General features: G+C 43.6%; 5 protein-coding genes across 7 annotated transcripts; 4 read left to right on the top strand and 1 right to left on the bottom strand.

The window, feature by feature from the left end:
• Nucleotides 1–489: 489 nt before the first annotated feature.
• On the top strand, nt 490–3,059 carry LOC135544970 (uncharacterized). Its single transcript, XM_064972654.1, has 4 exons — nt 490–648; nt 1,571–1,827; nt 1,870–2,299; nt 2,679–3,059. The coding sequence occupies exons 1-4, from the start codon at nt 490–492 to the stop codon at nt 3,057–3,059; spliced, it is 1,227 nt and encodes a 408-aa protein (XP_064828726.1).
• A 22,891-nt stretch (nt 3,060–25,950) lies between these two features.
• On the top strand, nt 25,951–45,718 carry si:ch211-159i8.4 (matrix-remodeling-associated protein 5). Its single transcript, XM_064972653.1, is given in 9 exon segments — nt 25,951–26,225; nt 29,667–29,905; nt 32,515–32,644; nt 32,844–33,234; nt 33,860–35,598; nt 35,850–37,824; nt 39,941–40,396; nt 40,399–40,849; nt 43,509–45,718. Coding segments are annotated over 8 exon segments (7,263 nt in total). The 5' UTR covers nt 25,951–26,225; nt 29,667–29,693; the 3' UTR covers nt 45,418–45,718.
• An 876-nt stretch (nt 45,719–46,594) lies between these two features.
• rab33a (RAB33A, member RAS oncogene family) lies at nt 46,595–52,470 on the top strand. Its single transcript, XM_064972809.1, has 2 exons — nt 46,595–46,958; nt 51,221–52,470. The coding sequence occupies exons 1-2, from the start codon at nt 46,689–46,691 to the stop codon at nt 51,668–51,670; spliced, it is 720 nt and encodes a 239-aa protein (XP_064828881.1). The 5' UTR covers nt 46,595–46,688; the 3' UTR covers nt 51,671–52,470.
• A 5,709-nt stretch (nt 52,471–58,179) lies between these two features.
• selenot2 (selenoprotein T, 2) lies at nt 58,180–61,078 on the top strand. Of its 2 annotated transcripts, XR_010456486.1 has the most exons (7): nt 58,180–58,547; nt 59,135–59,245; nt 59,338–59,464; nt 59,526–59,613; nt 59,757–59,903; nt 60,038–60,252; nt 60,566–61,078. XR_010456486.1 is itself a non-coding variant. In XM_064973446.1 (6 exons), the coding sequence occupies exons 1-5, from the start codon at nt 58,330–58,332 to the stop codon at nt 59,876–59,878; spliced, it is 666 nt and encodes a 221-aa protein (XP_064829518.1). In that variant the 5' UTR covers nt 58,180–58,329; the 3' UTR covers nt 59,879–59,903; nt 60,038–61,078. The 2 variants fall into 2 exon arrangements, 1 of the variants encoding a protein (XP_064829518.1); XM_064973446.1 differs by having other exon boundaries at nt 60,038–61,078.
• LOC135545668 (lateral signaling target protein 2 homolog) lies at nt 60,409–67,507 on the bottom strand. Of its 2 annotated transcripts, XM_064973445.1 has the most exons (13): nt 67,337–67,507; nt 66,374–66,514; nt 65,968–66,105; nt 65,618–65,820; nt 65,438–65,527; nt 65,232–65,321; nt 65,011–65,112; nt 63,597–64,919; nt 63,247–63,374; nt 62,331–62,447; nt 61,757–61,855; nt 61,569–61,672; nt 60,409–61,442 (listed from the first exon to the last, which is right to left on the bottom strand). In XM_064973445.1, exons 1-13 carry the CDS (start codon nt 67,370–67,372, stop codon nt 61,314–61,316), a joined length of 2,700 nt encoding a protein of 899 aa, XP_064829517.1. In that variant the 5' UTR covers nt 67,373–67,507; the 3' UTR covers nt 60,409–61,313. The 2 variants fall into 2 exon arrangements, with proteins under 2 accessions (XP_064829517.1, XP_064829516.1); XM_064973444.1 differs by having other exon boundaries at nt 61,569–61,855.
• Nucleotides 67,508–72,089: the final 4,582 nt, after the last annotated feature.

Raw genomic sequence — 72,089 nt, 5'->3', positions numbered from 1 at the left:
GCGAGGGTTAACACATTTAAATATTTTACTCACGTTGGCCACAGAGATGGAGAGCCCTCCGTCTTTGGTATCAGGCCGTGTCAGTGGTACTGTATTTTCCTCAAAGCGTGCAAAGAAGTTGTTTAATTTGTCTGGGAGCAAGACGTTGATGTCCTCAACGGAGCTGGTTTTCTTTTTGTAATCCATGATTGTCTGTAGATCCTGCCAGATATGTCTCGTGTTTGAGCCATTGAATTGCGACTCTACTTTGTCTCTATACTGACGCTTTGCTTGTTTGATTGCCTTATGGAGGGAATAACTATAGTGTTTGTATTTGGTCATGTTTCCAGTCGCCTTGCCATGGTGGTACCTGCTTTCAGTTTTGTGCAAATGCTGTGTTCAATCCACGGTTTCTGGTTATGGAAGGTTTTAATAGTCACAGTGGGTACAATATCTCCTATACACTTCCTTATAAAACTCGCTCACCAAGTCAGCGTATACGTCAATGTTATGTCTGAGGCTACCCAGGAACATATCCCAGTCCACATGTTCGAAGCAATCTTGAAGCGTGGAATCCGATTGGTCAGACCAGCGTTTGATAGACCTAAGCACGGACGCTTCCTGTTTAAGTTTCTGCCTATAGGAGGGGAGCAACTAGATGGAGTCATGGTCAGATTTGCCAAAAGGAGGGTGGGGGTGGGCCTTGTATGCATTGCGTAAGTTAGAGTAGCAGTGGTCGGGTGTGTTACTCGCTCGTGTACTGCAATCGATATGCTGATAGGTAAACTAGGTAAACTTAGGTAAACTTGTTCTCAGATTTGTTTTAATCCCCAGCTACAATAAATGCAGCCTCAGGATATATGGTTTCCAGTTTGCATAAAGTCCAGTGAAGTTCCTTGATGGCCGTCTTGTTCCTGTCGGCGCAATGCACTGAAAATCCCATTGGTTGTACGGACCCCGGCAGCATGTCCACAGCTAGCAATGTCTCCGTGAAACAGAGTATGTCGCAATCCAGGATATCTCTTTGGAAAGCAACTCTTGCCCTAATTTCGTCAACTTTGTTAACCAGTGACTGGACATTAGTGAGTAATATTCTCGGAAGTGGTGCGTGGTGTGTGCGCATCAGAAATCTTACTAGAAGACAGCTCCGGCACCCTCTCCTCCGACGGCCTTGTTTTGGGTCGGCCTCTGGAATCAGCTTAAATGCCCTGGGAGGTGCAGACAAAGGATCTGCTTTGGGAAAGTCGTATTCCTGGTCGTAGCGCTGGTTGTGCTGGTAAGTTGACGTCTCTCTGATATCAAATAGTTTTTCCCAGCTGTATGTAATAACACTTAAGGTTTTATGGGCTAACAATGTAATAAATAATACATACAAAAACACAATACTGCACAGTCTATTAAGGACTTGAGGCGAAGCAGATGATTACATGTCTTGGTTTGTTCACTGATAACAGGAAGAACATAGTGTGTTCCCTGATAACAGGAAGAACAGCGTGTTCCCTGATAACAGGAAGAACAGCGTGTTCCCTGATAACAGGAAGAACAGCGTGTTCCCTGATAACAGGAAGAACAGCGTGTTCCCTGATAACAGGAAGAACATAGTGTGTTCCCTGATAACAGGAAGAACAGCGTGTTCCCTGATAACAGGAAGAACAGCGTGTTCCCTGATAACAGGAAGAACAGCGTGTACCCAGATAACAGGAAGAACAGCGTGTTCCCTGATAACAGGAAGAACAGCGTGTTCCCTGATAACAGGAAGAACATAGTGTTCCCTGATAAGAGGAAGAACAGCGTGTTCCCTGATAACAGGAAGAACAGCGTGTTCCCTGATAACAGGAAGAACAGCGTGTTCCCTGATAACAGGAAGAACAGCGTGTTCCCTGATAACAGGAAGAACAGCGTGTTCCCTGATAACAGGAAGAACAGCGTGTTCCCTGATAACAGGAAGAACAGCGTGTTCCCTGATAACAGGAAGAACAGTGTGTTCCCTGATAAGAGGAAGAACAGTTCCCTGATAAGAGGAAGTGTTCCTGATAACAGGAAGAACAGCGTGTTCCATGATAACAGGAAGAACAGCGTGTTCCCTGATAACAGGAAGAACAGCGTGTTCCCTGATAACAGGAAGAACAGCGTGTTCCATGATAACAGGAAGAACAGCGTGTTCCATGATAACAGGAAGAACAGCGTGTTCCCTGATAAGAGGAAGAACAGCGTGTTCCCTGATAACAGGAAGAACAGCGTGTTCCATGATAACAGGAAGAACAGCGTGCTCCCTGATAAGAGGAAGAACAGCGTGTTCCATGATAACAGGAAGAACATAGTGTGTTCCCTGATAACAGGAAGAACAGCGTGTTCCCTGATAACAGGAAGAACATAGTGTGTTCCCTGATAACAGGAAGAACAGCGTGTTCCCTGATAACAGGAAGAACATAGTGTGTTCCCTGATAACAGGAAGAACAGCGTGTTCCCTGATAAGAGGAAGAACTGATAGTGTGTTCCCTGATAACAGGAAGAACAGCGTGTTCCCTGATAACAGGAAGAACTGATAAGAGGAAGAACAGCGTGTTCCCTGATAACAGGAAGAACAGCGTGTTCCCTGATAACAGGAAGAACTGATAGTGTGTTCCCTGATAAGAGGAAGAACAGCGTGTTCCCTGATAACAGGAAGAACATAGTTCCCTGATGTTCCCTGATAACAGGAAGAAAGCGTGTTCCCTGATAAGAGGAAGAACAGCGTGTTCCCTGATAACAGGAAGAACATAGATGTGTTCCCTGATAACAGGAAGAACAGCGTGTTCCCTGATAACAGGAAGAACAGCGTGTTCCCTGATAACAGGAAGAACAGCGTGCTCCCTGATAAGAGGAAGAACAGCGTGTTCCCTGATAAGAGGAAGAACTTAGTGTTCCCTGATAAGAGGAAGAACTTAGTGTTCCCTGATAACAGGAAGAACAGAGTGTTCCCTGATAAGAGGAAGAACTTAGTGTTCCCTGATAAGAGGAAGAACAGCGTGTTCCATGATAACAAGAAGAACAGAGTGTTCCCTGTTAACAGGAAGAACAGAGAGTGTTCCCACGCCTAAGGAATGAAATCAAGATAACCCCATTCCAAAAGCTCTTGTATCAATGCCCATTTCTGACTTCCAGCCACATAACTCCAAACGTACTTAGAGCATGATAATTTCAACCTTTGGTTGTGGTTTGTTGTCTATTCGCCGGATGGCTTTTTTATGTACAAATAAGTAAATTGCCTCACATGAATTACTTGCAAGAGAGGATTACGTGTCTTGGCAGCCTAATATGCAAACTCTGATAGATATAGTGCCTTTCAGCGTTCTGTTTAACGCAATCTTTCTTGGTGATATGGTGTATTTACAGACCTAGGACTATTGAGCACAAATTGTATGAAAAATGGGTAAGTTCATTTTGTTGTCACAAAGAGCATGTTTAATCAGATGCTAAGAATAGCTCAGCTAGGGGTGGATGAGAACAGGTTGACATGCCAGATATTTTTGTAACATCATCCATGAGTAGAACCAGAGTAGAACCATGTCGCTGTCAAACTAATAAACAACATCATGTTTCATGCTCTTAAGGATGTGGGAGCAAACATATACTGTTTTTATTGAGGACTTGAACCAATAGACTACAGTGTTCTGCTGATTCACGCCTCTATTCCACTGAAAAACACAACAAATTCCAAAGACTTTGTCCCCAACTCGGTCCTGTCCTTCCATCTGGGCATCGGCAGATCATTAAGTAGTAAATCTATCAGCCTCTGCCATGTGTCTCTCGGGCTGACGCTCCAAATGTCACTGGGCCATAGGAGGGGGGCAAGCCTGCCCCCAAACAGGGAGTGAAAAGTTGCTGAGCCGGACCCAATATCCTCCCTAACCCCCACCTTCTACTCAATAAACTGCTTCACTGCTCTTTCCTTCTCAAATTCATGCCGATCAATCCCTCAGCGAGTGCGCCTGGGCCAAACCCACCGTGCCCCAGAGTTCCATACCTGGCAGGGCTCTAAAAGTGCGACCAATTTACTTGCATATGCGCCTAAATATTTTGCTGTGCAACCTGGAATTTAAATTTAGGAGCACCAGTGCGTCTAGAAAAAATTAAGGATTCTAGCTTTATTAGCTCAAATATTTTTCACTGTGATCCAACATTTCTTTGTGTGCGCCTACATTTTTCAATGGCCAGCGTAGTGCCCTGCCAGGCATGGGCCTTCCCCTCCATCATCACTGCAGCTTTGTGACCGCTCATCCAAAACAAGAGAGAAAAATCTAGCTCCAAATCACCGGCACACAGCTGCTCAATATGCAGTTTAACTATTGCATACTGTACCTCTGATGATATTTGAATTAGGACTAATTAGCTATGGGCTTCCAGAAATATGTCAATTCCAGGCCTGGTGTTATGCATCTCTCAATTGTATTTAGCTATACTCAGATCCAGTAATGGCCTTGACTATTGTAAATCAAAAATAATATTGCTTTGATCGTGATTGGCATCCAGCAGGTTAACTAGGGTTATGAATGATGTTATACAACTGCCAGATTTGGATTTATGTCCTTCCCTTGGCTAGGTTTCACAACATTCATTTGAACTTTTACATGAAAAACAGTCTTTGCTCTTCATCTAGCCTACTGTACTGAATGTATTCCCTCTTATTGCATAGCACAGCCTCCCGTTACCAAGGTAACTGATATAAATTCAGTTCACCATTGATTCAAAGGTATATTTATGTATCTCCCCTCAAGTGTGTATAGTTTCAGAACTCAACAATATTACTAAGCAAAAGGGGAAAACCCAGCAAAAATCAATCAGATCGTGATGAAAATCTGTCAGGTAAAAGCCTTTTTTTTCTTTCCTTTCCTGGCTAAGCCAATGTCATACAGTCTGTGTGCTTCAAGGTATGGTTATGTACCCAGAATGTAGAAAGGATGTCCCTGAGATTTCATCCTTCTCCACGTGTACAACATGCCTCACAGAATAGAATGCTTCAGTTATTCTATTCTATTAAAGTATATTGCACAAGGAAGCAGTGGTAATGGTACAGGACTGCTATTTCACAAGTCTCTTCCTCTTATTTTTCCTATGACATACAATAAACGGACATGTCGTAAGGTCCTAATTTAGGTAAAAACATTTTTTTTTGTCTTATGTTAGTACTAGCAGCTAGCTAGTAGCCTAGTCAAGGATGCATCAATGCAATATTGGCACACAACATTTTGTTACAGATCAACAGAACGAAAGTAAACCTTGAATTTGTAGGTTTAAAATGTCCCTCTGGTGGCCAGGGTTGACTTATTTTAAGAAATGCCATTGATTCATGGATTTAAAGTCTAAAATCTTTGATAGGTTGTTGAGGAATCTGTTACGGGAAATAATCACTGTGAGCTGGTGAGGTTAGCATAGGGCTAACGTGTGCCAGGTTATCTGATGGGACCAGCTACAATGTAGCATTCTATAACGTGTAAGTAAATCAAATATTTTACCCCCCTTTTTAGTGATATTGATTGGCAGTTAAAGTCTTGTCCCATCACTGCAACTCCCGTACGGACTCAGGAGAGGTGAAGGTCGAGAAACATGCATCCTCTGAAACACAACTCTGCTAAGCCGCACTGCTTCTTGACGCACTGCTCGCTTAACCCAGAAGCCAGCCTCACCAATGTGTTGGAGGAAACACCATACAACTGGCGACTGAAGTAAGTGTGCATGCACCCGGCCAGCCACAAGTAGTCGCTAGATCGCGATGGCACAAGGACATCCCGGCCGGCCAAACCCTCCCCTAACCCGGACGACGCTGGGACAATTGTGCACCCCCTCATGGGTCTCTCACAGACTGGGATCGGACCTGGTCTGTAGTGATGCCTCAAGCACTGCAATGTAGTGCCTTAGACCGCTTTGCCACTCGGGAGGCCATAGAAGAAACAATTTCAAGTTTAACTATACATGCCCCAGACCTACAGGAAGAATGCTCATAACGCCAACAACGGGAAACCTTTCCAACCCCCACCACTCCCCTCCTTCTATTTTATTTATCTGTGCTTTCCAAGACCAAAATGAAAGCAGTCAGGAGCCATGGTAACCAACCAGTAGGCAAGTAGAGTATAGAGTCCTATTCACCAGCTAGGCAGTGAGAGGGTTGGCTGCAAGCGTTGCTATAAATGTGAGTGTAGCTGGGGAGAGCACCTGTCCAAATCCACAGCCACTTCACACCCAGAGGATCATTAATGTAATTTAACTGGCTTCCCTGTGTCTCTAGCTACTGCTACCCTAGCTGCTGTGTCTCTAGCAACTGCCACCCTAGCTGCTGTGACTCTAGCTACTGCTACCCTATCTGCTGTGTCTCTAGCAACTGCTACCCTAGCTGCTGTGACTCTAATTACTGCTACCCTTGCTGCTGTGACTCTAGCTACTGCTACCCTAGCTACTGCTACCCAAGCTGCTGTGTCTCTAGGTACTGCTATCCTAGCTGCTGTGACTCTAGCTACCGCTACCCTAGCTGCTGTGACTCTAGCTACTGCTACCCTAGCTGCTGTGACTCTAGCTAAAGCTACCCTAGCTGCTGTGTCTCGAACTACTGCTACCCTAGCTGCTGTGACTCTAGCTACTGCTACCCTAGCTGCTGTGACTCTAGCTACTGCTACCCTAGCTGCTGTGACTCTAGCTACCGCTACCCTAGCTGCTGTGTCTCGAACTACTGCTACCCTAGCTGCTGTGATGTCCCAAAATGGCACCATATTCCATATATCGTGCTTTAATGTGCGCTGGTCAAGTGGGCTTCGAGCACTCAAATTGGAGCATGTGAGGGTCGGGGTAGGAGTTCAAGGTATGCGAAACAGAGCACGGAGGGCACTTCTCGAATGCGTACTCCATTTGTACATATTTTGAAGCATGCATCGATGCAAATGGATAGTATGCAAAGAAATATGACGCAAACACGTAAAAAATTATGCACAATTTCTTGAAATCAATGCCGGCCATTATTTGAACTGAAGCGGGAGAAAATACACTCCGACTTCGCAATGAAATGTTGCCTATTCACATCTCATATGTTAATAAATCCATGTTGTGTTAATTTAGGCATGTTTATCAGACAGTGTGGTGAAGAAGCCTCAGGAAGCTGAAGAAATTTGGCTTTGCACCTTAAACCCTCACTAACTTTTACAGATGCACAATTGAGAGCATCCTGTCGGGCTGTATCACCGTCTGGAATGGCAACTGCACTGCCTACAACTGCAGGGCTCTCCAGAGGGTGGTGTGGTCTGCCCAATGTATCACTGGGGGCAAACTATCTGCCTTCCAGGACACCTACAGTACCCGATGTCACAGGAAGGCCAAAAAGATCATCAAGGACAACAACCACCCAAGCTACTGCCTGTTCACCCCTCTATCATCCAGAAGGCGAGGTCAGTACAGAGGCATCAAAGCTGAGACCGAAAGACTGAAAAACAGCTTCATCAGACTGTTAAATAGCCACCACTAGCACATTAGAGGCTGCTCCCCTATATAGACATGAAATCACTGGCCACATTAATAATGGGACACTAGTCACTTTAATAATGTTTACATATTTTGCATTACTCATCTCATACATATATACTGTATTCTATTATATTCTTCTGTATCTTAAGTCTGTGCCGCTCTGACATTCCTCGTCCAAATATTTGTATATTCTTGATTCCATTCCTTTACTTTAGATTTAGGGGTATTGTGTATATTGTTGTGAAATTGTTAGATTCTACTTGTTAGATATTACTGCACTGTTGGAGCTAGAAACACAAGCATTTCACTACACCCGCAATAACATCTGCTAAGCACGTGTATGTGACCAATTAAATTGTATTTGATTTGAGATAGCAAGCCCATAATAAGTTAATAGGGCTAACTGGCTAGGTACTAGTACTCTTAGCTAGCTATATAGCCACAAAGAATTTACATCTATCTTGCATAATATACGTTTTAGGTCCTTTTTGCTTGTTGAACTACCTGGTTAGCTACATTAGTATGGTTCACATATATCTAGCTCATAGTTATGAAGTGAAATGGTTGCTTTGTGTATATCTTGTTTCGTCTCTATTTCCATTGTTGTCCTGGCTGGAAGACGGTTCAGTGAATGGGTACTGTAAGTCCATAGTAAGTCAATAGGGCTAACTGGCTAGCTATCTAGCCATGAAGAATTGGCAGCTACCTTGAATAACGTTAGTTTTAGGTCATTTTTGCCTCTTTAACTAGCTGGCTAGCTAGATTATTACGGTTCACATATCTAACTGATAATTATGAAGTAAAACTTTTGCTCTGTGTATATCTCCTCTATTGTTACCATTGTCCTGGCTGGAAGAAGGTTCATTGAATAGGGAGGTGAGGTGTAAGTCAATACAGTGGTGGGAGTGCGAGTGCTTCTCAAATGTATTGCTTTATGCATTCTCCACACTCTCTCATCCTCACAAGAATGTACTCAAGAGAACATGTTTGGAGAATGCACTAAGCGCATGAGAGTGTGGGGCACAGTAGTATGCATATTGAGAAACATGCCTTGTCTCACTTCAGACCTGGCCTAGCCTTGGCAAAGCCCACGTCTGAGGCCTCAACAGTGTTTAGGTGGATCCCAGCAGAGCAGCGGGACAAGGGTCACGACACCCAATGTTCGCATCCTTCCGTCTCAGTATCAGCCAGGAACAACCATCCTCTCACACTTTACAGCAGCCAGAAGACGGGGCCTGTTCCCTCCACTCCTGAGCGACGTTGTGGGTAGCTACCATTGTGTTCATAATGAGAGTTAATAGCACAGTAACAGAAAGCCGCAGAAGCGTGTAATGATTTGGTTTGGCAGCGGTTATTGGAATCCCCTTCTGGTTTTAAATGATAGCACATCTTCCACAATGGGGTGAATGTAGATCTATGATGACTGTGGGGTGTCAGGAAGCCCCCCCCCCACCGACCAGCACCCAGCCTGATATTCCCGGTTCAGGGCTATAGGAGCCTCAGGGGCATAGCACAGTTTAATAACAACCACTGGTCCAAAGACAGAGGAGTGGTCTCCACTCAGTGGAAGGGGATTAGTCAGATTAAAGGGAGTTTCAAACCACATCTATTGTTGCTGCTGTCGTCTGGAAAGGTAAGGGGATGAGAACCTTGTGCACAGCAGTGCCCCCGTTGCCTGGGGAACATGAGTTGAACAGAGAGCCACAACGACACCTACTGAAGGAGACGAGAATGCCAACTAACCAGGAAATTAAAATGAGCCCGTTTTCCTTTGGGAGAGACATTATTGACTCTGTGTAAGTAATGTGAAGGACAAGGGAGCAGTCAAGTGAAAATAATGTGCCTGACCTGAAAGTTTAACGTAATAGAACATTTAAATGTGGATTGTTGTTTTTTCTTTGGAGGTTTCACGATTGAAGGTGAACGGTTTTATAATATGCTCATTTCCTTTTCAATCTTAAAAGTGACTGCAACCGTGTTATACCTCTGCATGACAACGCAATTGAGTATAATTACACCATAAGAGGTTTGCCCAGCACAAGAACTGCAATAATGTATGCATGCCGCCAGGAAAAATACCAAAAGGTGAGAAAAACAGTGGTAATTCTGAGATGAGAATCCCGTCCTACGGGATAATTATGTTGCCCCAGCTTTGAAGGCTCAGAGGGTCACAGATGTATTAGTCCGAACGGAAAATGGAAGCTGGAGTGTGTTTTTGCTTTCCAAATGTTTTGTAAACAACTGTGTTCCCTACTATGTAGAGGCAGGGGGGACATACAACTCTCCCCTTCAAACACAAACCTCCCCTGCTCCCCTGTCTGCTAACAGGTCCTGGCCCCAGACTGAGCCAGAGACCACGTATAACTCAGCCACACCACCACTGAAATCCTGACTTTCAGTTAAGCAGGGATAAAGCAGAACAAGATTAGTAAAACAAAACAGAACATGAGGGAGGAAATATCTGATCCAGTATAGACCCTAATATACTGTCTGATCCAGTATAGACACTAATATACTATCTGATCCAGTATAGACCCTAATATACTATCTGATCCAGTATAGACCCTAATATACTATCTGATCCAGTATAGACCCTAATATACTGTCTGATCCAGTATAGACCCTAATATACTATCTGATCCAGTATAGACCCTAATATACCCTAATATCTGATCCAGTATAGACCCTAATATACTGTCTGATCCAGTATAGACCCTAATATACTATCTGATCCAGTATAGACCCTAATATACTGTCTGATCCAGTATAGACCCTAATATACTATCTGATCCAGTATAGACCCTAATATACTATCTGATCCAGTATAGACCCTAATATACTATCTGATCCAGTATAGACCCTAATATACTATCTGATCCAGTATAGACCCAAATATTATATCTGATCCAGAATAGACCCCAATATAATATCTGATCCAGTATATACCCTAATATAATATCTGATCCAGTATAGATCCTAATATAATATCTGATCCAGTATAGACCCTAATATAATATCTGATCCAGTATAGATCCTAATATAATATCTGATCTAGTATAGACCCTAATATACTATCTGATCCAGCATAGACCCTAATATAATATCTGATCCAGTATAGACCCTAATATAATATCTGATCCAGTATAGACCCTAATATAATATCTGATCCAGAATAGACCCCAATATAATATCTGATCCAGTATAGACCTTAATATAAAATCTGATCCAGTATAGACCTTAATATAATATCTGACCCACTCAGAGAAGTCACCTCTAGCACAGGATAGCAGTGAGCTGCGGGGGGGGGGGGGGGGGGGTATGGAGGGAACACGTGCCAACGGGGCTTAAGTTTGTGACGTGGGAGGTTCAGAGTCAGACACCCGCCAGGGGAGACAGACTGCAGTGTTGGCAGCTGTCAGTTGAGAGGGTGAGAGCCATGTGCTGATACTCCCAGACAATCCAACCCCCCAACCCACCCAGGGAGAGCCTAGTGGAGGCAGGCCCGGCACAGAGAGGTCCAGCTGGGCTTGACTAGAACACCACACACAGACATGGATTTCATATAAATCCCAGGGCAAACACAAATAACTGTGGTTCTTATGAACCTGCCCACGGAGCAATACATTCACTGGATATGGCATCACCCGAGCTCGTCCCTAACCAAACACAATCATACCTTCAATCATCTCTGCCACACACTCCCCGTTGCTGGGATTTACAGCAGATAGGGAAAGTATGGTACTGAGAAGACAGGAAAAGATAAGACGATTTTTTTGTGTGTGTGTGTGTGTGTGTGCGCGCGGACTATTAACTATTCTTGTGGGGACCAGAACTCCCCACAAGAATTGCAAACAAACAAAAATTTGACCAACTGGGGACATTTTGTTAGTCCCCACAAGGTCAAATGCTATTTCTAGGGGGTTTAGGGACCCTAAAACTAACCCTAGCTCCTAACCCTAAGCCTTAACGGAATTCTAATTCTAACTGGGGACATTTTGTTGGTCCCCACAAGGTCAAATGCTATTTCTAGGGGGTTTAGGGTTAAAGTTAGAATTAATTAAGGGTTATGGTTAGGAGCTAAGGTTAGTTTTAGGGTTAGGAGCTGGGTTAGGGTTAAGGTTAGGTTTTTGGATTAAGGTTAGGGTTAGGTTTTTGGGCTAGGGTTACTAGGGTTAGGGTTATGGTAAGGGTTACGGTAAGAGTACAGGTTAGGTTTAGGGTTAGGAGTTAGGGAAAAATTGGATTTTGAATGGGACTGAATTGTGTGTTTCCACACGGTTATCTGTACAAGACTGCATGTGTGTGTGTGGGGGGGGGGAGGATTCGGGCCTTGTCTGAAAGACACAAGGCCTCAAATGTTATCTTCCATGTTCTCTAATGAGGATGATATCATGAGATCATATAACATAGCAATATATAAAAATATAAAATAGTGTTTCCTGTAGTTTATCATTATCCCAGAAAACAATAACAATAGACTTCATAATGTTGTGGACTTTTATGAAATGTCCTCATGCAGCTCTGTGCAGTCTAGTGGAGGACATCAAAGATTTTGAGTGGAATGGAGCACCATCTACTGGAGGAGAGGTGAATGAACAGACGAAACCCATGCCATGTGTTGCCAATGTGCATGTAGGCATTTCCTGATCTGACTACAGCAGAGGCTGAGCTGTAACAGTATAGAATCCTGCACATGAGGCTGCCAGCTTTCCAGTCCATACTCCTGGCCACAAAAAGTCTCATTGTTGACAGAGATGCTCCATGGGCCTTGACACCAGAGGAGGCTGGTGGACGGAGCTACAGTAGGATGGGCTCAATGAGCCCATCCAGCTATATCTCCTCGACCCAGCCTCCTCTGCTTGACCCATATTATCCAGTCCCTAAGGTCCAACAAGCGCCACATTTTAAAACAGGGAGCTGATGTATTTTAAAGGTGCTCTTCTCCTACAGGCAGGCATTTCATTCCCGGAGACTTGGCTGGATCTGAATACGGAAACAGAGCAGCCTGGAAAAATAAAGATCGTTCTGGGGCAGAAGCAGAGTGGGAAGAGGAAGTGGGGTTTTTAGTCCCATAAATCACGTGGTGGTCCCCAGGGTGGTGGGGTCTGTTGTGGACTGGCGTGCCTGGTCCCTGCAGCCTGCAGCTCAGCATTCACATCTGGTCCTGCCATCAGACAGGAGAGCCTCTGTCTCTGTATTGGCCTCATCCTCAGGTACTGTAAACCTTGCCTGGCCGTCCACCAGGTCACCCTGGCCCCTCCATACTCTCTACTACTCCCTCTACTACTATGAGCTAGAGCCACTGAGCTGATATATGAGCCTGTCCTGCTATTGTGTGCCTGCTCGACAACCTGAGCTACTAATTTGCTGTGCCGATTCTTTCGGTGGCCTACATTTCAAACAGCGTACTTTCAAAGCCTGAGTGCTGAGCTCTCGCTTTCCTCCCCTGGCAGGCACAATGGCTTTTCCATGTCTCCTGTTCATTTAGCAAGTTAGCGTGCGCCGCCGAGCACCAGCACAATGCGTCTTCCGCTCGCCACACAAGATGGCTGATGGAAGTCAGCCTTACTGGAACTGTTAGTGAATGGGCTTGAATTGAAGAATCACTCAGTCAGTTTCAATGAAAAGCCCGACAGATTTCTGCTCCTCATTGACTTTCCATCTCACTAGGCTCAGTCATGAGATGGGTGTAAAATGCCATTTATTTTCCAGCTGCACCACTTCATTCAGGTAAAAATAACAAGGGAAGCCTGGAACTATTTAGACAGCAGCACAGTTGTTCAGAGTACCTTATGGTGACCCAGCTAGGAAACATGGATCACATCCTACAGATTAAACCTGGTCTCCAGTAAAATTGACTGAATGTAATCGTTCTCTGAGAAAAATACAGCCATAACATAGGAATCCTTCTGAAAAGTCTGTGAAAGGAGCCAGACTAGCGAAGTCTCCATGCATGCTCCTTCTGCATGATCAACTCAGCCAATACGATCCTCTGGATGCCTTTTGGATTCATGCCTGCCAGTCAAGCATTGTTAACCTATCAAGAGAGGGAGTCAGGAGGCCCAGCCCTAAAACCACAGACACTGATCCTCCCTAAGAAAAGCCCTCTGATAAGACCTAGGTTGTGCAGCTGGATACTATCAGTTTGTCAAGTATCTGTAGTCCGTAGCAGCAAACGAGAGCAGAGGGAAAGATGTCTCTCAGGCTTTGCTTTCCTTTACTCCCATGACTCTAGGTTGTTACTTATTAGGAGTCAAGATGATGAGTGATGTTACCCCACCTCTGCTTTATACATGAAACGGCTTGTTGGATGTTTTGTGTTGGAATGTGCGTGCACCGGCACTCGCTTGCCTCTGAGCCAAATGGCAGCAATTCTATACAATGCACAATTTTCTGCTGAAGGGAGGTCAGTACAGGTTATTGTTATGCAGTGTAATTTGGATTCAGTATAATGGAACTATTGAAGCTAGTATCCTATTAATTGTGTCAAATGTGTGCATATAATATCCCACACTCGCTCCGACTCCAATCTTCTCTGACAGCGTTAAAAAATATATATATCATGATAATTGATGATGAAGTATGAAGTCTTTGAGTCTTGCTTCCCATTTGCATATTTATGGACATGTATAAGAATTTCCAAATCATCTGGTGGGCGTGTTCTGGCCCGGGGCAAAGTTATGTACAGTCAAGCAGCTGTCTCCTCCCGTTTGTTCAAACACTTAGCACAGAAGGAGATGCTATAGTGATGGAACATGGCTGATCAAAGCATACATTGTCTTTACATCAAACCCAAGGAAGTCGGAGTTGTGTAGCTCCATACGGGCCTGATGGTGAAGTTTGCCAAAGGGGGGCTGTGACTGTGGATATCTGGGACAGGCCAGGCTTCTATGTTACAGGAAGGAAACAACACAGGTATTCAGTACTGAAGGGAGTAAACTGCAATGTCAGATCAGTTCAGGTCAGATCAGTGGCTCTACCCAGTCCACTATACTGAATATTCACAGCTTTGTTCCAACCACAGAAACTACACGGCTTCCCAGGGTGGATCATCATGGAGATATGGAGGTTAACGAATCAAATCAAAATTTTATTTGTCACATACACATGGTTAGCAGATGTTAATGCGAGTGTAGCGAAATGCTTGTGCTTCTAGTTCCGACAAGCAACCTGTGTTTTGGTTCAACGGAGAGCTCATCCAACGCCTGAGCTCAAATTATAAATTCACAAATCAAAAACTGTGATTTAGTCCATGAAAACATAATGGTTGAAAGACAGATGCCTGTGTTCACATAGCAAACGATGTGCCAGGAAGAAAGCCAGTGAACATTTTCCATGCTACGGCAGTTTAATCACAAACGAGGCCACATCATCTCCCAACATGTGGACTCTGAGGAGAGGAAAGACGTGAAGCAGATGGTTTCCTCATCACACTGTTGGTCTTCCTCAGGCAGTTGGGAGAGCAGCAACCGAGACCAAAAGACACTAAATTAGTTTCCGAGGTGAGTTGAGGCTAATGACACGCACTGAGGAAAAACTAAATTAGCTTCCTAGGTGAGTTGAGGCTAATGACACTCACTGAGGAAAATCTAAATTAGCTTCTTAGGTGAGTTGAGGCTAATGGCACGCACTGAGGAAAAACTAAATTAGCTTCCTAGGTGAGTTGAGGCTAATGACACTCACTGAGGAAAATCTAAATTAGCTTCTTAGGTGAGTTGAGGCTAATGGCACGCACTGAGGAAAAACTAAATTAGCTTCCTAGGTGAGTTGAGGCTAATGACATGCATTGAGGAAAAACTAAATTAGCTTCCTAGGTGAGTTGAGGCTAATGGCACGCACTGAGGAAAAACTAAATTAGCGTCCAATGTGAGTTGAGGCTAATGACATGCACTGAACAAAAACTATATTAGCTTCCTCGGTGAGTTGAAGCTAATGACACGCACTGAGGAAAAACACGTGAATGGAACACAGTCAAGTTTATGATGGAGAAAAGCATAGAACACGCCAACCGAACTGGAACATGACTGCAAAACAAGAACACCACACAGACACACACACCACATGATCAATCAGCAGCAAAGCGTGACAATGCCTCAGTCTCCCCTAACACCCACAGCCAACAGTAGGAGATAGGAGACTACACAAAATAACTTCAGAGGGCTATCCACAGCCTTTTGGATAAAATAATGGAAAAGGATATACAAATTATATTTCATCACTGTTTTCTCAGCATATTATATTGCAGAGATTTCCCCCAGAATCTGGTCAAACCACTTGTGAATGTTACATTGCTTAGCAGGCGAGATATACTGTACAATAACCCTCCTCTCGGATCCCATTATCTCCAACTGAAATCTGAACACACCTGTCCCATATAACTGTTATCTCTCCCTTAGCCAAAAATAATTGATCCACTGAAACAATGGCCAGTCGCCAAGTCTTAGTCTGGCTGTGTCCTATGTTTTAAACATGTGCTGTTAGAGTGTCTGAGATGCTCTGACTCATACCTGTTTGCTTCAACTTGATTTCGATTCACATAATGGCTGAGATGCCATACTACAGAATGGCAGAGAAACTACAGGGATGCAGAAGTAATGAGGAAAGGCATTTCCACACATCTGATGTGGAGCCTACTGCTCAGACTGCAATTCTGATTGGCGGAGTGTTGGCTTCTCCTCGAGGGCGTAAAGAGATACAGTGGAAATGAGATTCCATGTCTCCTATACACATCTGTTCTCCTGTTCTAATGAGACAAGGCTTGTTTTGAGTCCCAACCGGTGGAGATTCACCCACATGCCAGCCCTTTCAGCAGCTTGTCATAATAGGTCAATGCTTTTCATTCAAGAGTCTTCGATTTGATGCTTTGCGGCCCATTTGTTGTAGTGTATCATGATTACATGTGCTGCATGGACGGAAAATTGGCAATGCATCCAAAGCATTTGCCGGAAGCTTTGTACCATAAGCTGCATGTTGAATTAATTATTAGGTCTCTGTGCAGTGCACATATCACCCCACTCACATAGATACATATGATATAATTCTGCCTCTTCCGTAGAAGAATCCATAATATAATGGATAGTCTAGTTGCTGTTACTTTTTTCAATAATTCAGTAATGTCTAAGTAGGATATTTATTATGTATTGTCACGGGGAACGGGACATACAGTGGGGCAAAAAAGTATTTAGTCAGCCACCAATTGTGCAAGTTCTCCCACTTAAAAAGATGAGGCCTGTAAATTTCATCATAGGTCCACATCAACTATGACAGACAAAAGGAGGAAAAGAAATCCAGAAAATCACATTGTAGGATTTTTTATGAATTTATTTGCAAATTATGGTGGAAAATAAGTATTTGGTCAATAACAAAAGTTTATCTCAATACTTTGTTATATACCCTTTGTTGGCAATGACAGAGGTCAAACGTTTTCTGTAAGTCTTCACAAGGTTTTCACACACTGTTGCTGGTATTTTGGCCCATTCCTCCATGCAGATCTCCTCTAGAGCAGTGATGTTTTGGGCTGTTGCTGGGCAACATGGACTTTCAATTCCTTCCAAAGATTTTCTATGGGGTTGAGATCTGGAGACTGGCTAGGCCACTCCAGGACCTTGAAATGCTTCTTACGAAGCCACTCCTTCGTTGCCCGGGCGGTGTGTTTGGGATCATTGTCATGCTGAAAGACCCAGCCACATTTCATCTTCAATGCCCTTGTTGATGGTAGGCTTTGTTACTTTGGTCCCAGCTTTCTGCAGGTCATTCACTAGTTCCCCCTGTGTGATTCTGGGATTTTTGCTCACCGTTCTTGTGATCATTTTGACCCCACGGGGTGAGATCTTGCGTGGAGCACCAGATCGAGGGAAATTATCAGTGGTATTGTATGTCTTCAATTTCCTAATAATTGCTCCCACAGTTGATTTCTTCAAACCAAGCTGCTTACCTATTGCAGATTCACTCTTACCAGCCTGGTGCAGGTAAGAGTGAATTTTGTTTCTGGTGTCCTTTGACAGCTCTTTGGTCTTGGCCATAGTGGAGTTTGGAGTGTGACTGTTTGACGTTGTGGACAGGTGTCTTTTATACTGATAACAAGTTCAAACAGGTGCCATTAACACAGGTAACGAGTGGAGGACAGATGAGCCTCTTAAAGAAGAAGTTACAGGTCTGTGAGAGCCAGATATCTTGCTTGTTTGTAGGTGACCAAATACTTATTTTCCACCATAATTTGCAAATTAATTAATTAAAAATCCTACAATGTGATTTTCTGGATTTTTTTTCTCATTTTGTCTGTCATAGTTGAAGTGTACCTATGATGAAAATTACAGGCCTCTCATCTTTTTAAGTGGGAGAACATGCAGAATTTGTGGCTGACTAAATACTTTTTTGCCCCACTGTATGTATTTTTAATGTCATTTTTTAAAATAGGCAGTAGATCTGCTTTAATATTGAAAATTGTAAAGGTTTTCCTCCTCTTCCTCTGAAGAGACGTAGCAAGGATCGGACCAAGATGCGGCGGGGTAAGTGTCCATGGTTTTTAATATGAAAAACTCAACATGAACACAAATACAAAACAATAAACGTGAACAAAACCGAACCAGTACCATGTGGCGAATAAACACAGACACGGAAACAATCACCCACAAAACAACAGTGAAACCCAGGCTACCTAAGTATGATTCTCACTCAGAGACAACCAACGACGCCTGCCTCTGATTGAGAACCATACTAGACCAAACACAGAAAACCAACCTAGAAACACAAAACATAGAATGCCCACCCAACTCACGTCCTGACCAACTAAAACAAACAAATAACACAAGAACTAAGGTCAGAACGTGACACAGATAGATTGTGGCTTCCATCAATGTAATTGTCTGCATCATTTCCAATCCACCATATATATATATATATATATATATATATTATTTTTTTATATATATACAGTACCAGTCAAAAGTTTGGACACGCCTACTCATTCCAGGGTTTTTCTTAATTTGTACTATTTTCTACATTTTATAATAGTGAAGACATCAAAACTATGAAATAACACATATGGACTCATGTAGTAACCATAAAAGTGTTAAACAAATCATAATATATTTTATATTTGTGATTCTTCAAAGTAGCCACCCTTTCCTTGATGACAGCTTTGCAAACTCTTGGCATTCTCTCAACCAGCTTCATGGGGTAGTCACCTGGAATGCATTTCAATTAACAGGTATGCCTTGTTGAAACTTAAATTGTGGAATTGCTTTCCTTTTTAATGTGTTTGAGCCAATCAGTTGTGTTGTGACAAGGTATTGGTGGTATACAGAAGATAGCCCTAAAGGGTGGCTACTTTGAAGAATCTCAAATATAAAATATATTTTGATTTGTTTAACACTTTTATGGTTACTACATGAGTAGTAGATTTTATGTCTTCACTATTATTCTAAAACGTAGAAAATATCTCAAATATAGAAAAACCCTGGAATGAGTAAGTGTGTCCAAACTGTTGACTGGTACTGTATATAAAATTTATTTTTTTATATATTTTCCTTTAAATAAGTTACCAATACATGAAATATTAAAGGTGAAGTCAGACAATACTATACTTTCTTTATGCTGTGAACAACATATTGTGGCAATGGTAACAAACAAAAAAATACGAAACAATGTTTTTGGCATCAACTATCATATATCTGTTTTTTGATGAGATGTTAAAGACCCCTTTTCTCTCCCTCTGCACAACCTGGCCCGCACAGTGCAGGAAAGGGAGTGATAAAGGGGGAGGGAAAGGGAGAGAAAGAAAGGGAGAGAATCAGAGAGAGATAAAGAGAGAGAAGAAAGAGGAGAGAGATATGATAACCTGAAAGGCATCCTTTCTCTCTGCCATCGCTGATGATAAGCCTCCCAGAGAGGGCCTCTCAGCAGGTGAGCGTTATTAAGAAGTTGATCTGCCAAATCCCTTTACTACCTTCATCTGGGAGTGATGAGGTACTGGAGATGCCACGGCCCTCAGCTACCCTAGACGGGGAAGGGGGGCGGAGAGGGAGGGTTGGCACCCACAGCCGGGTAATGAAAGACATCCTGCTTTGCTGTGTCCTCGTTCACGCTCTCTCACACACAATGTTATATTATTATTGTATTTTTGATTTATCTAGGCAAGAAAGTTAAGAACACATTTGAACTTACAATGAAGGCCTATCCCAGCCAAACCCAGACAACGCTGGGCCAATTGTGCACCAACCGATGGGACTCCAGATCACAGCAAGATGTGATTCAGCCTGGATTTGAACCAGGGGCTGTAGTGTCACCACTTGCACTGAGATGGAGTGCCTTAGAACGCTGCGCCACTCGGGATCTCATACTTATAAAATGCACAACGTGTAACCAAGAAAGGTTTTGTTGTTATGCATTGTTCGGTGGTAATATCACTACCAGAGACATCTGCTGTCTCCCTAACCATGCTCCATCTCTATAAAACAATTGGAGCCTAAATCATGATGGATAATATGTCAAGTCGCGTTGATAATGGATAGTCCTGTTCCAATAAAACTCCTGCTATGGAAGTGAACTTGGCTGACTTGACCGCCATGAGTGTGTTTGACTGCTCCCCTACAGTCCAGCTGCCAGGGCTGCACACACGCACAGGGCAGGCACAGTGTATCCTGTCCTATCGTGCCCTGGTCTGGTCTGGTCTGACTATAGAGAGATTTACAGCTCTGCAGAGGAGGGAGGGGTGACAGAGCATTGAGGAGCCATGGACTTATCTACCCAGGGATAACCTTCTTCTTGGCCCTGCTCCATCCTGTCTGTCTGCAGCTGGTCTCGGTTAGGAGAGATTTCCATTGGTCCATTCCTGAAGGACAGACTTGATCCGCCACGTTATTGGAATTGGGGGCAATATGGGTGAGAACAAACTAAGGACACTGTCGGACAGATTCACAATGGATATTAATTGTCTCACCGAGGTACATTGATAACAAATGGCCATAGGCCTAACTGTTTTCTAATTGATAAGGAGACATTTCTCAGTGACTCAGCACTTCTCTACCTGGCTTTCTCCATTGACACCCAGAAGGGTTAGGTGTTATTCAGATAAATCATCCCACCATGAAGTCAGAATGTCACAAAGAGCAGTGACCTGTGAAAGGGTTAAGCATTATAAATAAGTGTTAATGCCAAGATCTTGGGGAGATCAATTACTGAGACAAATACAATCCAGTCAGAGATGAGATTATTCACCAGGAAATCTGGATATGCCCCAAAACTCTATAGAAGAAGAAGTGAACAAACTGACACGGCCCACACAGGCTTCCAGAAGAATAAACTGGCACGGCCCCATACAGGCTTACAGAAGAATAAACTGGCACGGCCCCATACAGGTTTACAGAAGAATAAACTGGCACGGCCCCATACAGGTTTACAGAAGAATAAACTGGCACGGCCCCATACAGGTTTACAGAAGAATAAACTGGCACGGCCCCATACAGGTTTACAGAAGAATAAACTGGCACGGCCCCATACAGGTTTACAGAATAATAAACTGGCACGGCCCCATACAGGTTTACAGAAGAATAAACTGGCACGGCCCCATACAGGCTTACAGAATAATAAACTGGCACGGCCCCATACACGTTTACAGAAGAATAAACTGGCACGGCCCCATACAGGCTTACAGAATAATAAACTGGCACGGCCCCATACAGGCTAACAGAATAATAAACTGGCACGGCCCCATACACGTTTACAGAAGAATAAACTGGCACGGCCCCACACAGGTTTACAGAATAATAAACTGGCACGGCCCCATACAGGTTTACAGAATAATAAACTGACACGGCCCCATACAGGTTTACAGAAGAATAAACTGGCACGGCCCCATACAGGTTTACAGAAGAATAAACTGGCACGGCCCCATACAGGTTTACAGAAGAATAAACTGGCACGGCCCCATACAGGTTTACAGAAGAATAAACTGGCACGGCCCCATACAGGTTTACAGAAGAATAAACTGGCACGGCCCCATACAGGTTTACAGAAGAATAAACTGGCACGGCCCCACACAGGTTTACAGAAGAATAAACTGGCACGGCCCCACACAGGTTTACAGAAGAATAAACTGGCACGGCCCCATACAGGTTTACAGAAGAATAAACTGGCACGGCCCCATACAGGTTTACAGAATAATAAACTGGCACGGCCCCACACAGGTTTCCAGAAGAATAAACTGGCACGGCCCCATACAGGTTTACAGAAGAATAAACTGGCACGGCCCACACAGGTTTACAGAAGAATAAACTGGCACGGCCCCATACAGGTTTACAGAAGAATGAACTGGCACGGCCCACACAGGTTTACAGAAGAATAAACTGGCACGGCCCCATACAGGTTTACAGAAGAATAAACTGGCACGGCCCCATACAGGTTTACAGAAGAATAAACTGGCACGGCCCACACAGGTTTACAGAAGAATAAACTGGCACGGCCCCATACAGGTTTACAGAAGAATAAACTGGCACGGCCCCACACAGGTTTACAGAAGAATAAACTGACACGGCCCCACACAGGTTTACAGAATAATAAACTGACACGGCCCACACAGGCTTACAGAATAATAAACTGGCACGGCCCCATACAGGTTTACAGAATAATAAACTGACACGGCCCCATACAGGTTTACAGAAGAATAAACTGGCACGGCCCCATACAGGTTTACAGAAGAATAAACTGGCATGGCCCACACAGGCTTACAGAATAATAAACTGGCACGGCCCCATACAGGTTTACAGAAGAATAAACTGGCACGGCCCACACAGGTTTACAGAAGAATAAACTGGCACGGCCCCATACAGGTTTACAGAAGAATAAACTGGCACGGCCCCATACAGGTTTACAGAAGAATAAACTGGCACGGCCCCAAACAGGTTTACAGAAGAATAAACGGCCCACACAGGTTTACAGAAGAATAAAATGGCACGGCCCCATACAGGTTTACAGAAGAATAAACTGGCACGGCCCCATACAGGTTTACAGAAGAATAAACTGGCACGTCCCCATACACGTTTACAGAAGAATAAACTGGCACGGCCCCATACAGGTTTACAGAAGAATAAACTGGCACGGCCCCACACAGGCTTACAGAAGAATAAACTCTTATTGACTTCACAAGGAGAATATTACAAGCCAAACATATTCGATAGAAGTTGTGATAACCATGTCCGGTGAACTTTTAACTTCCTGTCCACTGAGCTGTTGACCACTTGATTTGTGGCTGTCAAAGGGGGTCGCGGATTACATGGGGGAGACAGACAGACAGAGAGAAAAGGAGAGTAACAGAGAGAGAGAGAGAGAGAAGAGAAGAGAGAGAGGAGAAGCGAGAGAGAGAGAGAGAGAGAGAGAGAGAGAGCAGCCAGAGGTTGAGATGGACCGGGTAGGGACAAGGTGAGAGGTGAGAGAGAGACAGAGCAAGTCATCGATTATAGACTGTATGTTTCATTGTGATTAAGGAGACCCCCTTAGTACGTGATTGGTGAAACTCTCCATTTGTATCACAGGGAGTCCAATCATCCTGAGCCTAATTTGGTAATTAAATACTTGACTCAGCTCTGCTGGAGATGTGGTAGCACTGTAGCCCAAAGTGAAAAGGTTATCATGCATCACACTGCTGGGTTCTGTTCAACCCTGGCAAATGGAGGAGAGTATTTCCACTCCTGATTTTTTTTTAGATCATTAGAATGATGGGCTGGCTCACTGTGAAACTGCAAGTAAATATCATTGGTATCTTTATGAATTGAGAAGTGGAATGCATGATCACGCCATCTCCCACGATGGAGTGGAATCTTAAGAATGTGCTTTCAGGGTGCGCATAGACCATAGCCATTATTGAGTGGTTTCATTGTGTGAGTGCATAATGCTCAATTGAATGTTAATGATTGATGATGCATTTTTAATGATGTAGGCCTGAGGTGAACTGCTCCAGCTCTTTACGGAGCAAGTTGGTTAGAGCAAGTTGGTTAGAGCAAGTTGGTTTCTGGTGTAGTAGTTCTATCTGCCATCGATTTTAGGTCAGCAGGCAAAACAAGACCTGATCCCTTTACGGACAAGTAAAGTTGGATCAAACACCCAATGACACTTTGATCTTCAAATGGACCTGGTCCAGGACAGCACCACCACAGCATTACATAGCAGTTACACGCTCAAAAGGACAGCCAGGTCCAGTTGGTGAAGAGCAGAGCTGAGGGGCCTGATTTGGTATGCTGCTGCCACTTAGCTCTGGGCTAGCTGGGGTAATGAAGAGATCTAAAGGAACTCTGTCCCTGGAGGAGTGAGTGAGTGAGTGAGTGAGTGAGTGAGTGAGTGAGTGAGTGAGTGAGTGAGTGAGTGAGTGAGTGAGTGAGTGAGTGAGTGAGTGAGTGAGTGAGTGAGTGAGAGTGAGAGCTAGTTATTTAGTCCCAAATTGTCCTTAGCATGTTGTTTTACACGTGTTAAGTCCATTGTAAAGATGAAACAGAGAGTGCATGCATTAATACCGGAACCCATGGTGGGTTGTCTGCATATCAGAGAGACAGAGTACTGGCAGCAGTGTTCTGGGAATGCAAGATGAGCCCACTCGTGTAAGGTGAGACCTCTCCTGTGCATGATCTCTTTCATAGCATTGCTCCTCTGCCAACCCTCACAGTACTGCAAGCAGAGGGCAGGCATGGCTGTATCTGTGTTGGTAGAGAAAAGGAGGATGAATTAATGATACACTAAGACCAAAAGAACTTTCAGTCTAGAAATGGACGTACCCTGTCTCTCTTTTGGTTAGGAGTGATTGAGGCTTTTGTGCCAGCTTCCATGGTTCAGATGTCCTATTTCCTCTACTACATGTACTGTAGCTACAAGGTATTGGCCTGTATATCTAATCTATTTAGCAAATTCAGATTGATTGGGTGGTTTGCTATTTCTTCACTTTCCACCATTTTCCAAGGTCTGACTATCTCTGAGAAACAGTAAAAGGTGGAGAGAGCCAAATTAATTTGCCAGATGCAGCTGAGAGGCATGGTCAGCATGATGAGCAGACACATCCTGTCCTGACACTGCTGGGCAAAGACAGAAAATGAAACAACAGCAGAATACAGAAAAAAACAGAACAGAATCTGTTAGGGGGGGTACTGTGGATGGATGGATGGTGGGGGGGGGGGGGTGGACGGACAGTGGTGGGGGGTATGGATGGTGGGGGTACTGTGGACGGATGGATGGATGGATGGGGGGGGTTACTGTGGACGGATGATGGGAGAAACTGGGGATGGATGGTTGGGGGGGTACTTGGATGGATGTGGATGGGGGGGGGTTACTGTGGATGGTGGGGGGCTGTGGATGGTTGGGTGTGGGGTACTGGGGTGGGGGACTGTGGATGGTGGGGTGGGGGTACTGTGGATGGATGGTGGGGGTTACTGTGGGGACTGTGGATGATGGGATGGAAACTGGGGATGGATGGTTGGGTGGGGGGTACTGTGGATGGATGGGGGGGGTACTGTGGATGGATGATGGGGATGGAGGGACTGGGGGGGATGGATGGTTGGGGTGGGGGGTTACTGTGGATGGTTGGGGGGGGATGGTGGGGTGGGGGTACTGTGGATGGTGGAGTGGGGGGTACTGTGGATGGATGGGGTTACTGTGGATGGTTGGGGTGGGGGGGATGGGGTACTGTGGATGGTTGGGGTGTGGGGGGTACTGGATGGATGGTTGGGGTGGGGGTACTGTGGATGGTTGGGGTGTGGGGTACTGTGGATGGTTGGGGTGGGGGTACTGTGGATGGTTGGGGTGGGGGGGGACTGTGGATGGTTGGGGACTGTGGATGGGATGGTTGGGGGGGGGGGGTACTGTGGATGGTTGGGGTGGGGGGTACTGTGGATGGATGATACTGGGGATGGATGGATGGTTGGGGTGGATGGGGTGGGGGGTACTGTGGATGGATGGGGTGGGGGTACTGTGGGGGTACTGTGGATGGATGATGGGTGCAAACTGCAAAGCCTGTCATCACAGACATGGGGAAGAAGATATGTTTAGGAGGTGAAAGGAAGAAGGGGGACAGGAATGTCAGAGCCCAATCTGACAATAATACCTGTCTGACTCATATTTACAATGGGGAGGTGGATGGGTGGGGGGGTGTATATTCGGGTGGGCGGGGGTATATTGCAACCTCACAATTTGGAAAATTCAAAAGTATTTGACAACATTGCTTTCAATGCAATTATCTTTGGGGGTATTAATGTGAATATATCTGATACCAACCTGTTCAACTATATCTGAAAATATGTAAAACACTATAAATGTATCATCTTTACATTCATGATATTCTATGAAGAAAACAACCAGACAAGCCAAAGGATATAAATAATCACAGTGTTAGAATAAGAGAGGGGAGGGTGGAGAGAGAGAGAGAGAGAGAGAGAATAGAGGGGGTGGAGGAGAGAGAAGCAAAGGCAGAGCCAGAGCATAGCATTCCTCCCCTGTATAGCCAGGCTCTCAGGAAGAGAGGAGTGGGTTAGAGTTAAGCTCTAATCCAGATGTGTGTGGCTGGGTGGACCAGTGCAGACTCAGCTAGGGTCCCACCTCTCTAAAACAGACCCAACTCTCCTCCATCACTCCTAACACAGACCTAGTGCTGCTTGGTTTACCTCAGAGCGTCACAACAAGACTAAACACAGACTGGATACCTCACTCCTCGACCAAACTGGTGTCTTATTGTCGACTGTGAACACTGCTGTCAACCAACTTTTTCTTGGAGGAATTTCCAGGTAAGCAACATACAGTATTTGACAAGAGTTGAAGAATATTGCCACATAGTGAAGTTCACATTGTTGTTGGTGCAAGAAGTTATTGCTGATGCACAAAATTCCTTTCTTAGGTGAATAATCAACTGATGCCAAGTCTGACTGAATTAATTTACCATACGTTATCAAAAGAGCAATTGCCTGAAGAATCTTTGATTTGTCAACATACAGGCTATTTAAACCCACAGCATTTACCTATAAGAAACAGTCAATTCTAGTTGGAAACTAATTCAACACTTAAATCAAGACATACATGAATGTTATTTTATATGGTTCCTGTCATTTTGGACTGATTGACCTGTGGTTAGGATATACATACCCGCAATTCACAGTGAAGCGCTTAATCACAATTCACAGTAAAGACAGACATGTGGAAAAGGGGCTTTAGCCCAACATTTTACAGTCCGAGAGATTCATTTTATTATATCCCTAAAATTGAATATTTAAAATGGCATCTTCAATTTGCTTCAAATCTCAATAAAAAGCGTGAAGGTTCTTCATAACATACATTACGTCATATATGGGAAACATATGGCTGTCATATATGGGAAACATATGGCTGTCATATATGTGTTATTTTGACTCCCAGACAGCACATGTGATTTCGATCTGAATTAGATATATTATACATTACAGGCATGTGGTGCCTCAGCTCTGCCAGGTGGTTTAAGACTGTAGAGAAAGTCCACTCTAGTGTATAGCTGTGGGTTGTGTTAAACCCATCAATGTAAGGACCAACTGCCTGGCAGTTACTTGTTATGAACTTCTGGTGGTACGTGACATGTCATCAGGTGTGCACCGAAGATTGGAGAGTGTTTTCAGTACTGTGGTATACATTTGTACATTTTCACACAATACAGTTTATACCCAGCAAAGCCTGCATGATCACCTACTGACAATGATTTAAAAGCACAGCTAACAAACTTTTACGGCTAGCAAACATGTAGCATAGACTGCTGTAACCACAAACCTCTCTCTATTTCCACTCCTGTCATCAGTGATGTGTGTGTGCTGTGTTTTGGGTTGTAGTCTAAAAATAAAGAGATGATGATGAAGGACAGTGATGAAGATGTGTCTAGCGACTTGCAGGCGCCGAGGCCCAGCGTGATGACTCCATCATGATTTATGGCCATGCCTGGATGGCTGACCATCTGACTTCTATCACAAGAGTCAAACATACCTTATCCATGGCTTCCTCCAGCGCCGGTCATTCCCACAGAGAACAAAAGACTGGTGGAAACTTTGTTCATGGAGTCATTGTAAACCTCCTGGTGTAGGGTTCCATGGCACTATAGTGGGGTTTTATACCTTTAGACTTTTAGATATTTAGTATCTTTTGACATCGAAGACTTCTGGTAGGAACCATTTGATAAGTGTATTCTTATTGCATAACTGTAATAAATCTGATTACTTTTAAATGAATATGAAAGGTAGTCCTCATATGTCTGAGTATTATTCTGTGAATTATTATTTTATGTATGGTCTAATGATAAATGTTATTCATACTACAAATAGCAGATATGCTTGGCCTCTTAACTGTGCAGCTCTGAGCTAAGGTTAACTCAATAATTTACCGCTGACTTTAATCGCAAGGAACAGTGTTAGCTCTTTGTCTCTCAGCTTCTTAATAATTGCATAACGGTTATCTTGGACACCATGTATCTTACTGAGTGTATAAAACATTAGGAACACCTTCCTAATATTGAGTTGTACCTCACAGAACAGCCTTAATTTGTCGAAGCATGGACTCCACAAGGTGTGGAAAGCGTTCCACAGGGATGCTGGCCCATGTTGACTCCAATGCTTCCTACAGTGGTGTCAAGTTGGTTGGATGTCCTTTGAGTGGTGGACCATTCTTGATACACATGGAAAACTGTTGAGCGTGAATAACCCAGCAGCGTTGCAGTTCTTGACACAAAACCAGTGCACCTGGCACCTACTACCATACCCCATTCAAAGGCACTTAAATATTTTGTCTTGCCGATTCACCCTCTGAATGGCACACATACACAATTCATGTCTCAATTGTCTCAAGACTTAAAAAACCTTCTTTAACCTGTCTCCTTCCCTTCATCTACACTGGTTGAAGTCTATTTAAAAAGTGACATCAATAAGGGATCATAGCTTTCACCTGGATTCACCTGGTCAGTCTGTCATAGAAAGAGCAGGTGTTTTGTAAACTCAGTGTACAGTATTCAGAGTGGTAATGCAAGGCGAGCTTCCTTGACTAGACCCATTGGATACGCTTATGGACCAACAGCATCCACATGATAATGGAGTCAGATTGAAGACTATATTATGGTCGTATTACTCGTACACCAACTCCTGTCCTCCTCAGACAGAGTGTATTTTCACTCTCTTACAGGGTCCCTTTAGGCTGGGCTGGCCTGGGCTGTCAGTATGTTTTATTCTCACTCAGATGGGTATTTCAACATGCAGCTGGGGTCAGCAAAGGTGGTGGGACAGGAAGGGGGGGAGGGAGGGAGGAAACTGTCCAAAATTGGCTCACTCATCATGGGTCATTATCATACCAACGACAGACATGATAAATCATGTCTCCCTCATAGACCCTCTGCACCCACGGCATGACAAACAGCTCAGCCTCTAACCACCAGGGTCCACACAAGGCAACGCACCAACAACACAAGAAACTGTAGCTTGTTTTATTTGCCCTCAAGGTGAATATTTTGCAGTTTGGGAGGCACTGTACTTGTCATCAACCTTTTGAAGGGGGATTTTGTAATTGAGCTCTCGAATGCGTAGGCCTGCTAGCACAGGCATGCAATAACTATTTAATGCTTTGCATTTTCTAAGGAAGAATCTTATGGGTTTTTTCCCCTATGAATTCAGCAGTAGCTCCATGCATTTGGATATGAAACATCTAAAACAATATTCTAAAACTCATTCCCATAATTCTTACACTCTTAACGTTAAAGGGTTCTTCGGATGTCCCGATAGGAGAACCCTTTGAAGAAACCTTTTTGGTTGCAAGTTAAAACCTTTTGGTTTCAAGTAAAAACCTTTTTGGGTTCCATTCTACCTGGCTGGGACACAAAAGGATGCTCCTATGGGGAGAAAAACCCTAAAGAAGCCAAAGAACCCTTTTGGAACCCTTTTTCTCTAAGAGTGAAGGACAACGTTACGATAGCAAGAGATGCAGCAATGAATATAACCAAACACTGTAGCTAGGCCTACTTTCAACAGTTTAATACCACTCCAGCCCTTTGTGCTTTTGTAATGTTAGCATGTTGTCCTACCACTTAAGAAGATTTTGATTTATTTGCACTATTACAGGTATTCTAGAGTTTGCAAATGTTCAATCACAATAACAATAGCTATACCATTTACAAAGTGAAACTGCTGAAGCACACTAACCTTCCCTCGTGTGTCTTCATGTTGTCCCAGGTCGGATGATGGCGTGAGAGACCTGCCATGGCTGCTGAGGGTGTCACTGTCCTGGCTCCCTGGCTGAGACTGAGGGCAGTGCTGTTATTGCTGGTGCTGCTCCTCTCTCCGCTGGCCCTGTGTGCCCCATGCCCCAGAGGCTGCAGCTGCCCTGGCATCAAGGAGGTACACTGCACCTTCCGCCACCTCACCTCTGCCCCACGTAACCTGCCCAAGGACACAGAGAGGGTTAACCTGGGGTAAGACTGCTCCTGTATTCCAAATACTGTAGAAATGTTATATTTAATGATGTCAAAATGTCATGTTCTGGAGTGTGACGAGGTTGTAAGCTATCATTATATGATGTCAAAATGTAATGTTCTGGAGTGCTTTCATCATGTGACGATGTCAAAATGTCATGTTCTGGAGTGTGACAAGGTTGTGAGCTATAGTCATGTGATGTCAAAATGTCATGCTCTGGAGTGTTTGCAAAATGGCATGTTCTGGTTTCCTTGTATGGACAGCTGGCGTCAGGTCCTGCCCCATTCCCATGGGGTTTCGGTACGGACTTTGTCTAGGCCATTCTAAAATGCGGAATTTCTTCTTCTGCAGCCATTCTTTGGTAGATCTGCGTGCCAGGTTAGGAACATTGTCTTGCTGCATGATTAACTTTCGGTTCAGCTTCAGCACAAGAACGGATAGCCTGGCATTCTCTTCTAGAATCTTCTGATACAATGCCGAATTCATGGTTGTGTCATTGATAGGTCCAGGTGCAGAGGCAGCAAAGCATCCCCAAACTATCACACTCCCACCACCATTCTTGACGTTTGATGAGATGAGGTTCTTCTGTTTGAACGCAGTGTTTGGTTTTCGACAAACATAACATTTCTAATTGAGGCCAGAGGTTATATGTTTGACTCGTCTGTCCAGAGAGCATGCCATTAAATAGAGTTAAGGAGGATATCTGCGCCTTTGTAGCCTGAATGGAGAATGTTTCATGTACAAACCGGTCCACGGGGAAACAAGTGTATACCTTCCCAAGGATTGTCTATTATATTGTCAAGACGGTCAAGTGACCACTCTAACAATGGTAATGCATGTCCTGAAAGATGGAAGTTGGGAGGGAGGCAGCAAAATCAGGTGGGACCATTCTAGGCAATAAGAGGGCAGATATGCGTGTGAACATTATAGTGTCTGTGACAGCACGGGCAGCTGCACGGGCAGCTACTGAGTCTATCTCCATGTTAAAGTAGTCCATTTTTCTTCTTCTTCATTGGCTGTTTGCTCCCAACTCAGATGAATCCCCACCCAGGTGACTACTTTAAAATGGTGGAAGCCATTTTGCTAAAACAGATAATATCCATGATGAGTCCTCTATCTCTGACAACAAGCACAACTCCATTATAAAGTTGTTGTTTTTTCAAATGTCACGTGAGTCCACTTATAGCAACACCTTCATAGCCATTGCTCCCGAGTGGTTTAGTGGTCGAAGACACCGCATCTCAATGCAAGAGGTGTCACTGCAGTACCTAGTTTTAATCCAGGCTGCATCACATCTGGCTGTGATTGGGAGGCACATAGGGCGGTGCACAATTGGCCCAGAATCGTCTGGGTTTAGCCCGGGTAGGCCGTCATTGTAAATAAGAATTTGTTCTTAACTAACTTGCCTAGTTAAATAAAAACATAACAGCCTAACCATGATAAAACTTCTATTCTATCAAATACACCTCACGTAGCAAATTAACAATGTGTTAACAAAAGTCAACACTCTCTCATTGACCTCCATACAAAAATGTTCACTTTGTGGACTTACTTTCGTTCACTGCAATAAATATGTAGAAGCACCGTGGCTAGGAAAAACTCCCTAGAAAGGCAGAAACCTAGAGATGAACCAAGCTCTGCGGGGTAGTCAGTCCTCTTCTGGTTGTGCCATGTGGGGATTATAAGAGTATATGGCCATTAAGTCCAGATTGTTCTTCAAGATGTTCAAATGTTCGTAGATGACCAGCAGTGTCAAATAATAATCACAGTGGTTGTAGAGGTTGCAACACAGTGGTTGTAGAGGTTGCAACACAGTGGTTGTAGAGGTTGCAACACAGTGGTTGTAGAGGTTGCAACACAGTGGTTGTAGAGGTTGCAACACAGTGGTTGTAGAGGTTGCAACACAGTGGTTGTAGAGGTTGCAACACAGTGGTTGTAGAGGTTGCAACAGGTCAGCACCGCAGGAGTAAATGTCAGGTGGCTTTTCATAGCCGATCATTCAGAGGTCGAGACAGCAGGTACCCTTTTAATGATCATGCTGTTCAATCAGCTTCTTGATATGCCACACATGTCAGGTGGATGGATTATCTTGGCAATGGAGAAATACTCACTAACAGGGATGTAAACAAATTTGTGCACAAAATTTGTGAGAAATATTTATTATTTCAGCTCATGAAAGATGGGACCAACACTGTACATGTTGTGTTTCTATTTTTGTTCAGTGTAAGCAGACTGTCGGGTCCTCTATCTTAATAATATCCAATATAATAGGCCAACATGTTCTGGTTACACTTTATTTGACAGCCCAGTATAACATGGTAGCCTATTTACAAGAAACTATGGGGTGCTCTGGGTTATGGGAATTGAACTGATATATAAGCGTTTTTAAAGAACGCCCTGTACTTGCACCCAACAATCTACGGTAGATGTGGGGGGTTGGAATGGCTCACATATTTTAACTTTCCCTGCCAAAGGATTGCTTGATCTGTTCCATGTCTTTGAGGATTTCTCAGGATTATTGGCTCTTTACTTGTTTATATTTCACACAGGCAGGCAGCTCCTGCAACATTCTCATGTTGTCCCTCCCTCTCGATGTCTCTCTGTGTAGCTATAACAGCCTCCAGGCCGTGGGGGGGTCAGAGTTCACACAACTCCGCCAGCTGGAGATGCTTATGCTCCATGGGAATGATATCACGACCGTGTCTCCAGGAGCATTTTACAGCCTGCGCTCTCTGCAGGTGAGTTCCCCCGACAGACAGGCTGGCACCAAGGGGAGTCTGTCGTCTCATTCAAGACAAGAAGGATAACCTACATAGATGCATAACAGTCAGGGGATTGTGTCTCACTATTAAATATTCAGTCACTTGTCTACAGGCAACCATATTGTAAAACATTTAAATGTTACATTTTTTTTAACCAATTTCTATTTTTTGCCAGATTCTGAAGCTGAGCTACAACAAGCTGGAGGCCATCACCCCTGGTATGTTTGAGGGCTTGGTCAGCCTGGTGCGACTCCACCTGGACCGCAACAACATAGACTTCATCGAGCCGTACACCTTCAGTGGGCTAACATCATTAAAACTCCTACAGCTAGAGGGCAACAAGCTGAGGGACCTCCACCCACACAGCTTCATCACCCTCTCTCTCCTGGGGAACTTCTGGAGCTCTGGGCTGCGTCACCTCCACCTGTCGGACAACCAGCTGCACTACCTCCAGCCTGGGACCCTGATGCCCCTCAGCAAACTGGAGCTGCTCTCCCTGCATGGCAACCCTTGGACCTGTGACTGCCATCTCCAGTGGCTGCTAGAGTGGAACAACAAACATGAGGGTGAGGCCTCTCTCTCTCTCTCTCTTTCCAGTCTCTATCTATCTCTTTGTCTCTCTGACCTCTCTCTCTCTCTCCCATCTATCTGTCTCTCTCTTTCTGTCTCTCTGCCCTCTCTCTCTCTCCTGCCTCTCCCTCTTTCTGTCTCTCTGCCCTCTCTCTCCTGCCTCTCCCTCTTTCTCTTTCTGTCTCTCTGACCTATCTCTCTCTCTCTTTAGTTGTTTGTGCTGTATATTTCTCCAGTGTCTGCCATACACTCCAACACATACATATTTGTCATTCACTTCACAACAATGATTGGGTCCATGTGTATAATACATCAATGTGAGTGTTTATGTGCTGTTTCCTCTGACCCAGTTGGACTGCTAATATTTATAAATAGTTGCATGACTCGATCACTAAACAATGCTCTAATTAGCGTGCAGTAATCTGTAACTTTCTCTGAACCAATTTTAAGGTAAACAAACTGAAAAATGACAATCTGACACCCTCACCTCTTCTTTCTTTGTCTGTCTGTCTGTCTGTCTGTCTGTCTGTCTGTCTGTCTGTCTGTCTGTCTGTCTGTCTGTCTGTGGTGCTGTCTGTGGTGCTGTCTGTGGTGCTGTCTGTCTGTCTGTCTGTCTGTCAGGAGTGATTAAGTGTAAGAAGGAGCGGGACGCTGCCTCTGGTGAGAGCTGTGCTGTCTGCTCCTCACCTCAGTCCTTAAATGGCAGCCAGGTCCTGGGACTGTCTGCTGGCCAGCTGGTCTGTGAGCGGCCCACTCTGGTGTCCGATCTGAAGCAGTGGGACAGCCCCGGCTGGGACGATGCGGACTCAGAGCCCGACCTGCCCTACACCAGGGACCTGGAACGTCCCCTGGGCCACCTCACATTCGTCCTGACCGACAACCACGGGAACAAAGCACACGTGGCCTGCGATGTCCGGCGGCCCAGCGAGAGCTCCTCCGTGACATGGGAGAACCTGCGGACGTCCGGAGAGGTGGCGGTCAACGTGAGCCTGGTCAGCCTGCTGGAGTGTGAGATCGACCGGGACGCTCTGCAGAACCTCTGGAGGCTGGTGGCCTACTACTACGAGAGCCCTGCTCTCTTGGAGAGGGGGATGAGGAGGGAGAACACCAGCAGAGTCACGTTTCAGTACTCCCAGGGACACAACGAGGAATCCCCTTACTTTACAGATCTCAAAGGACACTTAATGGCTGAACCGACGTGGCTCCTCCAACCAAAGGTCACCCTGCAGCTGAACAGACGGCAAACCACCACGAAAAAACTGGTGCTGGACTTTACCACATTCATCTCCAAGCACATCAGTGGTAGGGGAGAGCAGGAGGATGTGACTTCCTCCTGGGCCCTAATAAAGAGAGGAAGCCCTGGGAGAGTTCAATCTGTGCTGGAGGGTTCAGAGGTCAGTCTGGGGTGTACAGTTATCAGTTCAGGGTCACAGTCTGTGGAGTGGATGCTCCCAGATCTATCTATCCTGGAAGAATCTAATTCCCGGCTGGTGTCTGAGGGAGGCAGACTGGTCATTGGAAATGCTAGTGTGTCTGACTCTGGGCTGTATCACTGTCTAGTCCGCACAGAGACTGATGTGGACATGGTGCCTGTGAGGTTGACAGTGAAAGAACGCCTGCTCAGTCCGAACACTCTAAATGGGAAGAAGATGGAAGTGGAGAGCGGGGAGTCCCTCTCACTCCCCTGCTATGTGAACTCAGCACAGCCTAGCGAGACACGCTGGTACCTCCCTAAAAATCAGATCCTACAACCGTCGCAGCCAAAGGGGAGGGTCTATGTCAATCAAAATGGATCCCTGGTGATCAAAAAGACAACTCATGAGGACGCTGGGGAGTACAGCTGTTTGGCTGCTAACCTCTATGGAGTAGACATGTTGGCTCATCTCGTGGTCGTCACAGGGGAGAAAGACTCGGATGCAAAAGAAGAGGTTGAGAAAGAATCACCTGGTGTTGAAACAGCCAGGGGAGAATCACCTTTGTTTGGGAGTAAGGAGGATGAAGGTGAGGGGTCAGGGTTCCAGGAGATAAAAGGCCCCCATGCTACACAGTCTCCTAAGAGGGTGGGTGGACAACAGAGGTACCCTGGAGGGTTTTTACGCCCTGGTATGAAAGGGAAGAGGATCAAGGATAACAAGAGGAAACCTAATAAGTCTGTCAAGGAGCTCGACCCCAACCGCTGGGCTGAGATCCTAGCCAAAGCTAATGCTAAACCTCCGACACTACCGCCTACAAGACCACCACCAACTACACCAACAACAAAAACAGCAACGACAATGACAGCCAAAACCACTACTACTACTCCTAAACCCACTACTACTACTACTACCACTACTACCACTACTACTCCTAAACCCACTACTACACCTACTACTACTCCTAAACCCACTACTACTACTACTAAACCACTACTACTACTACTATTCCTAAACCCACTACTACTACTACCACTACTACTCCTAAACCCACCACTACTACTACTACTCCTAAACCCACTACTACTACTACTACCTAAACCCACTACTACCACTGCTACTCCTAAACACACTACTACTACCACCACTACTACTCCTAAACACACTACTACTACCACCACTACTACTCCTAAACCACTACTACTCCTACTACCACTCCTACTACCACTACCATGAGAAAAACTACAACAACCACAACAACTACTACTGTTCCCCCTTCAACTACCAGAACAACCACAACTAAAAAGCCCACCAAGAGCCATTCTAAAACAAGTCACCATGCAGAAACAGAAGGTGAATTGGACTTTTCCGAAAAGCAACCTGAACCTTTACATCCTCCACCTAGAAAACATGTGACACAGGCCCCAAGAGGGAAAGCATTACTTGTGAACCATGGTAGAGGAGGAGGTCCAAACCCAGATTCAGACTCGGTCATAAATCTGTCTATTACAGAAGCTCCTCAATCCGTCACACAACCAATGCATCTAGAAGACAAGCATGTGGGGAGGGAGAGAGAGAGAGTGAACCAGAAGAACAATCCTATTTGGACAAACAGACGAAGACCCCCTTACAGACGGGGCAGACCCCCACAGAGACGGGTTCGACCTCAGAAACCCTCCCTCCCCTCATCACACAAACCACAGACGACACTCCCTCAACCCGCAACAAGAGTGGAAAAACAAGAATCTACTGCATCGCAAAACGACAATTCTAAAATGGAGGACAATATTACAGAACACATACCCACTATTTCAACACATGATAACAATGAGCCTGTTGATCCGATCATTAATCCCAACACTGCTACAGACAAATCAGATAGCATTCACATAAAATCATTAACACCAGAGATGAAAGACCTTAGTATAGTTAACCTTTCAAACAGAGAGCATGTGCCTACACCAGAGACAATCACCTCAGCAGAAAATCTACCTCCCCCAACTGAGGTGCCTGGACAGGAGAGGACATGGGAGAACTTAAAAAAACAGGATGTTATTAGACAGACTACCCAAAACAGGCAAACATCCCCAACAACAAAGCACACTCATATTAATTATAACATTAATTTAAAACCTAATTTGTCACATGATACGGTTGCTATGGCAACACCCATACTGACTAAACTTGACGATTCAGATAAAGGAGCTGCAAAGCCAGAAACCCCTTTAACAAAAGTACATTTTCTAAATCCAACTCCTAAAAAATCACAAGATAAGACACAAACACATTTGAGAACCGTTGCAAAAGGCAGTGTTGCTCGGGAGGATTTTCTGAGGAACACACACAGAAACTCATATAAAAAGGAGGAGGATCACTCTCAAATGAAACCTGACAGTCCCAGTCTCCCCATCCACCCCTGGATCTACCAACAGAATGTCCAAATGAGAGTTCAAACCACCCCTCCACCCCGCGCTCCCACCCCCTATTGGCCTTATAGCCGCTTACAAGTGTGGCCCTCAGTTCATGGTTCAGGGCCACATCCTTTCTTTACGGAGAGGCCCATGCTTTTCCCCCACCCAGGGGGCCAGGGAGTTGGGGTCACCAATCGACCAGAAATCACAGCTGAGACTGTCAGGCCCACAGCGTTCATCTCTGCTTCACCGGGCAGTGGCATGGCAGCCCCGCTGACCTACCACCCACCCCACAGGAGCCCAGGCCCAGCCAGCAGGACCCGACAGCAGGACCTCTTAATGCTCTCCAAGCTCAGAAACAGATACAGACAGGCTCAGCTGGACCGTATTTCACAGCTAGGGAAGAGAGTGACAACTAAGCCCAAGATCAGTCACCCTACACCTAGACCTCACTACCAGCCTCCCACTCAGTCATACAACTACTGGCCTGTGCCCCCCACCACCTCCCTCCCCGTGCCCACCAACAGGCCCTACTCTACAGCCAGTGTCCTGTACGGCAGCCGCTGGCACTACAGCCACTGGGGCCAGAGGAGGCTGAGCACGGCCCTGCCATTCCCCAACTTGATGGGTAGTGGGGTGAAGCCTAGGATCAGCTCTGTGAACACAGTCAGTGTGTCTGCCCTGGCTGAGGGTGATGTGCTGCTGCCCTGTGAAGCATCAGGAGACCCACAGCCAGCGCTCTCCTGGACTAAAGTCTCCACAGGTATTTAAACACTTTTACTGTGAAAGACTTTGAAGGGTAGAAACAATTATTGCCTCTCTGCAGGGAATTACAGTATAGTCTCTCTGTAATGCATGGCATAAATATTTTGACTTCAGGCTCTTGTGAGCTTACCATCGTAAAGAATAATATCCAACAGAAATACTATATTTTACAAGCTTGTTAACATTCAAGGAGCAGCAGAAATAATATATGCATAGGTTAATTGAGGCTGCAAAGGATTAGACAGACCTACATCTATCCTACCCTGCCTTTCTAAGGTCTTCGAAAGCCAAGTTAACAAACAGATCACCGACCATTTCGAATCCCACCGTACCTTCTCCGCTATGCAATCTGGATTCCGAGCTGGTCATGGGTGTACCTCAGCCATGCTCAAGGTCCTAAACGATATCATAACTGCCATTGATAAGAGACAATACTGTGCATCTGTATTCATCGACCTGGCCAAGGCTTTCGACTCTGTCAATCTTCACATTCTTATCGGCAGACTCAACAGCCGTGGTTTCTCAAATGACCTCCTCGCCTGGTTCACCAATTACTTGTCAGACAGAGTTCAGTGTGTCAAATCAGAGGGCCTGTTGTCCGGACCTCTGGCAGTCTCTATGGGGGTGCCACCGGGTTCAATCTTCGGGCCGACTCTCTTCTCTGTGTACATCAATGATGTCGCTCTTGCTGATTCTCTGATCCAGCTCTACGCAGACGACACTATTCTGTATTCTTCTGCCCCCCCTTTGAACACTGTGTTAACTAATATCCAGACGAGCTTCAATGCCATACAACTCTCGTTCCGTGGCCGCCAACTGCTCTTAAATGCAAGTAAAACTAAATGCATGCTCTTCAACCGATCGCTACCAGCACCTGCCCGCCCGTCCAGCATCACTACTCTGGACAGTTCTGACAGAATATGTGAACAACTACAAATACATAGGTATCTGGTTAGACTGTAAACTCTCCCTCCAAACTCACATTAAGCATCTCCAATCCAAAATTAAATCTAGAATCGGCTTCCTATTTCGCAAACAAAGAATCTTTCACTCATGCTGCCAAACATACCCTCGTAAAACGGACTATCCTACCGATCCTTGTCTTTCGGCAATGTCATTTACAAAATAGCCTCCAACACTCTACTCAGCAAATTGGATGCAATCTATCACAGTGCCATCCGTTTTGTCACCAAAGCCCCATATACAACCCACCACTGCGACCTGTATGCTCTCGTTTGCTGGCCCTCACTTCATATTCGTCGCCAAACACACTGGTTCCAGGTAAGGATAAGTCTTTGCTAGGTAAAGCCCCGCCTTATCTCAGCTCATTGGTCACCATAGCAGCACCCACCCATAGCACGCGCTCTAGCAGGTATATTTCACTGGTCACCCCCAAAGCCAATTCCTCATTTGGCCGCCTTTCCTTCCAGTTCTCTGCTGCCAATGACTGGAACTAACTGCAAAAATCACTGAAGCTGGAGACTCAAATCTCCCTGACTAACTTCAAGCACCAGCTGTCAGAGCAGCTCAAGGATCACTGCACCTGTACATAGCCCATCTGTAAACAGCCCATCCAACTACCTCATCCACATACTGTTATTTATTTTTATTTTTTTGCTCCTTTGCACCCCAGTATCTCTACTTGAACACTCATCTTCTGCACATTTATCACTCCAGTGTTTAATTGCTATATTGTAATTATTTCGCCACTGTGGCCTATTTATTGCCTTACCTCCCTTATCCTACCTCATTTGCACACACTGTATATAGACTTTTTCTATTGTATTATTGACTGTATGTTTGTTTATTCCATGTGTAACTCTGTTGTTGCTTGTGTCGCACTGCTTTGCTTCATCTTGGCCAGGTCGCATTTGTAAATGAGAACTTGTTCTCAGCTAGCCTACCTGGTAAAATAAAGGTTAAATAAAAATAAAATAAAGACATTTGTATAATATATTAACAAAATGGCACCACCTGAGTGTGCTCAACTCATGCTGTAATATTTGACAGAGAGACCCTTGACAAAAACGACAAAATAATTCACTGCATTAACATAAGGACGCAAGCCTAATCCAGAGTACCAATGATGTGCTTCTCTCTCTTTTCAACAACAGGTGCTACCGTCCAAGCAAACACAAAACACGGACAGAGATTTGAAGTTGTAAAGAACGGCACCTTTGTGATTAAAAACATTCAGCTACAGGACAGAGGCCAGTACCTCTGCACGGCACAAAACACATTTGGCTCGGACCGAATGGTCATTACCTTGGCTGTGCTGACCCAGCCTCCCAAAATCATAGGTCCCCACTCCAGAGAGGTCCCAGTGTATTTGGGGAAGGCTATAAGCTTAGACTGTGTAGCCTCTGGCAAGCCCCAGGCTCAGATCTCCTGGATTCTTCCAGACAGGACCTTTGTGCGTGATGTGGGAGCTCTTGACAGGTCAGCCTCTCTGCTGGCTAACGGCACCCTGAGGATCCAATCAGCTAACTTCTCCAGTAAAGGCGACTATAGGTGTATCGCTAGCAATGCGGCCGGAGCTGACACAGTGACTTTTCACATCCACGTGGCAGCGCTCCGCCCACCATCAATGAGGAGGCCTCGGAGAGCATTGTCATCCAGGAAGGGAGAAGTGTGTACGTCCACTGCACTGCCAAGGGAGAGCCTGCGCCCGTGCTAAAGTGGACCCTCCCTGCAGGGGTACATGTCAAACCCTCCCAGATCCTCGGCAGGAGACTGTTTGTCTTCCCCAATGGGACGCTGTACATCAAGAACATCTCTCCGGAAGACTCGGGGAGGTATGAGTGCTCTGTGACCAACGCAGTGGGCGCGGCCAGGAGAGTTCTGTACCTGAAGGCCAGGCAGGAGGTCCCCAGCCTGCGACTGTCACACCACCCCTCCCAACAGCACAGAGTCACAGCCATGTATGGCTCCACTGTGTACCTGCACTGTCCAGAGTCCACTGGCACTCCCCGTGGCACTCTGTGGCAGCTACCATCCAAAACATTGCTGGAACATCGCTACAGGTAACTCCACCATGCTAGTTTATTTATTTATTTTTTTTACCTTTATTTAACCAGGCAAGTCAGTTAAGAACACATTCTTATTTTCAATGACAGCCTGGGAACAGTGGGTTAACTGCCTGTTCAGGGGCAGAAAGACAGATTTGTACCTTGTCAGCTCGGGGGTTTGAACTCACAACCTTCCGGTTACTAGTCCAACACTCTAACCACTAGGCTACCCTGCCATAGTCAACCCTATATAGGAGTTTTCCTATAATAATAATAATACACTGTGCTGATATCGATTAGGTATCAGAGATCTGAAGAATAGCTGTAATTATTCATTAAGCTAAATTATCTGTACTATCATTCTAATCGCTTTCCCTCCAGTGACCTTATAAAGAACTTCTCAACTCTATTACAGCCCTCAATTTCAGGGAGGTTTAATCAAACACAATTATTTTTTTCAAACACAATTAGTGTAATTCAAAACAAGCTATCTGCTGGAGCCTGACCACGGTCAACCAGCCTGTGATCTCAGGGTCAGAAAGCCTGATGGGTCCCACTGTCAGACTACATTCTTAAAAAATAAAAAATAAGGTTCTCCAGAGCAATGCCATTGGAGAACCATTTTAGGTTCTCTGAATAACCTTAAATGGGATGGTTCTTTGAAGAATTACACACACTCAATAAGGTGTTGAGCATTATGTTCATATTGCCCAGGGTGCCTTTTGAGTGAATTTTAGTTACCAGTACCACCCATGACTGTGCTTGATTGTCAAAGAGAAATGGTTGCTGCATTCATTCATTTTCAGGCCTGTGGCCTTCACCAAGTGAGATCCTAAATTAATGTGTTATCATTCAAATTCAATGATTTAAGACAATACAATACCTATTTCATAAAGCCTAATTTTTAGGCCCGTTTTACTCTAATACAATGGTCTTTTATAGTTTACAGGCCATATCAGGGATACCAGTCACATTATTCTGGTTTGCAAAGTGATGTGTATTTCCAATTGGAAGGCACCCAGAGTGGGGATAGCCAACATCTAAACTGGAACAACCATTTTAATAATGGGTGCAATAAGTCCAAGTAACCGATTTGATTAGTTCAGAAAACTTGTTATTTATATTTGAGTAGAATAATATTACACATGCAAAAACATAGATATAAACCAAAAATCAACCTGCAATAGAGCATGCTGGGAAATATGGTAATGATAGGCGTGGTTTTAGTTCAACTCCGTTATTAACACCAACACATGTTTTCTTTTACACCACTGATTGTTAATTTAACTCTTGAATCAATACTAGAAATGTTACACTGAAATATCAACACTGGCCAATTTTCTGTGTGCTATTAAATGGACATGCTTCCATCTAAATAACCTTTTAGAATTCTAAAGACCGTAGATGCCACGTCAAGAACCCCACACTGAACTCAAAGGTTCTTTATCGGGCAAGGGTTCTCTAAGGAACATTAAGAGTTGAGGAAGAACCTTTAAAAAAAACGGCATTTTTTTCAGTGTAAAAATATCCTTACGGTCAATTTGCAGGGCGTCTGTCGAGTACACCCAATTAATTCCTGCTCAACATGGTTCCCAAACAGTGGAACACTAGTGGCACAGTATTCAGTAAGACAAGAGAAGCAGGAAATGGGAGAAGCACCGTTGTACAAATACAAAGTATCTATTGTGCATTTACATTACATAATTACACTGTAATTGAAAATCCAGCGTAACGAAATGGTGTAAATTATTGCACATAATTTGATTAGAATGTATCTTACAACATAATACATTTTAAAATGTTCTCAATGTCACTAAAATCATATTGCATTTCTGATTAAAAACCAGGGGTTGGAACCAAAATTATTTTCAAATTGTTTCGTTCTGAACGGAACCATAATTGTTTTTTGTTATGTTCCACTGTTCTGAGCAGCAAAATAAAGTTCTGAACCGGTTAGAATCCCCCAAAAGTACCGGCTCATGTCATTCCTTTTTGTTCCTTTTCAAACCTCTGATATATATGAACAATCCTACAATGTGAATTTCTGGATTTTTTTTTCTCATTTTGTCTGTCATAGTTGAAGTGTACCTATGATGAAAATTACAAGCCTCTCATCTTTTTAAGTGGGAGAACTTGCACAATTGGTGGCTGACTAAATATTTTTTTGCCCCACTGTATATATATATATGTATATATATATATTTTTTTTACATTTAGCTCGACATTAAATTACTTCACCAATCAGAGAGGATAGAGGAGTTTGCTGTGTAGTGGGTAAGTGGTTTAATCTGTATAGTGAAGTCATTAAAAGCAAATTGCATTTTGTCATAACAGCATGGTTTAATCATAATGACAGACAAACACACACTGTGCTGCCAGTCACAGTGTAGGGTGTGAGATGCAACAGAAATGTTTATGGTTAATAGAGAGGATGGAGGAAGCTTGCCTTGAAGCACTTTGTTGCGATTTTTGTGGGACTGGAAAAAATTGCCAGTAACATAAAATGTTATTAACTAAAATGACAGTTCTGTTCCGGAACAGTATAGATCACTTTCGGGTTTGGGTTCTTTTCTTCAAGTAATTGTTCTTTTCTGGTTTTCGGTTCTGTACTCTGAACCGGTTCCAACCCTTGTTAAAAACATTAATATTGTGTGTCTATTTCTTTCATAATCAGCCCTGAGAGACCGGTCACCGTGTTCTCCAATGGGACCTTACGGATCCTGCAGCTGACTGAAAAAGACGGAGGTAGCTACCTGTGTATGTTCCAGAGGCCCAACGGTGAGGACATGGAGCTGTTCCAGGTGCAGGTGCTCATGATGCCACCTAAGATCGAACATCTGGCCACAGCTCAGAAGAGGGTGACCTCCGGGGAGAACTTCCAGGTGGACTGTGTTGCCTCAGGCCTCCCTGACCCAGAGGTGTCCTGGAGCCTCCCTGATGGAACCTTGATCAACAACGCCCTACAGTCGGACGACAGCGGCACCCGTTCTCGCCGCTATGTCATCTTCGGGAATGGAACACTGTTGCTGCAGCAGATGGGAAAGAAGGATGAGGGGGACTATACATGCCATGCTAAGAATGAACTGGGGGAGGATGAGATGAAGGTGAGCATCAAAGTAGGCCCTGACTTCCCCAGAATCACATCCAAGGCTCAGCTGTTGCTCACGGCCCGACTAGGAGAGTCTGCCTATATGACGTGTCAGGCAACTGGGGAGCCTCCACCAACCATTGTGTGGCTCTCCCCAAGCAATGACGTCATCACATCCTCTTCAACCAAATACCAAACCTTAGATGATGGGACTTTGGTGATAAAGAAGGTGACTTTGGCCGACCAAGGGAAGTATGCTTGTGTGGCAAGGAGTTCTGCTGGGGATGACATCAAGAACATTAAGATACAAGTAGAACCAAGAGAGCCACACATCAATGAACAAGGTGGAAGAAGCAGTATGAAAGTGTTGGCAGTATCTTATCAGACAACACTGCTCGACTGCAGAGCGGAAGGCAAGCCTGAGCCACACATTTCCTGGGCCGCACCCTACGGCCTCTCTCTGCCAACACCTTACCTGGGAGGACGCTTCCAAGTCCACAAGAATGGGAGTCTAGAGCTACGTGGAGTGAGGAAGACAGACGAGGGTCAGTATGTGTGTTTGGCCAAAAATCACTTGGGAGAAGCAAGCCTGGCAATTGAGCTTGAAGTGGCATCCATAGCAGAGAAGCCAAGCTTCGCCATGCCGAACATTGAGATTTTACCAATAAAACAAGATGGAAGTGATGTCACTCTGGAGTGTCCTGCCCGCGGTAAGCCAAACCCAGAGTTTGTTTGGATCCTGCCAAATGGCACAGCGCTGATGCCAGGCACTAGACATCAACACTTCACTCACTATAGAGGAAACGGGACGTTGCGCATCGACCAGCCAGTGACAGCTGACAAAGGGGTTTACCGTTGTCTGGCGAAAAACGTGGCTGGGACTGCAGAGAAGCGATACGCTCTAGAACCAGGAAGAAAGCCTGTGATTCGAGGCACAACAGGGATCATGAAGATCACGTTTGGCCAAATTCTGAACCTGCCGTGCTCTGTGGATGGCTGGCCACAGGCCTCAATCACATGGACCCTACCAAACGGCCTGGTCCTGGACAAGCCCCAGGTTATTGGGAGAATTACATTTTTATCAAACGGCACACTTCAACTCAAAGAGGTCGCCACATTTGACAGGGGAACCTACGTCTGCAAGGCCACCAACACATTTGGGTCATCTGCGTTGTCATACCCAGTTGCAGTTATGGTGTATCCTCCAAGTATCACAAACGCACCCCCTTCCATCACTAGAGTCCACAGAGGTTCATCAGTAACACTTAACTGCATCGCTGCAGGCATACCAAAGCCTGAGATAACATGGACTCTACCTGGAAGAACCACACTTGTTCCCAACAACCGTTTCACGGCACAGGGAGGAATTCACATGACGGTTGAGGGCAGCTTGGTCATACAAGACCCAGTGCTTATGAACTCAGGAATTTACAAATGCAATGCAAAAAATGCTCTAGGAAGTGACTTCAAAGCAACATATCTTCAGGTGATCTGAGCCACAACATAAGTCCCTAATCTAATCTGACAATTACACTTGAATGTAAAACTTAATCCTCTAGAATACCATATGTACAGTGTATTTATATAACCTTACCATTAATGTGCATATTATATGAGGTAAAATAGTGTGAACTCTTATATCACTAATAAGGAAAGGAGAAAAAGGTCTGCTTTAATTGTTGGCAGAAATATAAGCATATAAAAACATAACAGATGTGACTTAGGGAATGCTCTCTTTTCTTTGAATTTATAAATATTCCTGTATGTAAATATCTAATTATACTGTGTTGACTGAACTCACATTGTTGGTTTATCTATATCCCGTTTTTACTATGATACAGCTTGCAGGTGCCTAGTATTACTTCTGACAATAGAAAAAATAAAAGTGAATCACTTACACAGGAATCTGTTTGTACGCCCTCTCTGATTGTGCGAATCCCATTCTGAGGCATGCTTTCAGATTTTATGCAAACCAGTTGGAACAAATGAGCCTTTCATAGAGGGCGTAAAATGAAGCTTTGTGTGATACAAATGTTCTAATTGTTCAACAGAGCTAATCAAAATGGAGACCCAGCAACTAATTCTACCAGCTGTGAATTTATTTAATACATTGTTAATACATATTTGGGAAATTTCACTTAATGACTAGACCTAAATATTTATTTATAATAGGCCTAGGATATCCAGTGCAATGTGGAGAATATGCATCACTGGTGCACTCACTTACTTGAAACCTCTCAGTATTGATTTTCACCTTAAAAGCTGCATTATACAGCAGACACTTGTCTTATCTGGACAACAGGTAAGAGGCCAATGCATTTGCGCCATTTTGGATGATGGCATCTGATCAGCTGAATGGATCACATGATTTTTCAAGTGTGAAATCAAACCTGAGTGAAAGACATTTGTAGGTTACATTTGAATACATGTAAAAAATAAAATGTCTATGGCAGAGCAATAAACAATATTGACAGATGTTGACAATCTAAAGATTGTTAAATATTAGCCTACTGTAGCCTTATTCATTTCCTCTTTGATATAGGCTATAAATCACATTAAACATTACCATTGTGTTTACTGACTAGAAACTATTTTCTATGCATATGTACAGTAATTGTAAATTGGGGAACATTGTATGAATTGCATTTTGCCTTCTTCAATGAAGCTGCTTGTGAGGGAGTGGGTCGCTGTTGTTGCGGTGCCTGACTGCCTCACCTTCCCCCATCCGCGAGACCAGTGCACAACTGTGTACATCATTTTAGCGTAATGGCAAATGAATCTTTTGGAAATGAGGGAGGTACCGGTTCGAGAAACTCAAGAAATACAAATTTCACATCATCTGTGGAACTCAGCACGTCCTTAGATTCAAGTGTTCAGACTCGAATATTTAAAATAATTGTAATCGGGGATTCAAATGTAGGGAAGACCTGCTTAACCTTCCGCTTCACCGGGGGAAGCTTTCCCGAGAAGACGGAGGCGACAATCGGTGTGGATTTCAGGGAGAAAGCAGTGGAAATAGAGGGCGAAAAAATTAAGGTAATAGCCTAATTTAGCATCTGGTCGGGATCGGGTCGTTTTTATTTGGGTCAATTGACCATTTATGTGTTCGGCTTTAACCGTTATAAATCTATGCATGACATGTCAATAAACCGAGTAGAGAATTATTTCTCTCCCGAGTCCATCAATTTATATTTAATGGCCTGTTAGGTTGAATCTTTTGAATGAATAGATCCTTCAGCAATGTTGGCATGGTTCTCAAATTACGGAATTTACCGTTTAATTTCAGATCACCATCACCATCATATCCCCAGTTCACCAACCGTTCTCTGCAAGGCCTAGTAACTAAACAAATATAAACGCAACATGCACCAATTTAAAATATTTCATTGAGTTACAGTTCATGAGAAAATCAGTCAATTTAAATAAATGAGGCTCTAATCTATGGATTTCACATGACTGGGAATACAGATATGCATATGTTGGTCACCTTTAAAAAAGGGCTTTACAATGGGCCTCAGGATCTCGTCACGGATTTTGTGCATTCACATTACCATCGATAAAATGCAATTGTGTTTGTTGTCCATAGTTTAGGCCAGCCCATAACCCCACCGCCATCATGTGGCACTCTGTTCACAACGTTGACATCAGCAAACTGCTCGCCCACATTGACTCCATACACGTGGTCTGCGGTTGTGAGACCTGTTGGACATACTGCCAAATTTTCAAAAATTGTTAGGCGGCTTATGTTAGATAAATTCAACCCTAATTCAACCCAACTAAGTCAACCCTAATTCAACCCAATATTCAACTAAAAATAAACAATACAATAGGTATAGCGTTTGAAGCTCTGGTTGATTTCAAATTTAATATGTTGGTTTTCTAATCTCCTTCTCAATCAAAAATTGAAGTTAAACAATAGACTAAATCAAATCATGGACTAAGATACAGTAGAATAGGACAGATTACAGTATACATATGAGATGAGTAATGCAAAATATATCAACATTATTAAAGTGGCCAGTGATTTCAAGTCTCTGTATATATGGCAGCAGCCTCTAATGTGCTAGTGATGGCTATTTAACAATCTGATGGCCTTGAGATAGAAGCTGTTTTTCAGTCTCTCGGTCCCAGCTTTGATGCACCTGTACTGACCTCGCCTTCTGGATGATAGCGGGGTAAACAGGCAGTGCCTCGTGGTTGTTGTCCTTGGTCTTTTTGGCATCACCTCCTCCCTGTAGGCTGTCTCATCATTGTTGGTAATCAGGCCACCTACTGTTGTGTCGTCTGTAATCTTGAGTTGGAGGAGTGCGTGGCCACGCAGTCATGGGTGAACAGGGAGTACAGGAGGGAAATGAGCACGCATCCTTGTGGGGCCCCAGTGTTAATTAAGGATCAGTGAAGTGGAGGCGTTGTTTCCTACCTTTGCCACCTGGGGGAGGCCCGTCAAAGTCCAGGACCCAGTTTCACAGGGCGGGGTTGTAGTCAATGAACAGCATTCTTACATAGGTATTCCTCTTGTCCAGATGGGATAGGGCAGTGTAACGACTGCATCATCTGTGGATCTGTTGGGGCGGTAAGCAAATTGAAGTGGGTTTAGGGTGCCAGGTAAGGTAAAGGTGAATACGATCCTTGACTAATCTCTCAAAGCACTTCATGATGACAGAAGTGAGTGCTGCGGAGTGATAGTCATTTAGTACAGTTACCTTTGCTTTCTTGGGTACAGGAACAATGGTGGACATCTTGAAGCACTTGGGGACAACAGACTGGGATAGGGAGAGAACACTCGGGAGGGCGGCATTTATCTCAAGCAGACATTCACAGCTAAGCTACAACAACATTTCTCTCATTCAGCCACTCAGAAAATCTGTTTCATAATCAACACAAACTGGAACCAAAGCCAGTAGGTATATCTTGTTTAAATGGTGATAGTTGTTTTTGTTGACAAAACAATTCAATATCACTTTTACAATTTATGTTGGATTTACATCTCCAACTCAACCAAAAAATAATAAGTTAAATGGGATTAAGTCAGTGGCTCAGATGGAGGTATCCAAGCAGTGGCTCTCCTTTAAATGTTGATATTTGGTTGTCTGGTCAACAGAACAAGTCAAAATTAATTTTATTATATAGTTAATGGCCTAAAGAGTAACACATCTGTGACCACATTGAGGTTACGGTAACTATGTCCTCTTATGTAATCATAGAAAGTGTTCATGGTCAAGATAGCACCTGCGACCTTTGCATTCTATAATAAAGCATCTCAAACAACATTGATCACTATACTATGCAAAGGGTACATACTGTTAATGTATTCTCAACAGCAGTACAGGTCATGTGGCTGTGTTATTAGATGAAGGGCAGTGATGACACATGAAGTTAAATAAATAAACAAAATGTCAGTCATTGTATTCCTATTTCAACTTTGCTTTTATATGGTTGAAAGCACAGTGATCACACATTGGGAATTCAACTAACTTGTGTCTGTCTTTGAGTGAATGTTGTAATTTCATCTTTCAACATCTCAACCAGATATTACTCAGTTGTCCACGTTGAAATGACAGGTGTGACCAGTGGGTTTGATCTCTAATGATAAAAGCGTCAATGTGGAATTATTCTAATCGTCTGCCCTTTTGGGAATGGTTCATACCCACAGGAAGCATAGCCTAGTGGTTAAAGCATTGGACAAGTAACCGAAAGGTTGCAAGATCAAATCCCCGAGCTGACAAGGTACAAATCTGTCGTTCTGCCCCTGAACAAAGTAGTTAACCCACTGTTCCTAGGTAGTCATTGAAAATAAGAATTTGTTCTTAACCGACTTGCCTAGTTAAATAATTAAAACAGAACCAAAGTCAGTCAAAGTCCCTGCTCCTATCTTACCTGCTGACCCACCTACTCTCAATGCCACCCAGCACATGGGGTGGTCCACCCAGTTCTTACCTAGTGTGCCTAGACAGAATACATACTATGGGTATATGTATGCCCGCAGGCCCCTTGCCTAAACACTCCCACGGTGCCTTCCTGGGAACAAATGTAACAGAATAATTCACCAAACTCCATGAACAATTTGAATAAACCAAAACCACTAGGTACTATAAGAAAACACATACCTCTACAGGCTACAAAATATTTTACAACAAATTTACCAGACCAGCACATACCATGACGCTCTCCCTCATAACAAAGGAACACTGGCTTTTAAAGCTGCAGGAGTCGGTAATTGCAGACAGCTGTATCCCCTGATGAGAGGGCAGGGTCAGAGCTCCAATCTGCAATGGGGCCGACCAATCAGCTGCTTGAAATCCAGGAAGCCATCCTGAAACACACATATACAAACACATACAAACCCACAACAACACTGAAACTGGGGAACTTAACAATAATGCAATGGTCCTCCAAACATAACGCAATGGTCCTCCAAACATAACGCAATGGTCCTCCAAAGATAACGCAATGGTCCTCCAAACATAATGCAATGGTCCTCCAAACATAACGCAATGGTCCTCCAAACATAATGCAATGGTCCTCCAAACATAACGCAATGGTCCTCCAAACATAACGCAATGGTCCTCCAAACATAACGCAATGGTCCTCCAAACATAACGCAATGGTCCTCCAAACATAACGCAATGGTCCTCCAAACATAACGCAATGGTCCTCCAAACGCAATGGTCCTCCAAACATAACGCAATGGTCCTCCAAAGATAACGCAATGGTCCTCCAAACATAACGCAATGGTCCTCCAAAGATAACGCAATGGTCCTCCAAACATAACGCAATGGTCCTCCAAACATAACGCAATGGTCCTCCAAACATAACGCAATGGTCCTCCAAACATAACGCAATGGTCCTCCAAACATAATGCGCATTTTCCTAGGTAGTATTTTCCAGTCTAGTATTTATTCTGATTATGTCTGATTATGTCTCAACCCTCGTAATCCCAGATAATACACATATATCCATGGTAGGCACGATATATACAGGATACATCAGGAAGATGGTGTTTCGACATTGTTTGCTCATTGGCAAGATGTCTTTCAGATGTGTGTAGAATACCTACGTTCTAAATTCTACAGTTCTACATCTTTTATATGGCGTCAACATTATATTCTGATGTCTTGGCGATGTCTTCCCAATGTGCAAACACTCTCCAAACTACATATTCCCTATGCAATTCGATACATCAGCCAAAGGTGTGTGTGTTTACTGTGATGCATTATCTAGAGATGTTTTCCCATTTCTCTCTGACCAATACACACGATTCCTCTCTGACCACTGGATGTGTTATTACTCCTCAACAGGTTCAGGTGTGGGACACTGCAGGACAGGAGCGCTTCAGAAAGAGCATGGTAGAACACTACTACCGCAATGTGCACGCTGTCGTTTTCGTTTACGACGTCACCAAGATGGCCTCATTCCAGAACCTGAAGACGTGGATCCAGGAGTGCAACGGGCACCGTGTCTCACCCACTGTGCCTCGGGTACTGGTGGGTAACAAGTGTGACCTGGTTAGTCATATCCAAGTACCCTCCAACACTGCCCTCAAGTTTGCAGATGCCCACAACATGCTGCTGTTTGAGACCTCGGCGAAGGATCCCAAGGAGAGCCAAAATGTGGACTCCATTTTCATGTGCCTGGCATGTCGGCTGAAAGCCCAGAAGTCCTTGCTGTACAGGGATGTTGAGAGGGAGGATGGAAGGGTTAGGCTTTCACAAGAGACAGATGTTAATAAGAGTAACTGCCCTTGTTGAGGCTCCTCCATTCTGCAATGATTCCTTATCTCCTTTTAATACTGCTGTGACTTGAATTGAACAATTTAACATAAACAACAAAAGGCGAAGATACTGTTCCAATGTTAACATTTCTTGAAAGAATGTGCCTGCAGTTATTTCAGTTTTTCTTCTTAAAAATTATAATAGTGTCTGTCTGTCTGTCTCTGTCTGTCTGTCTGTCTGTCTGTCCCTCTCTTGTTTTACTCTCTTTCTTTGATATGTTATCATTATCACATTCTGTAATAATGGCCTTAAGTCAAGAGAGGTCATCCTGTGGTGTTTGTAAAGTATGTTAATTTATTTTGTATTTGAGTTGTACATGTCTGTACATGACTGCTGTCGGTATTATCATGTATGTACATGTCTGCTGTCAGTATTATTGTTTCATGCAATATACTTGTGTGTAACATGATTGTCACAATCTCACAAAGGGACTTTCATAAAGACTATTTGGGCTTCACACTGACGTACTGTATATTTGCTCCAATCATTTTACATTTGTTGAGTATGTTTGTTTTTTAACTATATTTTAAGACATATCCACTAATAATCCTTCAGATTGAATTGTCATAACCATAATGCAGAGGATGGGGAGGCAACGATGCTAGTTAGCCCAATACCCTTCCCCCGCCCCAACAGGGGTTTCTCTGGCTTCAGGTCTGCTATTTCTGCTTTCTGTTTTCTCTCCATTGATCATCATCATATTTCTGATCGTCATCAAAACATCCAATTTGTGACCGTTTCCTGTCTTTGCCTCAAAATTAAATATTCAACAAATATCATGCGTCCTTTATTGCATTTTGAAGGTTATTTAAAAAATGTAGTGCAAAGAATCTCCACTAGATGTTGCAGAAATTGGTAGTCGCAGTCTGACTCATGAAAATAACATTTCATATTACTTAGCCGAAGAGTCAAATTTTACACACTTCATAATATCTCAATTGTTTATTGGATCATTTGGGATATTTATTGGATCTGCTCATAAGTCAGTGAGACACTAAGCTTGTTTTAAGTATCTTAGTGCTCCATATTAGTCCCCTCCTGTAGTCTGTTCACCCACAACTGCGTGGTCGCATACGACTCCAACACCATCATTAAGTTTGCTGACAACACAACGGTGGTAGGCCTGACGATGATGAAACAAGACACCGACGATGAAACAAGACAAGTGACAAGACAACAACCTCTCCCTCAATGTTAGCAAGATAAAGGAGCTGATCGTGGACTACAGGAAATGGAGGGCCGAGCACGCCCCCATTCACATTGACGGGGCTGAAGTGGAGCGGGTTGAGAGGTTCAAGTTCCTCTGTGTTCACATCATTGTCGTGCCCACATGAAGAGGGCACGACAACGCCTCTTCCCCCTCAGGAGACTGAAAATATTTGGCATGGACCCTCGTACCCTCAAAATGTTCTACATCTGCACCATTGAGAGCATCTTGACTGGCTGTATCACCGCTTCTTATGGGAACTGCTTGGCATCCGAGTCCAAGGCGCTACAAATGGTAGTGCATACAGCCAAGTACATCACTGGGGCCGAGCTCCCTCCCATCCAGGACCTCTATACCAAGCAGTGTCAGAGGAAGGCCCTGAAGATTGTATATGACTCTAGCCACCCAAGTCATAGACTGTTCTCTCTGCTACCGCACGGCAAACAATACCGGAGCACCAAGTCTAGGTCCAAAAGGCTTCTGATCAGCTCTACCCCCAAGCCATAAGACTGCTGAACAATTACTCAAATGGCTACTCAGAATAGTTTTGAACGGACTCTCTTGCACACTCACTGGACTCTACCCACACACTCACTGGACTCTACCCACACACTCACGCACACTACACTGACACTCCAATACACACCACACACACACGCACACTACATACGCTCACACTCACAAAACACACACACACACATGCATGCATATTGATGCCACATACACAGTCACACACACTCTCACACTCTTTCACACTCTTCACATATGCTGCTGCTACTGTTGATTATCTATCCTGATTGCCTAGTCACTTTTACCCCAACCTACATGTACAGTTGAAGTCAGAAGTTTACATACACTTTTGCTAATTACAATTAAACTCAGTTTTTCACAATTCCAGACATTTAATCGTAGTAAAAATTCCCTGTCTGAGGTCAGTTAGGATCACCACTTTATTTTAAGAATGTGAAATGTCAGAATAATAGTAGAGAGAAGGATTTATTTCAGCTTTTATTTCTTTCATCACATTCCCAGTGGGTCAGAAGTTTACATACACTCAATTAGTATTTGGTAGCATTGCCTTTAAATTGTTTAACTTGGGTCAAACGTTTCAGATAGCCTTCCACAAGCTTCCCACAATAAGTCGGGTAAATTCTGGCCCATTCCTCCTGACAGAGCTGGTGTAACTGAGGCAGGTTTGTAGGCCTCCTTGCTCGCACACACTTTTCAGTTCTGCTATCAAATTTTCTACAGGATTGAGGTCAGGGCTTTGTGATGGCCACTTCAATACCTTGACTTTGTTGTCCTTAAGCCATTTTTCCACAACTTTGGAAGTATGCCTGGGGTCATTGTCCATTTGAAAACCCATTTGCGACCAAACTTTAACTTCCTGACTGATGTCTTGAGATGTTGCTTAAATATATCCACATAATTTTCCTTTCCTCATGATGCCATCTATTTTGTGAAGTGCACCAGTCCCTCCTGCAGCAAAGCACCCCCACAACATGATGCTGCCACAGTTGGGATGGTGTTCTTCTTTTTTCTCCAAACATAACAATGGTCATTATGGTCAAACAGTTATATTTTTGTTTCATCAGACCAGAGGACATTTCTCCAAAAAGTGCAATCTTTGTCCCCATGTGCAGTTGCAAACCGTAGTCTGGCTTTTCTATGGAGGTTTTGGAGCAGTGGCTTCTTCCTTGTTGAGCGGCCTTTAAGGTTATGTCGATATAGGACTCGTTTTACTGTGGATATAGATACTTTTGCACCTGTTTCCTCCAGCATCTTCCCAAGGTCCTTTGCTGTTGTTCTGGGATTGATTTGCACTTTCCGCACCAAAGTATGTTCATCTCTAGAAGACAGAACGCGTCTCCTTCCTGAGCGGTATGACGGCTGCGTGGTCCCATGGTGTTTATACTTGCGTACTATTGTTTGTACAGATGAATGTGGCACCATCAGGCGTTTGGAAATTGCTCCCAACGATGAACCAGACTTGTGGAGTTCTACAAAAAAATTCTGAGCTCTTGGCTGATTTCTTTTGATTTTCCCATGATGTCAAGCAAAGAGGCACTGAGTTTGAAGGTAAGCCTTGAAATACATCCACAGGTACACCTCCAATTTAATCAAATCATGTCAATTAGGCTATCAGAAGCTTCTAAAGCCATGACATGTTTAAAGGCACAGTCAACTTAGTGTATGTAAACTTCTGACTCACTGGAATTGAGATACAGTGAAATAATCTGTAAACAATTGTTGGAAAAATGACTTGTGTCATGCACAACGTAGATGTCCTAACCGACTTGCCAAAACTATAGTTTGTTAACAGGAAATTTGTGGAGTGGTTGAAAAAAGAGTTTTAATGACTCCAACCTAAGTGTATATAAATATCCGACTTCAACTGTACATATTACCTCAATCACCCCAACTACCTCATACCGCTGCAAATAGACCCAGTACCGGTACTCCTTGTATATAGCCTCGTTATTGTTATTGTTATTGTGTTACTATTTCCTTCTTTTTTGTGCAAATATTCTTACTTTTTAACTCTGTGATGTTGGAAAAGGGCTCGTAAAGTAAGCATTTCACAGTACAACTGTTGTATTCGGCGCATGTGACAAATAAGATTTGATTTGATATTATGTGAAACCTTGAGTAAGAATTTACTTTATGCAATTAAAATAATGACATGTTCAATTTTCCTACTCACTGTTTGTTTGAAAAGTATCTCCCCAACATCATCAATGATGGTAGCTGCATACAGAGCTACAGCACCTTCCCAAAAGTATCTCCCCAACATCATCAATGATGGTAGCTGCATACAGAGCTACAGCACCTTCCAAAAGTATCTCCCCAACATCATCAATGATGATAGCTGCATACTGAGCTACAGCACCTTCCAAAAGTATCTCCCCAACATCATCAATGATGGTAGCTGTATCTCCCCAACATCACAATGATGAGCATACAGCACCTTCCAAAAGTATCTCCCCAACATCATCAATGATGGTAGCTGCATACAGAGCTACAGCACCTTCCAAAAGTATCTCCCCAACATCATCAATGATGGTAGCTGCATACAGAGCTACAGCACCTTCCAAAAGTATCTCCCCAACATCATCAATGATGATAGCTGCATACAGAGCTACAGCACCTTCCAAAAGTATCTCCCCAACATCATCAATGATGATAGCTGCATACTGAGCTACAGCACCTTCCAAAAGTATCTCCCCAACATCATCAATGATGATAGCTGCATACTGAGCTACAGCACCTTCCAAAAGTATCTCCCCAACATCATCAATGATGATAGCTGCATACTGAGCTACAGCACCTTCCAAAAGTATCTCCCCAACATCATCAATGATGATAGCTGCATACTGAGCTACAGCACCTTCCAAAAGTATCTCCCCAACATCATCAATGATGATAGCTGCATACTGAGCTACAGCACCTTCCAAAAGTATCTCCCCAACATCATCAATGATGATAGCTGCATACTGAGCTACAGCACCTTCCAAAAGTATCTCCCCAACATCATCAATGATGATAGCTGCATACTGAGCTACAGCACCTCCCCAACATCCAAAAGTATCTCCCCAACATCATCAATGATGATAGCTGCATACTGAGCTACAGCACCTTCCAAAAGTATCTCCCCAACATCATCAATGATGATAGCTGCATACTGAGCTACAGCACCTTCCAAAAGTATCTCCCCAACATCATCAATGATGATAGCTGCATACTGAGCTACAGCACCTTCCAAAAGTATCTCCCCAACATCATCAATGATGATAGCTGCATACAGAGCTACAGCACCTTCCAAAAGTATCTCCCCAACATCATCAATGATGATAGCTGCATACAGAGCTACAGCACCTTCCCAAAAGTATCTCCCCAACATTATCAATGATGATAGCTGCATACAGAGCTACAGCACCTTCCAAAAGTATCTCCCCAACATTATCAATAAAATGTATTTATAAAGCCCTTTTTACATCAGCCGATACAGATGAATCCACAAAGACCAGGGAGTTTTCCAATGCCTCACATAGAAGGGCACCTAGATGGTACAAATAAAAAATCAGACATTGAATATCCCTTTGACCATGGTGAAGTTATTAATTACACGTTGGATGGTGTATCAATACACCCAGTCACCACAAAGATACAGGTGTCCTTCCTAACTCTGTTTGCTGGAGAGGAAGGACAACGCTCAGGGATTTCACAATGAGGCCAATGGTGACTTTAAAACAGTTACAGAGTTTAATGGGTGGGATTGGAGAAAACTGAGGATGGATCAACATTGTAGTTACTCCACTATACTAAACTAATTGACAGTGTGACAAGAAGGAAGCCTGTAAAGAATAAAACATATTACAAAACATGCATCCTGTTTGCAACAAGGCACTAAGACACTAAAATAATACAGAATTATTTTTGGCAAAGCAATTCATTTCTTGTCCTGAATATAACGTGTTATGTTTGGGGCAAATCCAATACAACACATTACTGAGTACCACTCTCCATATTTTCAAGCATAGTGGTGGCTGCATCATTTTATGGATATGCTTGGAATCGTTAAGGACTGGAGAGTTTTTGAGGATAAAAAATAAAAAGAAGAAAGCCTGGTTCCGTCTGCTTTCCAACAGACACTGGGAGATTAATTCACCTTTCAGCAGAACAATAACCTAAAACACAAGGCCAAATCTATGCTGGATCTTTCTTACCAAGAAGACAGTGAATGTTCCTCAGTGGCCGAGTTACAGTTTTGACTTAAATCTGCTCGAAAATCTATGGCAAGACTTGACAATGGTTGTCCAGCAATGATCAACAACTAGAGCTTGAAGAATTTTGAAAATAATAATATTGTATAATCCAGGTGTACAAAACTCTTAGAGACTTACTCAGAAAACGCACAGTTGTAATCGCTGCCATAAGTGATTCTAACATCAGGGGTGTGAATACTTATTTAAATTATATATTTCTGTATTTTATTTTCAATACATTTGCTAACTTTTCTAAAAACATGTTTTCACTTAGTCATTATGGGGTATTGTGTGCGAATGGTTGAGAAACAAATACGATTTAATCCATGTTGAAATCAGGCTGGAACACAACAACATTTGAAATAAGTCATGGGGTATGAACACTTTCTGAAGGCACTGTACAGTGTATCCATAGAATTAGAGATACAGTATAACGTATTCACACAAATAGTGCTGCATCCACTCCGGCAGGGGGCAGCATTTCAGAGATGTAGTGCACAGATTACAGGAAAATGATGAAGCTGCTGCTAATACAGAGCTAGCCAGTTTGTAGCCGCTTGCCAGTGGAGACGGATCAGAAGAAAACTGTCAGGTGTACAGTCGTTTGCCAGTCGATAGACTTGGCTGTGAAGCGGGGCGTTGGTCCCCTAAACCCGGTTCAAATGGCAGAATATAGCCAAACGGGTATCTTGACGGCGCTTCTGCTGTTCACAGTTGTCACTGTAAAAGACATTTACGTCGGAAGGTCCATGATGACTCAACACCCAGCGCAGGCCTCTGACAGCCTGAATATGGGGGCTGATCTTTTGCGGGATGCCGACACACAGAGGCTCAGCAAGCAGGCCCTCTACACTGGGCCAGTGCTGAAATTCCAGTTTTGGTAAGATTTGCGTTTTTTTTCTGTTATGTAGCTATTTTTCTAGCTAACGTTAGATAGCAGGCGCAGTTAGCTAGTCAATGCTAACTAGCTTATGCTAACTAGCCATTTGATCGTTTGGGGACATTGTTTGATGCAAGCTACTAGCTAGTTAGCTAGTAAGTTCTTAGCTGAGCTTGCTCGCTAATCCTCCTAGCTATATACAGCCTTTTGGCTCCTAATATAGAATGAAAGAACCGGCATATTACCTGAACTAGCTAACTATATGCAGGCTGGTAGTCTGGAATTTGGTGTCACAGTATCCAGCTATTTTTATTTGTTTAATGTAACCTTTATTTAACTAAGAAAATCAGTTAAGAACAAATTCTTATTTATGACGGCCTACACCGGCCAAACCTGGACCAATTGTGCACTCCCAAACACGGCCGGTTGTGATATAGCCTGGAATCGAACCAGGTTGTCTGTAGTGACACCTCAAGCACTGAGATGCAGTGCACCACTCGGGAGCCACAAAATATAACTTCAATAATATAATATAACTTCTAATTTATGTCAAATACACACATTTCTAACCAGTTTCTGTGTTACAGCATCTCCTGAGGGTATAGCAAGGTGTTCCAGGAGTACTCCCGGTCTATCAGCCAGTTGTACCCGGACATCCGCATAGAAGGGGAAAATTACCCTCCCACAACCATCAACAAGTAAGATGGCACGTTATTGCCATGTAGCCAGTCAACATATTTATTTCGTCAGGGAATTTGGTGTTCTGATCACCACTTTTGCCCTCCACCAGATATCTCGGGAATTTATTTTCCTACTTCAAACTTCTTGCCATTGCCCTGGTTGTCAGTGGACAAAATCCCTTCGCTATGCTTGGACTGGAGACTCCCAGAGCATGGACGTGGACTCAAGAAAATAAGGTGAGGCTTTACGGTTTCAACTTCAATAGATTTTGACTAAACACACTTGTTTGTCTTCCAGATATTCTCGTGCCTGATGACATTCTTCCTCAGTAACATGTTGGAGACCCACTTCTTGTCCACCGGTGCATTTGAAATCACACTAAATGGTGAGTAAAATGGGGGTCACTGAAAACACTTTCTTCACTTTACATCCTTGCATGGATGTACACAACTAATTCAGTGATGATGAAATTCAGTTAAATTATGTGTAAACATCTTTGTCTCCTATCTTTTCTACACTCCCTTTTAGATGTACCAATCTGGTCCAAGCTGCAGTCAGGATATGTACCCAACATTCAGGAGATCTTCCAAATCCTTGATAATCACATTAAGATGAATCAAGTTGACAAGATCTCCTTTCCATCTCTGTAGTGCTGACGTTTAAGAAGATTAGTAGGTAATGAAATGCATCTGCCATCCACAGACTGAAGCATGTCGATGTATCTTATTGTTGTTTGGTGTTTGTGTTATCTTAGACATGGACTCTGGGGCAAATGTTTGTTAACATCCTGCTCTGTTTCTCCATCCCAGGTCTCTGAAGCAGTTGCTCAGGTCAGTGGGACTGCATTGTGGTGTAATGAAGGCTTGGTCTGCAAACAGCTTGCTGTGAGGCCAGGCTGGATGTCCCTGCCACTGACCACACTTCCTCTGCCCTGGGAAACGCTCCTGTGTCCTCGATCTAAACAAAAAATAAGCACGCCACTAGCTGGCTTGGATGACAAGATCCTGTCATATACAGATATTTTGTGAGCAAATTTGAAATATGTTATTTTAAGGGGCTACTGTGATGTGTCTTGTGTCCTCCAGGGTAGTCCTATAAGTGGTTTAGTTAAAGCTAATGGTTTGCACTGCTGTTGTACCAAGGGCTTTTGTAATGGGGTGGTTGTTTTTTCAGTCAGCCGTTCTGTGTCAAGTCTCCCTTGACTGTCTGAACCTTTACATTGGGGACACTGGGGGGAGGGCTTGTTCTGTTCTGCTTGATTTGACAAAATTAGTTCTGTTTGAGCTGAAGTTTTGAAATGCTTGAAGTCTTTGAATGTGCTTCTTCTTTTTTTACAGCTCTTATCTTTCAGGTGTTATCCATGATTGAAATAGTTGTTTTTGGGGGAAGAAAAGGAATCTGAGAGGGCTAATTGCTCACTGTTTCTTTTAATGTTAATTCTGTCTGATGGATCTTCTAGTGGAGATGCTTGATGTGTTTTTGAGTACAATGAATTGTCCAACCAGGTTGCTGACAATGTAAAAGTAGCACGGAAGAAAGTTAAGCTGTATGTGCCCAGCAGCCTAACAATTCAAAGTAGTGGATATTGTGCAACACAACAGTTATATTGTATCTTCGTGAACTTGTGAAATGAATGGGTAAAGAAAGCACTGCTAGCTGAATGAAATGGTATTGTTATCTAATGATCCCTCTCACTCAGTTTGACATTGTCAACCACTCCTAGGTAGTGAGAAAGCACTCTTGTTCTTGCATATGTGTGTGAAATCAGATGGTGTGGCTACAACTCAAGGATTGAAGCAGAATAAAATATCTGTCTTGTCTTAAAGTAATAAACATTCTGAGAGGTTTCACTCATGTCAGTGCCCAGTTGTAGAAAGAAAAACACTCAATATAAAATATTATTCAATACAAACGATTGAAGGTCCTCCACATGTTGAAACATTTCGTATGACATTTTGATACTCTTACTATTACACATCTAAAAGTCACAAAAAACAGGTACCACATTGTGAATGCCTATTTAATTGATAAGCTAGTAAACTACCTTAAACAGTTGGATTGAAAAAAATAAGGGCCAGGGTTGAGTCAGTTGCTGTTCCAGGGGCAGAATGGCGTGACGTGAAACATGTAGCAGTGGGTGCATACCCTCACAGCCTTGACCTGTCCGTACCGCGGTAGAGGCGCTGAGCGGGCAGAGCAGCGAGAACAGAAGATCTGAGACGACATACATTTCAAAATTATTCGCATACATTAAGAAGTCTGTTCATTAGTGTGTGACTATGTATGGCTGGAAGTTGAGTGGTGATTATATGGTACCCTTGTCTGGGTAGTTACAGGTACCTTGCCACAGCTCCTGCAGTGGTGCTTCTTGCGTATTAAGGTGAAAGGGGCGTTACATGCTGTGCAGACGCTACAGGCCTCATCGGGAACCCAGTTTGGGAGCGCTACATGTGATTGAAGTTGTTGATGTATGGTTAGAAAATGATAATAGGGACAGTTAAAATGACAAGACCAAAAGGAGACATCACCTTCACATTGGACATCTTGCTCCATCGATGGGGAGGAGGACAGCCACTCCATACACAAGGCACAGTCCTCCAGAGCCTTGTTACTCAGGCCTAAGGATGCTGGTGAGACATGGACAGGACACAGACCATATTGAACTGGGAGTGGAGAGATTTTGGATGCATCACAGAAGGCTGCTGAGGGGAGGACTGCTCATAATGGCTGGACCGGCGCAAATGGAATGACGTTAAACACATGGAACCTATCTGTTGAATGTATTTGATACCATTCCACCTATTCCTCTCCAGCCATTAACACAGCCTGTCCACAATATATGTTCCACCAACCTCCTGTGGTCTACGGACACTGCAAATAATATGATTAAGGTAAAATTTCTTAAAATAACAGATAAGCCCTTTTAGATTAAAATAAAACATTTCTGCCAATGATGTTAGATAATTTAGCTTGGTAAGATTTTTTTTAAAGTGAGTAATCACTCAATATAAGATATTTAAGCGTGCTTAGATTGAACTTTTTGCAGTGTAGAATCTCTCATCTCATGGTTATGTCACATTATATGCCCAAGCACTGCAGTACCTTTCCTTTGCTTGTCTTCTTCTGCAAGAACTGTCTTAGTCGTCATTATCTGGAAGAGTGTCTTCAATATGGTTCTTAGGTCACTGGAGTAGTTGCTTTGTAGCTGGTCTGCAACACCTGGTTAGAGTTGATACATTATCAGAGACTAAGATCACTTGTCCCCTCAGTCTGTCTTATGATGTAAGAGCTATGTCAAACAGAGGGATAGGCATATCCAGATTCTGTATGACATAATACAGGGGCAGACTGGCCATCTGGCATTTCGGGCAATTGACAGATGGGCTGGTCCATTTTTAGTAGTGCTGAGCGATTAACCAAAATTTCGGTTACATTATTTGAATGCCATTTCGTTCTGTTTTTTTTCTGCCCGATGCGCAGTTTCTCTAGAGATAAATCAGATCAAGCCCAAACTATGCGATGTAGTAGGGAGTTGTTAAGACAGCATAGGTAGAAGCTCTAGAAAGATGAGATGCTGACTTGGAATGAAATAATAAAGTCATCAAATAAAATAAATGTAATATACACAACTGAAATATTTTATTAAAGTAAAGTAATGTGAATACATTATGGTTAATAAATGGACAGTCACTACCATCATGGGACTTTTAATAATTGTTTTATTCAGTGTTGTTACAGCATTCAACCCACATAATGCGTAGTGCATTTATTGTAAATAAATAAATAATTGAAAACTAAATTGAAAACCGTGCTAATTTTTTTTTATTGAACCGAAACCAAAACGACCTCAAAAAGCACTAATAGCTCAACGCTCATTTTTAGCGTAGTGGGCCTGTCAAACTTGTTTATTTTTGTGAAAAATAAAAATTTGTGGCTAATGATGGGGTTCTAAAGAGGGAAAAATAAGCACATTTTTTACAATATTGACAAAGCGAAAGACAATGAGGACCTACTGTACCTGAGATGCACACAAACAGACGGTGAAGGAGGTCCCCGCTGCTATTGAAACGGGATCGGATATTGTGGCAGGCCAACTGGATGTCAGGATGCTCAATCCCCTCTGTGTTATTACTGCTGGGTTGATAGCTGAGAGAAGTAGGGGACATAGGGAACATTAGGTTCTGCTCAGGCATTGAAAACTAGGCTAAAACTGTTATTGGCATGTATTATAAAAATTCTGTAATTTATAAAGTGCCACTAGAAAAAAATAGTATAATTTACTGGTTTATAGTAGTGTAATAGTAGTATAATTGATCAACTTTTGGGTTACGTCATTCAAACTAGAGCAAGTATGAGGTGAGCACTTACCTGAACTGAGACAGGGTGTAGTCCTCTGGCTCTGCCTCTACCACTCTCTGTTCAGCCTTCCCATCTCCATTGGTTCTCCACTGGGTCAGGCTGGGGCAGGCAACAGATGCTGGAACACCATCTCTCTGTTGACCCTTGGCCCGTAGTGAAGAGAACCGTGGGCCCAGCACATGGCTCCTCTCCTTCCCCTGTTCCCTGGGGCTCAGAGCTGGGCTTCTAACAACAGATAAGGGGGGACTTTGGGTTTGGGGAGTCAGGCAGCCGTAGGTGTCATGGTCTGGTGGGAATATATGCAGACTGGGGCACTGGAGGCAGATACAGGGGCTGATCTGGCAGTATGTGGCCCCTTCATTCAGAGACTGCAGCTGTGAATCCTCTTCATCGTCGTCTTCATCGTCATCTTTTTCCTCTTTCACCTTCTCGGTCCAGGTAGACAGGTTGGGAGATGGGGGATTGATCACAGTTGCAGAGAGTTTCATCCCCTTCATCCTCAGTGCAATCAGCTCTGCCGTCTCTAAAACATCCTGGCTCACATTCTGGCTCAACCCCTCCCCATTCAGGCAGATGGGGGGGACAGAGAGAGCCCCAGGGTCTGGGATCGAGAGCCTGCTACTGCTGGGCCAGTTCTTGCTGCGCTGGAGGGCTGCCTCCGCACACTTCCTGGACAAGCTGGTCCATGGTGAAGAAGGGCAAGACATGTTCCGCCTCATATTCAGATATGGGGAGTTAGGAAGGGAATAGCCTTGCTTCTGTGTCCCGTCCAAGTCATCCATGTAGAAGACACGCTCCTCTTTGTCTACACTTGACCCAACAGATGACCAACCACCAGACGACACTCTGCTCCCAGCCCTGCGGAGCCTGAGAGGAGAGGCCATGGGGCTGGGGGTGAGACTGGCAGCCCCCCTCCTCTGGGGGTAAGGAGATGAAGTCTGGCTGGGTGCTGGGGACAGAAAGCTGGACATCTCATCTCCCGCCTGGTAGAACATCATGCTGAGCAGCTCCATCTCCATGATGTCAGTCTGCATGGAGGATGACAGCTCAACCTCTGGGTCCCACTCTAAACGGCCAGGTTCAACTTGCAGGAGGGAAGGGTTGTCCTCCTTGTCCTCCTCCATCACGACACATGCCTGAGGAGGAACACTTGACTGGGACTTTGCCCCCTGCTTCCCATGCATGGTATGCTCTAGTTGCTGGGCCAGAGTGATGGCTGAATGTGGTATGGCTGAAGAACAGCGGCGGGCAACCAAACCCTCTTCATGAGTGACACAGAGGTTGCGTTCCAACGAATGAAGCTCTTCTTCCTTGAGCGTGCGCAGGAGATTCCTGTTCATATACCCAAATGTTGACTTTTGAAAATACCTCATCAAGACTAATGCTATTGTTAAAACTAGGCTTTGAAATGGAGGTACTGTACCTAATTTTCTTCAGTAAAGAGTGGAAGGGCCTGAATAACTCAGACATGTCCTCCAACTCACCATCCAGCTTCATGGGGCCATCAGGAAACACCATTAGACCACTAGACAGACACATGGCATTTGGTTTGAGAATTTGTAGTGACGTAGATTATTCAAATACTGTACAATAAAAATGACAATTGAAAAGGTATTTATTGGAGAGTTTTTTCAGAACACTCACCACACTATAGCTAATCGTGGGATTGTAAACATGAGTGCAGGCTCATAGTCATCGATCAGGTCTTGAGTGATATATCCCCGTTTTAGTGCCCTAACAGAATCCATGAGGGAAAAAGTGACTTAGTAACATTTATTAGTAGATTAATAAATCAATTATTTGATAGGAAGCATATATACAGTAGGTGAGAACTATGTATACATTCTCACCTGGACACTGTCTCACAGAACAGCACAGTGACATCCTGTTGGATGTCATACTGTTTAAAGGACTTGACTGGTACCATGGCTGAAACATAGCTGAGGTACAGAAGGAAAAAGAGAGTGAGTGTGTTACGCTATGAAACCCACTTTTCCTGTGGGAGTAAAATATCATTTTCACCGTCTCACCTGAACTCGAAACCTGCAAAGAGGTTGTCAAATTTTCTCAAGGCCTGGCACAGTAGCTCTGTATAGATGTTTCGATTGCGAAGAGCCTGGTCACGGGCGATGTTCCGTACTTCATCTATGCAGCGAGTCAGTTCCTTTGCTAGGGGACGCATTGCCTCGCTCTCAGCCTCCTGGTTCATGATGATGGAGCCAGCAGCCAAACACTAGGGAGATAACATAAATGTGTTATTCTACATAGTCAGCTTTTCAAAGATAATAGCTAAAATCGCTATGACCAGCAATTGTTCTATAATGCTGTCGCCGAGATATGAACGTCTGAAGTGTCAAGATAAGATTATGCTAGCAGGTACCTCAGCTCCAAACCACAGCTGGCCTTCCAGGTTCTCTTGTTGGATCTCGTCTGGGAACTTGACATAGAAGTCTCGGTTGGCTCTCTCGCCTGGAATACACTCATTCATGATCTGGTTGAGGATGCTCAGCACATTGTCCTGTTGTAAATCCAAGAAGCGGAATTGAAATCCCATTGAAGACAGCACATACTATTTTACAGTTTGTGAATCATTATCTTAAAGGTCTCTACTGATGCTTTTATCATTACAATAAGAGGAAGTGATGATGATTCACTTATCAGTGTCCAAAATGGTGCCCTATTCCCTTAGTAGTGCACTACATTTGACCAGGGCCTTTAGGGCTCTGGTCAAAAGTAGTGCACCAAATAGGGAATATGGTTCCATTTGGGACACAACCTTTCTTTACCTGGCAGGAGCGGAACTGGCTGACCAGCAGGGCACAGCGTTGGGGTTCGTTCTTGCCATTCAGGCTGTTGAGCTTGGCAGCCACTTGCCTCAGCTCTTCATCAGCACAGTAGAACTGGGCAAGCAATTGTTGGTCCGATTTCTTCAGGCAAACAAATAGTGTAACATTAAGAAATTAAAGACTGAATAGACTAATCACATTTTTTACGGTAAAAGGACTGAGGAGGGAGGGAGTAACAGTACATATTTTTTTCTGTAAGATTCTACACTTTGGACAAACAAAAGGAGCTCAACAAACGAGAGAACAACGCCCCTGGGGTTTGACTTGTGGCTATCTGAAAAACGCCCAGACGCAGAGCTATTGAACGAGGCTGTGTTTCTATTACAAAGCCCAGCAGCCACCGACAAAGGAGCCCTTACTGTAATTAGCTGGGCAGCAGCTTACATGTCCGTGTTTACAGAGGAAACATACCACTGGTTTGAAGTTAAAAAAGAATACTGCTAGCATGTCTGACTCAAATACAGGATATTCTACATAGAATAGTAATGTTAATGTTTATACAATTATTGTTGCTCCATGTTTTTATATATATACTGGGAAACATGTATCTCACAAAAAAAAAAAAGAAACTGCTAGGAAATGCAAGAATAGATTTTTTTCTTAAAATACCTCAAATAATAAAGGGTTATGAATTATTAGATATGAATAAAATCTTCCAAAAAAGAGTAGCAGACATTTGATAGGGCCAAAAGATTCTGATGGGTGGCAGGTAACCTAGTGGTTAGAGCATTGGACCAGTAACCAAAAGGTTGCTGGATTGAATCCCTGAGCGGAGAAGGTAAAAATCTGTTGTTCTGCCCATGAACAAGCCAGGTAACCCACTGTTCCACGGTAGCCTGTCATTGGAAATAAGATTTTGTTCTAAACTGACTTGCATGGTTAAAATTTTTAAAAGACACTTACCTTAGGTTTGTGAAACCACTTTCGAAATCTGTTCATGGTTGAAAATGTTCACCTTGTCTATATCCTTAGTTTAATCTAGCCAATCTAATATTCAAATCAACAATAATCCCAAGATTTCTGTCAAAGCCGTTCCAGATTACTTTAGTGCAGCAGCAGCAATGCTAGCATATCCTTCTTCAACCACACGATTGTCAAAGGAGACTTGCCTGTTCTCACCCTTTTTACCTGATCTTACCTGCACATTTATGGGCGGGGCTTAGACTACCTTGATGTGTGGATTTATTGGAACCTGTAAACATGAATGACTTATAGAAATGTTTAGTTACTGAATTAATCCATTATTGTAAAGTAATCCATTGAATTTGGAAAACATGTACTTCCATTTTCTCTATTTGTATTTACTGAAATGCATTTGTGTACTTCTTCTCATTCCAAATCAACTACTATAGCAGCTTAAAGACTTTAAATAGGTTTTACCATTATGATAATATTGTGCCACTTGTCAGAGTAGTAACACCATTGATACATTTTAGGTCATTTTTGATTTTCTGAAATGGAGACCACAGATGCTCAAACTTAAGGTCATTAACCCTTTAAAATAATTTACAAAGGTGATATGATTAATCATGTTTCTCACAATGTATCTTCCCTTCATTTAAATTGAGTAATACCTCATGACATTTAAGACTGAGACACACAAAATGTCAATGGAATAATCCTCACATTTATAGACCCCTCTCCCAACAATAGTTTGCCACTGAAGGGAATGCTCAGGGTCCTTGTAGAAAACCCTTACAGTCCCTCTCCTGAACAATAACACAGCCCTCTCTAACTTTTGAAACAAGTAGCCTACCTGCCCCCAACTACAACTCTATTTTTTTTTTTTGATTTAAACAATATATGAAATGCTTTTTTCCTTATTTTTTTTATTACTTTGTAGCATTCAAAGCAATAGAGATACTGAATCTCTAAAGGGCAATTGATGATGATAATGACGATAAAACCAAATGAGAGTGATGGAGGGATGAATACTGCTGGGGAAACAATGAGTAGTGTTGAGAGTAGACCTGTAAAGGACCACTCTAGACTAAGAGGTTGGAGTAGAACGTTATAAAGTTATGGTAGTGTTCCCAGAACCAGCAAGTAAGTACTTTCATCCGTTGCATTTCACAAAATCAATTAGGAAAAAGATTGGGGTGATTAGGGATGCCAAACCACTGGGTTATGGGAAGGTTCTGATCATTGCAAATAGTAAAACAAAATATATATACTCACTATATTGGGGTCGGGTGAAATGTCCCATTCATGATGCTATGTCTAAACTGAGAGGAGTAATTGCAGGGATGCCAGTGGAAATGACCATGGAAGAAGTTAAGGCTTCCCTGAAAGGAGGAAAAGTTATTGAAGCAAAAAGGATGAAAAGCAAAAAGAGAGGCGGTCGAGTGGACACTACAACTGTACTGTTACACATTGAGGGGAACCTGCCGAATAGGGTGCAGCTAGGATCACTACTCAGTTATCCGGTTAGCTAAAGCAGCCTAACGCTTCGAACACACCGACTGTGTGATTTGCATCAATGCTGCATAACATTTTGCGCAGCTTGGCAACTGTACTGATGCAGGTAACTTTTGCAAATGGTCGCATGCGGTTGGACACATGGAGGAGAGAATCAGTTTCGCAGTATCCTCAAAACCGTGTCCCTTTGACACAACTGCTGACAGCTACAGGGACATAAACACACACAAAAAATGCTGATTGGAGACAAGGGTCCACCATAGTAGAATTGCCAGGTCAGTTTAGTAGTGAGCTTGTGCTAGATGTGGCTAGTTAGCGTTAGCTAGCTAACATAGCCAATGAAGTGTGTGTAAAAGAAATTGTCAAATAAATTATGCTAGTTACTACCCCTGATAACTTTACCAAATAATCATGTTTGAAAGAGTGTGAGTGTGTATGCTAGATAAATAGTAATAGAAATAGTAGATACTACTGTACCCCTGATAATTTGGTCAGATAAACCGTGTGTGTGTTTGTCTATGTGTACAGTAGGTGACATGTCCATGATAGCTATCTAATAACTATAGTTATGCTAGGTAATGGTTTGGCTTATCATGTTCATGTCTATGTAGAAGAAGAGAAAGGAGGAAGTGGAGAGGACTCAGGGACAGGTATCAGAGAGAGAGAAGGGCAGAGAAAGAGAAGAAGAGGTCTGGGTCAGCAGCCTTGGCACTTCTGCCACATTCTTTTCTGGATCCATTTATTGTGCCTCGGGCAACGAGTGGCAATTTTACAGCCAGACCCTCTACTACATCATCCACAAGTGTTGTCGCCACTGGTGCATCAAGACCCTCACCTTCACCGGTGGAGTGAGACCCTCTACAACATCATCCACGAGTATGACCACCACCGGTGGAGTGAGACCCTCTACAACATCATCCACGAGTATGACCACCACCGGTGGAGTGAGACCCTCTACAACATCATCCACGAGTATGACCACCACCGGTGGAGTGAGACCCTCTACAACATCATCCCAGTATGACCACCACCGGTATGAGACCAACATCATCCACAGTATGACCACCACCGGTGGAGTGAGACCCTCTACAACATCATCCACGAGTATGACCCTCTACAACATCATCCACAGTTTGACCACCACCGGTAGTGAGACTACAACATCATCCCAGTATGACCACCACCAGTGGAGTGAGACCCTCTACAACATCATCCACGAGTATGACCACCACCGGTGGATGAGACCCCTACAACATCATCCACAGTATGACCACCAACAGTGGAGTGAGACCCTCTACAACATCATCCAGGAGTAAGACCACCACCAGTGGAGTGAGACCCTCTACAACATCATCCACAGTATGACCACCACCGGTGGACCACCAGTGGAGAGACCCTCTACAACATCATCCACGAGTATGACCACCACCAGTGGAGTGAGACCCTCTACAACATCATCCACGAGTATGACCACCACCAGTGGAGTGAGACCCTCTACAACATCATCCACGAGTATGACCACCACCGGTGCAGCCATGGAAGATGATGAAATGGAGGAAGCACCTCTGGATCTAGGACCACCTGAGATTATTATGAACCTCACGGAAGTGACCACTGAGGACCTCGTTGAACAGGATGTGGCCGTGAAGAGAAACGAGAGAGAGAAAGGAAGAGGAACAACGTCATACCAGCCCCCAGATCCTCAAGTCCTTTCAGCAGAGGCTCCTCCAAGCCATGGAGAGGGATGCAGCCCAACCTGATGCTCACAGGAAGGAGGATGAAGAGACCGTCTTTGCCATGAGCCTGGTGCCAACACTGAAGAGGCTGCCTCAGCAAAGAAAAGCTGCAGTCAAGGTTAAAAATGTATCAGCTGCTTTTCGAAGCCGAGTTCAATGGTACGTTTTTCTCCACATCACAGGTAGTGTCATAAGTGTGCGACAGTGAAGTAAAGTAGTTCATTTTTACAGTATAGTCATGTAGGTTAATTGGTATTTCAGATCAAAGTATTAATATGAGGCAAATGTATAGCTGTTGTTTCTGGGTTAGAAAATATCCTAAAACAGTTTGCTGTCAAAATATATGCCTGTCATATTCATCTTTTGATCTGAAATACAAATTCCATGAGTAAACAGCAAGTATTACCACCTTTACCACACTGTTCCTATATTTATGCCACTAACTACACTATACAAGCAGTATTTAGTTAACATAAATCTCACCTTTTATGGTGTCATATTATGTTAAGCTTGTATGTGTTATTTTTCTCTTCCCTTTCAGAAATGGAGTCAATTTAGCTGACCAGCTCAAAGGAAGGACAGGAAGAGGAGAGTTGTCTGGTTGTTGTTTTGACCTCCCTCGTTGTACCTTTCTTTTCACACACGTCAGTTATGTTTAAATTCAGTCAATTAATTTGTTTATAAAGTCTTAGGATAGTATTCATTATTAATGTTACATAGATTTCTGAATTGAAACTCATACAGAGTTTTCACAGATGCTCTTGGTCTCTTACGAGACTAAAGGTCAATATATTTCTTTCATTTAAAACCACTTGAAAACCAGGGTGTTGAAACTGTTTGTGAAGTTATGTTCCATCGACTGGTCCGTGACGTCCAGGGGCCATTTGTTTGTTTAGCTGTTATGGCTACATATTATTCCCTTTTTCTCAGAGACAGAGACACACACACACACCTCTCCTCTCTGTACCTCAGATCTCCAGTGCCCTGCCCTCTCTCTCTTTACGGCCATGTCTGAAGTTCCCCTACTATGTCTAGGCTTTATGAGTAGTCCCTGTATCGGTCTGCAGTTGTTACAGGCTACACATTCATTTTTTTAAATATATTTTTTTACACGCACGCACACACACCTCTTTCAATAGTTTAATTTTTGTAAACATTTTTACAACACACATACCTGTCATGTTCTTTCCTGTACTTGAATACTTATTCAATTATAATGTTTTCAGTCAGTTGTTTATTAATATCTAATTTAGACTTAATCTGCTTATTTCTTCCCTATACCTTTGCTGATCTAAAACAAGATGAAAGTAAAAACACATTCTCTTCCTAATTCGTTTTTTTTCCCACCTGTATTTTGTCAGGCCAGTGAACATGGCGGTAAACTGTACTATTTGTATGGACCCTAGGTTACCTAGGTTACCCTTTCCCTTTGTTATCATACTAACTGTATGTCGTATAACCTTAATCAGTGCTCCCGCTCACCTAGTGTACCATGCCAGGTG

This window comes from Oncorhynchus masou, chromosome 9 (assembly GCF_036934945.1).
Source record: "Oncorhynchus masou masou isolate Uvic2021 chromosome 9, UVic_Omas_1.1, whole genome shotgun sequence".
NCBI lineage: Eukaryota > Metazoa > Chordata > Actinopteri > Salmoniformes > Salmonidae > Oncorhynchus > Oncorhynchus masou.
The sequence above is the reverse complement of the archived record's forward strand: the minus strand, read 5'-3'. Positions and strand labels throughout refer to the sequence as shown.

Excerpts from the sequence above, each read along its gene's own strand:
- rab33a (XM_064972809.1), top strand. The coding sequence starts at position 46,689 with ATGGCAAATGAATCTTTTGGAAATGAGGGAGGTACCGGTTCGAGAAAC. Across the intron at positions 46,959-51,220 it reads TAGAGGGCGAAAAAATTAAG|GTTCAGGTGTGGGACACTGC; the intron begins GTAATAGCCTAA and ends ACTCCTCAACAG.
- LOC135544970 (XM_064972654.1), top strand. The coding sequence starts at position 490 with ATGTCTGAGGCTACCCAGGAACATATCCCAGTCCACATGTTCGAAGCA. Across the intron at positions 649-1,570 it reads AGCAACTAGATGGAGTCATG|GAAGAACATAGTGTGTTCCC; the intron begins GTCAGATTTGCC and ends CCCTGATAACAG. Across the intron at positions 1,828-1,869 it reads GATAACAGGAAGAACAGCGT|GAAGAACAGCGTGTTCCCTG; the intron begins GTTCCCTGATAA and ends CCCTGATAACAG.
- LOC135545668 (XM_064973444.1), bottom strand. The coding sequence starts at position 67,372 with ATGAACAGATTTCGAAAGTGGTTTCACAAACCTAAG. Across the intron at positions 66,106-66,373 it reads GCCAGTTCCGCTCCTGCCAG|GACAATGTGCTGAGCATCCT; the intron begins GTAAAGAAAGGT and ends GATTTACAACAG. Across the intron at positions 61,443-61,568 it reads ACTGCAGGAGCTGTGGCAAG|ATCTTCTGTTCTCGCTGCTC; the intron begins GTACCTGTAACT and ends ATGTCGTCTCAG.